The 70,286-nt window shown below is 50.2% G+C and overlaps 1 protein-coding gene and 1 pseudogene across 2 annotated transcripts; one reads left to right on the plus strand and one right to left on the minus strand.

The window, feature by feature from the left end:
* Window positions 1–4,350: 4,350 nt before the first annotated feature.
* On the minus strand, window positions 4,351–20,829 carry LOC309890254 (adenylate cyclase type 10-like). Its single transcript, XM_082783939.1, has 24 exons — window positions 20,641–20,829; window positions 18,453–18,491; window positions 17,943–18,086; window positions 17,627–17,832; window positions 17,071–17,164; window positions 16,667–16,755; window positions 15,907–16,098; window positions 15,570–15,691; window positions 14,963–15,039; window positions 13,850–14,039; window positions 12,848–12,900; window positions 11,998–12,151; window positions 11,575–11,767; window positions 11,181–11,267; window positions 10,441–10,724; window positions 9,637–9,773; window positions 8,851–8,982; window positions 8,028–8,282; window positions 7,545–7,883; window positions 7,276–7,327; window positions 6,806–7,028; window positions 6,328–6,435; window positions 6,009–6,190; window positions 4,351–5,347 (listed from the first exon to the last, which is right to left on the minus strand). The coding sequence occupies exons 1-24, from the start codon at window positions 20,657–20,659 to the stop codon at window positions 5,167–5,169; spliced, it is 3,552 nt and encodes a 1,183-aa protein (XP_082640065.1). The 5' UTR covers window positions 20,660–20,829; the 3' UTR covers window positions 4,351–5,166.
* On the plus strand, window positions 20,775–48,220 carry LOC309890255 (delta-1-pyrroline-5-carboxylate synthase-like; annotated as a pseudogene). Its single transcript has 13 exons — window positions 20,775–21,149; window positions 28,399–28,536; window positions 28,620–28,670; window positions 30,904–31,048; window positions 33,300–33,373; window positions 33,601–33,709; window positions 34,813–35,039; window positions 43,008–43,145; window positions 43,255–43,450; window positions 43,686–43,807; window positions 45,582–45,768; window positions 47,314–47,400; window positions 48,018–48,220. The product of its transcript is annotated as a delta-1-pyrroline-5-carboxylate synthase-like (transcript).
* Window positions 48,221–70,286: the final 22,066 nt, after the last annotated feature.

Raw genomic sequence — 70,286 nt, forward strand, 5'->3', positions numbered from 1 at the left:
AGAACTGCTCTGCAACAATTAAAACATCAGGGTGATACCAACGTTAGTCTCATACTAAATCCCAAACACAGCTCTGTAACCTGCCCTGATACTGACATCAGGCTGACGGGCCTGTAATTCCCTGCAAAGTCCTTCCAGCCCTTCCTGTTGCCTGGAGGCACATCTGCCAGCCTGCAGTCCACTGGGGCCTCCCTCATCACAGTGGGCAGCAGAAGAGACCTGCTGCGCTCCTCCCTTGCCACGGGAGCCCCACGGCTCCCACTGTCCCCCCAGGCCACAGTGAGCTCCACAGCCCTTCCAAGGAGGCAGGAGCAGCTGGTGCAGCAAGGCTGCCTCTGCCCTCCGCAAGCAACCTCAGGGCCCCATATACAACAGCCTGGCAGCATGGCTCTTACCCTCCAAACCGTCACACAGGTAGTCATTGTGGGCTTACATATGATGTTACAAGCACCCTGAAGTCCATAGCACTAATATCTACCTCTCTGTGAATATAACAGGCCATCAAATTATGGTCCCTTCATTTCGTATTTCATGTTAACAGTTAGTATGTCACTCAGTAGTCATGTAACTTATTTCTCTTGAGACCTAAGACAATATTAAATTACATCTCATGCTTCTTCTATATTTGTCAAGGTGGGTGATTTATGGACTAATGAACACATTTCATGTGAACTTTTACAATATTCACCTCAGTTTCATTTCCATACTCAATATGATGTTCATGAAGGTGCATGACTACAGGATTGCTTTTCTCCAGTTAATTAGAATTCAGAGCATTTCTCTAGTTTAAAAGCAAAGAGTATGCAGCCACTTATGTTAAAATTGTTGCCCTGATTTTCACTGCTAGTGATTTCAAATTCTTTTCAGGCTAATTGGTCTGCTTTTCACATTACTTAGCTTTCATCATCCCTTTGCACTTCATTTATAACATATTCATTTTTTATATATCAGAATCCTACTCACTGCACTTTAGAAAACAGTCTTCCTGGCAGGGGAGAAGGAACAGAGGTCTATGAAATAGGATATAGCTAATGATGTAATTAGCAGTATACCAAGCTAGTACCAGACCCAAAGGATTATAAAGTTTATAAATGTTTATAAATCTAGTTATCTGATTAATTTTATATTTTGGCTTTTGGTTTTGGTTGGATGGTTTATTGGTTGGTTTGGTTTGGTTTAGCTTGGTTTTGTTGTTGTTTTGTTTTGTTTTTGAGAAAGCCTGAGAAAGTCATAATTTTGATGAGGCTGAAACTCATGAGTGGTATATGGATAACTTTTCAGCCCAGGGAGGTTTGCATCTCTTTTTCCAGTGAGCTATTCATTCAAGAATAGCTCTAGAATAGTTGAGCTATTGATCAGCGTCCAGGTGATTTTTTATATTGTTTTTGCAGATGTGGAGGGATGAGGCATGTGCTACAGGGTAATGGATGCAGTGGAGTTCTCTGTAAAGGTGATCTAGTGTATAGTGTTGGAGAGAAGGCACTACAGTTGGTGACTATATGAAAATAGTTTTTGCTTGTTTGGAAGCTCTCTACAGGTACCTCAAAGGAGGCTGTAGCAAGGTGGGGGTTGGTCTGTTCTCCCACGTGCCTGGTGACAGGACGAGGGGGAATGGGCTAAAGTTGCGCCAGGGGAGTTTTAGGTTGGATCTTAGGAAGAACTTCTTTACTGAAAGGGTTGCTAGACATTGGAACAGGCTGCCCAGGGAAGTGGTGGAGTCACCATCCCTGGAAGTCTTGAAAAGACATTTAGATGTAGAGCTTAGGGATATGGTTTAGTGGGAACTGTTAGTGTTAGGTCAGAGGTTGGACTCGATGATCTTGAAGTCTCTTCCAACCTAGAAATTCTGTGATTCTGTGTGATTCTGTGAAGATGCAAAGCAGGGCATGAAGTGGAATGTCAGCACCAGAGCCTACCTGAGCAAGTTAAGTGATGACCACCATGTTGAAACAGAGGTTATTTATTTGAGGGACTGGTGTGGCAGTTTTAAGTATTTCCCGTTTGGGTATTACAGGTGATGCCCAGTCCTCAGTGTGGGAGAATTATCCTTGGGGCAGGTGAATGGTTTGGGTAAAGGAGTGGGAGAGAGGAATCGCGGGAGGTAGATGCAGAGAATAGTCAGACTTGCTAGTGTCTCTGATAAGCACTGGCCTTGGGCAAGGTGGGAGTTGAGCAGCCTGCTTCCACTTCTCTCTTATACAGATGTTGTGGATGGAGGTCTGTAGGCTTGGTATGAGAGGCTACTGAGGGACGGTGTCTTGCCATATGAGGATGGTCCTTATCTGGCAGCAGAAGAGAATCTTGAAGGCCATGGTGCCTGGAGTGAAACCTTTCATTTGATTATTTGTAAAATGAATCTTAATGAAATACATGCTAAACATACATATCTTTACTATTTGACTCTCCACACAAATCATGCTAGACATCACTCCAGGGAAGGGAACAGATAATGTAAGGATATAAAGGAAATGGTTTTAGTGTTAGGAAAAAGCGTTGGTGTTAGCATTAGTTGATAAAGTGAGAGGAATGTCATAAAAGAGCTGGGGGGAGAAAGAAGAGATTGGAAAGCTGGAAGAGGTAGGTGAAAGGCTGGGCTCCTTCGTCTCCGCCAAGACAGGGATGCCTTGTTGGTAAGCTCTGCACCTTCATCTTTTGGAGAGGAATACCTGAGATAGCATTTTGCTAGCACTGTTATCAGATATGAGCGCTATTGCAGAAAGGGTGTTTATCAAAAACAATTCCAAATCTCATATAGAAAATAGAATCATAGAATCATCCAGGTTGGAAAACACCTCTAAGATCATCTAGTCCAGTCCCATCTGTCACCTTATTAGAAGTTTTCAACTTTGTGAAACTGTCTCAGTGAAAGTTGTTGGCAGGGCTCTTAAACAGGCAAGTGTTTGACTTTGATAGGCACCTTTCAATGTGACACAGATCCTACTCCCACTCCACCTAGGTCTCCCACAAAAAGTTATTTACAACAGAAGCCATTTTATATCTCATGGTATATCTCTACTTCCTTTGGCAGTGTGAGAAAAATCTCAATTAATTTTCTTCAGACAGGATCTTCTGCAAAGCTATTTTATTTGTGATTGGAATGGCGGAAGTCCTGTCAATTAAGAGTGCATTTTAGTAAACAAATCATAACCTTTTATTCCCTATTACCCGACGCCTGATCACCTCCCCTGTTTCCTCATTGACTGAGTACTACAGGTTCACAAGCTACCCAACACTCCTCTATAGCATATATGTACAATTTTCCTTTCTTTCTTTTTTTTTTTTTTTTTTTTTCCAACCCCTTAATTTCTCCTTTCTTATGTTTTGAGAATTTGTGATCTTTGTTTTACTATTCTCACACTGCTCATCCTATTTTTCTCAAGCTTCTACCTTGTTCTGGAACAGTGAGGGGCCTTCTACTGTCCACTTACCTACTTTGCATTTCTCCTTGTTATGACTCCACAACTACCTTTGAATACAGAAAACTAGTTCTCTACTGCAAAAACACAACTTAGTTTCTCACAGCAGCCTTTTCACACACTCACTCACAACGGAAGTCTGTACTCTCTCTGTCTCCAAATCCTAACCCTAACTCTGAACTTTCTGTGAAACAAAACAATTTGTGGACTTTGACTGATTCCAAAGTGCTGCCCATACAGCAGGGCCCCACGTGCCCCAAGGCTCCAAGAGCCCTGCTGGCATATCATAGTGGGACTGGCTCTGGTCTGCACTCAGCTCACAACCACAAGATGTGTGCTGCTGTGTCCCCAACCCCAAAGACACATCCTTTGAAAGTCCCTTCACAGTCACACTAACAATGGGAGTCTGTGTTTTCTCTCTCTCCAAACCCTAAGCCTAACTCTAGACAGTGCCCAGGTCCAACACACACCACACACAGCACTTCCATGAAATGCTGCTTGCAGTGGAAGCAATTTATTTAGTAGCCCTTGATTTCCTTTGGCAGCCTTTTAATGAAATTGCTCACAATGGGAGTCTGGACTTTCTCTGTCTCTCTCTAAACCCTAACCCTAGCCCTAGACATTGCCTAGATCCAAGAAACATTTCACCTAGTGCTCCCAAGAAAAATTGCTCACAACAGAATCTTTTGGTAGCCCTCCACTTGCTTTGGCAGCACTCTCACAACTTCAGTCACAAGGGGAGTCTGTGCTTCCTTTCTTTCCAAACATAAGGACAGGGCTAAGACAGCTCCCAGGTCAAACATTCGTCCTAGCAAGAGCTCCCATGAAAAAGTGTTCACATCTGAAGCATTTGGTAGCCCTCAACTTCCTTTGGCAGCCCTTTCACAACCTTAGTCCTAGAGAGAGTTTGACCTTTCTCTCTCAAAACCTTAATCCTAACCCTAGGCAGTGCCCTAGTCAACACCCTCTTCCAATACCCACCCCACCTAGGCTCCCATAAAATAGTGCTCACAACAGAAACCTCTTGATAGTCCTTGACCTTCTTTGGCAGAATTTTCACAAACCCACTCAAAAAGGGAATCTAGCTTAGAGCTTGGGGATATGATTTAGCGGAGGACTGTTAGTGTTAGCTCAGAGGTTGGACTCGATGATCTTGAGGTCTCTTCCAACCTAGAAATTCTGCGATTCTGTAAATATTAATTCGGAGAAGTTTTAGCATCTTCCCCATCTCAGTAGCACATATGAAGCAAGGAGTGTTGCCTACATATTCATTCTTAATCCATCGCTCTCTAATTTCTAATCCCATGTTTCACAACGAGGAGCAGCCCAACGATCAAGCGCAGCAAGGACCTGGGCCAGCACCCCGGAGCCCATGTGGGCACGCCTCGGGACGGAGCAGCCCACCTGACCCTGCGGGGACTCTGGAACGCCCCCCCACCGTGGCCCTCCCCTCCTCTGCTCGCTCTGCACTATGGCAGCTTCCACCGTCCCAAACTGCCCATGCTGTCTCTCTCCAGGTGCCCACACAGGTTCCGAGGGAGCCTTCAGACCGCCTCCCTGGTAAGGCAGCTTGTGCTGACGGGCCTGCTTCAGTGCCCCGCGTCTCTTGCTGGGGGAGCAAGCTCTCCTTTTCTGAGAAGAACTTGCTTCTTATTTCCAACCTGAACCTTCCCTGGCAAGGCCTGACAACCACCACCATAAGAAAACAGATGTTTTACTAAGACACACTGAGAAAAGCAGGGATGGAAAGTCAGTTGTCGGGGTGGGAGTCTTCTTCCTGAGAGGAGTCCATTCTCCTGTCCACGTTGGCTTTCATGCGAGCTGCCAGGCGGGAGAACCTCCGTCCTGCTGATGTGCCCTCCAGGCTGTAGAGGTGCCCCAGTAAGGAGAGGCAGCGGGTCTGCTGAAGCATCCAGGCTAGCTTCTTCCTCCTGACACACAAGAGAAACTGCTGAGCCCAGAGGCGCGGCTGTAGAGCACCAAACCAGACTGGGCAGGGGAAAGTGGGGTGGCAGCTGAGACACGTACACCTCCTCAGAGGAAGGGAGCTGGTGCTGGAAGGGCTGCTGGCACGGAAGTGGGCAAATGAAGAAGTGCTGCCAGGGGCAGCCAACCGCTACAGAGGGTGTGCTGGCACTACAGCACGGGGGGGGGGGGAAGTGATGCCAGGCACCAGCAGGAGAAGGACTATCGCAACTCTGAGCCTTCTCCTCATCACGCCCTTCCCCCCCCCAACCTTAACCCAACCCCATCCCATCCCTTGAGGTCACTGCCTTCCTTCCCCTGTTAAGCCCGTCCTCCCTGTTCACATCTCTTCTCTGTTCCCAGCCACCCCAGCCTCATCCGAAACGTGCCAGCAGGTGCATCCCTCGGCACAAGCTGCTTTCTATGCAAAGGCCCAGGGACTGCACAGGGGGGCAGTGTGAGGCTGCACTGGCCCCTGTTTGACCCACATGTCGTGCCTTAATGCCTCGGTCCTGCTAATGAGCTATGGCACAGCTTAGGCGTGGCCTGAAGTCCAGGCAGGCCTGGGCCTGAATGCCTGGCACCAGAATACTCTTCCTTTCCCACGCTCTCCCTTCTGCTGCTTACCGAGCCTCTAGCAGAAGAGAGGGTGTTCTTCTGTTTGTGGCACAAAGAGCACCCTGAAACCTTTCCCACAGAGACTTGACAAAGGCTCCGGCGCATGTCTGAGGGAATCGCTTTTTCAGAAGGCTCAGCGCCTGCCTGGTCGTTTTCTTGGCCAGCCCCACGCATCCTAGATTACAGCAGACCTGCACAGGAAGAGGAAGCCATGCAGACATGGACCGCTTTCCCAAGCCTCTCCTCCTGCAGAGGCTGCAGAAATGTATAAGGGGCTGGCCATAGCAGGGACACCCCCTGCAAGAAGGGCGTCACCCTGCCGCTTTACCTCCGCTTTGAGGCTGAAGAAGGTCACCTCCTCAAAGCAGTCTAACACAGTTGCTGTCTTCCCCATGGAGTTCCTCAGGACCTCCGCTTCGTTGAGCTTCATAAGGGCCTTTGAGCAAGCACACAGGCAGCAGGTGAGCATCGGTGCAGAGCCCCCAGCTAGCTCCACCCTTCCCTCTTGCCTCCTGTGGCACCTGCCTTAGGAGGGCCCGCATCTCCCCATGTGATCCCTGCCCTAGCACAGTGCCCTGTGGGCTCAGAGCTCAGGCACCAAGGGAGCCTTCAGACTGCCTCCCAGGTACTGCAGCTTGTGCTGACGGGCCTGCTTCAGTGCCCCGCGTCTCTTGCTGTGGGAGAGGCAAAGCGCAGGAAACAGTCCGGCTCTGCCCCCACTGTTTCTTTTGGGAGGCCCCTCAGCGGGCGTGTCCTGTTGCAGTGGACTCCAGGTGCAATGCGTGCTGGCAAGCAGGGTCACTCACCATGTAGCTGTTGGAGACGTGCAGGTAGGCAGCCGCACACTCCAGCAGGTAGTAGAAGGCTCGGGAAGCATTGCCTGTTGCCACATAGTGGCGAGCCAAAGGCATAAGCACTGATTCAATGACGGCTTCGCATTTGCAGGAACACTCGCCACCGTCCTTCTCTTTGGTCCTGCTGGGCTGCACACTTGTCCATTTGCCCTCTGGTGGAAACCGCTCTGACGCTCTGGTCAGAGGCAGGTTGCCAGGAAAAGAAGAGAGCAAAGAGCAGATGAGCATCACCTGAGATGACCCTGCTCTCCCTACGGGTAGCAACAAACCCCTATTTCCTGCTGTCTCATCCCAGCTCCCACCCCACAGCCAGCCTCCTCCTCCCAAAGCTGGAGTCCCAGCCAGCAGCCAAATGGCAGAGCTCCATCTGTCTCCTCTGGAGCTCGCTCGTTTCCACAATCATCAGAACCTTGTCTCCTCACCTGAACTCCTCCTCCGAGAAAGCCTGCTGCGGCTGCAGGGCATTTGCACTACCTGGGAAGAAGAGAGCGTGTCAAGGGACTCCCCACATAGCCCGGGCTAAGAGCTGCAGGCTTGCAAGGGTCCTGTCGAGCAGACCCAGGGCACAAGAGCTGCGGTGATCGTCCTTGTCCCCTGGCTTATCCCTGGTGTTGGGGACCCGGTGGGCCCCAGCCTGCATGGGCCTGGACTTCCAGAGGGAGGGGGCTCCGCTGCACGGCACACAGCCTACCTTCAGGGGTGTGAGTCCTGTCCTTCTTCAGGTGTTCTCCAGCGAGCACCAAGGCCTCCCAGCTGTGCCAGTCATCCTCGTCAGCAGAGCCCCGGCAGTTTTCCCCATCCTGGGGACTGGGGACGGCGAAGCGGTGGAAGGCCACAAAGTCCCCTCCGTGGCAGCTCCGGCATTTGTGCGCGTGCTTCTCCAGGAAGGCAGCACACTTGCGCTGCGTGCTGGCCCTCTGTCTCTTGGGCCACAGCTCGTAGGCTGCCTCCTGCAGCAGCGGGGCACAGAAGGCCAGAACGCCAGCCTGCTGCTCCGTGGTCTCCTTGCTTGTAGACGGCCTCTCCACCCCTGCAAGGCAATGGATGGTGGCCTCAGCCAGAGTGGTAGAGACATTCCCAACAGCCGCTGGGAATTTCCCTCTGCACAAAGCTGGTGGGGGAAGGCCTCCTTCAGCTACAGCGCTCCTGGGTCTACGTTACTGCCACCACTTACCGCTCCCTGCCTGCTGAGAGGTGGCCGGCCCCTCTCGAGCATCTTGGATGTCTCTGGGCACCCCTGTGTCCTTCAGCCACTTAAGGATGTTGTCGCTCACCAGCATGTCCAACAAATAATTCATCTGCTGCCTGGTGCAACTGGGAAGGATGTGAGCCAGCAGCTGGGTGGTAAACACTGGCCCTATGATGGCTGCAAACTTCAAAACCATCTGCTTCTGCAGCGTGATCCGGTCCAGCTCAGCCAGTGCAATATCTGTCAAGAAGAAGCAAATCGTCTCTCTCTTTTGTGTCCCGGAGCCTGAGCTTGGAGAGGCTGGACGGTTCCACCACAGGAAACAGGGTAGACTTTGGCCTCTCTTCCTCAGGATGGCACCTGGTGGGCAATTGGAGCCCAGGGGAATGTCTTCAAGATGGCTCCACTCCTCTTGCAACCACAGGCCACAAGGCCCAGGGATAAGAGCTCCTCCACCACGGATGGGGAGGGCACGATCCTGCGGGTACATGCGACCCGTGATGCGACCTACCGGAGCTGAACTAGGCTGATGCCCAGCAGCGCACACAGAGAGCAGAGAGCGCTTTCACCACCTCAGAGCTGGACTTGGAGCTCCCCACAACTGCTGTGGGCCTCACAGCCGGCCCACAGCCCGGAGGGGGACATCTGTGTCCTTAAGCACAGAGCTCTGTCTGCTCAGACCAGAGTCGCCTTCCTGGCAGGGCCCCCCAGGCTGAGAGGGTGCTTCTGCAGCATGCTGATGCCCAGCCCCTCTCTCACATGCACCCCAGGAAAGGACCCCAGCACAGCCACGAACTCAGCCCCTCACCTTTCAAGGCAGCCGGCAGCACGGTGGTCTCCAGGCTGACATCTGCTCTGACGGTGCAGACCCTGCCACTGTTATTCCCAGCACTGGAGCTTGAGGTGGCTGAGACAATGGGTGAAGCCTCGACTGCAGAAGCTGGGAAGAGAGAGAGAGAGAGCATGAACAAGGTGGGGCAAGTCCAACCTGTCACGGTTGGGTGCGCTTCATGGCCCGCACCGAATGCGGTCAGTGAGCAGGGCAAACCGGTTTCCACCGCAATGGTTTTGTCTGCATTGCCCTTGCAACTCTTTTTCTGCCTTTGGACCAGCTGCCCAGCTGTACTGAACGAATATCCCGCAACAGAACGCAGCGGTTGCTACCTTTGACAGCGCTCCCTCCCACAGCCAGGGAAATTGCCAGTGATAATCCAAAAGGCAAAGCCCATGCAGGCTGTCCCCAGGGCAACAGCACTCTGCTTGGCATTGCTCTTGCAATTACTGCTCTTGCGTTACTGCCAAGCTCCTCAGTTCCCAGCGCCTTTGCGGGCATTTCTGGTTTTGGATTACACTTTCCCAGGTCTGACCCTCTCCTGCAGAAGGGCTTTCTTCTCGAGGGAGCTGGTGGCTTGCCAAGGTGACAGCAAGGTGTGCAGGAGCCCACACCTCAGCCAGATCAAGTTCTGTCCTGCTGCCAGATCGGACTCTGCCCAGACTCACTGGAAAGCCACAGGACACGGTCGTGTGTGTGTGTGTGTGTGTGGGGGGGGTGACGTGCAACAGCATCTAGCCAGTCCGCAACAAGAGTGCTTACCGATCAAGCCCTCCCAGTTGTCCTCTACTATTTTGTCCTGCCTCCCAGTGCTGAACAAGAGCATGTTGTTGCGACGCAGGCAGCGCAGCAGTTCCTCACAGTAATATGGGATGCCAGAGCTTCTTTGGATCAGGAACCTGGGCAGGAGCAGACCCAGCAGTGACCAACACCAGGGAAGTATGGTGCAACACAGTTCTGATGGGCGGGTGGCGAGTCACTCAGGCCTCACAGGGTAACCAGCCTCTTTGTCACAGCTACGGCTCACTTCAGAAGGGGGCGGTCCTCCCACTGGCTTGGGCGTTTGGGACCCCTGACCCTACACTGTTTGCTGGAGTCCATGGGGAAATGGTCGTGGGCAATGTCCAAAGCACAACACAGCAAGCCTGATCTTCCCTGTCCTCAGGAGCCCAGATCTGCTCCGGCAGCTGGCTGGACCCCTGCTCCTGGGAATCCCTACTGCAGCCTGGCTACATTGGTCAAAGCCTTTTTCACACCTCAGCCACGCTGAGGCTTGGGTACCCATCTCCCTCTGCTCTCCTCTCTCCTCTTCTCTCCCTTTTCCTCCCTGCCTTGCCCTCCCTCCTCTGCAACAGCAAAGGGCTGTCACTGCCCACGTGCTGCGTCCTGGGAGCTGCCTATTTTTAGCTCACACCTGCTGTGGCGAGTCTTAAGGAGAAACCCAGGTCCTTGCTGGAGTCAAGGATGCTGCCAGAAGGCCCCGTGCTTCCTTTCCTGCGGGGCGACTTCCTTCCGTGGCAGCATAGGTCCAACCCCTCCGGAAGAGCTCCGTGGCCTGCAACATACCTTGCTAGATCCCTGGGGATGCTGACCACTCCAAGGTCCTGGCAGACTTTCTGCACCACAGCTGCAGGTTTCAGCTCTTCCAGATGAAGACAGCTGATTCTCTGGGACGTTGTGCTGTCTGCTGCAGCTTTGAAAAAGCTCTCCGTTCTCTCGTGGCCAGGAGCTAAGCTCATCACCATAAAGAGCGTGACGCTTTGGAGCACGGGCCACATGACAGTCCAGGAGGCAGGGTCGATGAAGTGGGCGTTGTCGATGACAAATATGCCAAATTCTCCTCCAAGGGTCTGAAAAAAGCAGATGGATCTGTTTGGAGTCTGGCGGATTCTCAAGCATCCTCTAGGGGAGGAGATGCAGCCTCTCTCTCCGGAGACGGAGAATACTCAGAAGTCTCTCCCCAGCCGCTTCCCTCTTCAGAAGCTTACTGGCTTTTCATTTCTGCGAGACTTTAAGGCCTCCTGGAACATCACTTGCCCTTCTGAAGAAGGGAGCTTGGGCAAAGGAATGCAGAAGGCGTCAATCCTCCTCCAGGGCACATACCCTCCAACTTAACAGGAGGCGAGCTACGACGAGGCATATGGGGAGGGTGTGAGAGGGGCTTCTGGGAGGAGGGGCTCCTGGGCCCTGAAGGGCGGTGACCCTGGCACATCGTCCTGCTGCCCACTCAGGCTGTTCTGATGTGGAGCCTGCAGCGGGCAGGGTTGTTTTCTTTCTCTGACCCAGGTAGAAGGAGGAACGCTCACCTTCTGTAGCACTTTCCTACAAGTCTTCTGCAACTCCCTTTTCCTTTGAAGGTCATGCATCTTGCAAACCTCGTCTGAGATGGCAAACTGGACAGGAAAGCAGAGTCAGAAAGAAACATCATCCTGGGACCAGGCATGCCTATCCACCAAGCTAGACGGCAGAGCAAAGCGCCTCTGCTTTTGCATGAGGTCAGCGCAAGCCTCTCTTCACTGGCCTTTCCAGGGCGCTGACCAAGACACCTGGCACATGCACAGGACATGAAGTCACCACAGACAAGGAGCCTCCCTGGACCCACGAATCAGAACGGGGTGCTATGAGCACTGCAACTCCCAGCCCAGCAGAACACCCAAACAACCACCAGACTACCTCAGGAGGCCTCCCTCTCGCTCTCACCTCGACGAGGAAAATGTTGTTGAGGAGGCAGTAACTGCTCTCTTCTATCGCCCCTTGGAGCTTGGCCTGCAGGGTGCGCTGCCGGTCCTTGCACGTTTCACCCGCCTGCAGTCCCAGGGCCCTGGCCACCAGCATACAGACGGCAGAGAAGGGCTGCCTCATGTTGGCCTTGGTCAGTTCCATGGTGACAACCCTGCGGTGCAAAAGCAAAAGGCAGTTGAGCTGCAGAAAAGGCCCCCAGTAGCCCACGCCTGCCAAGACAGGAGAGTTAGAGACTCACGCTGCCTGGTTCTTACTGCAAAGGAACGCAGGGTGCACAGTCCTGGGGGTGTGGGCGGAGGGCCAGGCACAGGGCAGAGGCATCGCAGTCTTCCACGAACGTCAGGGGACGGGCGTGGGAAGGGGCTCAAAAAACCCACTTACCTGTGCCCAGTGGCCTGGCCCAGAAAGGCCAGCTCAGTAAGTAAGTGGCTCTTTCCAGAGCCCAGAATGCCTGCGTACGCCAGGATGCGCGGCTGTCCCAAAGTCTCATAGGCCTTCAAGCTGCGTTCAAAGAGGTCAATCTCCACCTCCCGACCTGTGAAGACCAACCAGGAAACAAGCTGTTGCAGCATGCTGAAAAGCAGGGCAGCATTCCCTTTTGCTGGCACGGCGGCTTCCCTCCACCACGTCAGCAAGCCTGCCTACACCCAGGCCTCCTTCCAAGCCCCTCATCTCAGAGCCGCCTGCCTGCTGGCCACACGGCGCAGCTCCTAGGAGCTCTTTCCCCTCCGCTTCTCCTCCCACAGGCAATGAGATTCAGCCAGCTGGACGCAGCTCCCCACACTGATCCAGCCCAAGACTGGAGGGCACACTTTGAGGCACTGCAGGCAGCTGCGCCCAAAAGGCATGCCAAACATCTCACTGCACCCTGAGCCCCAGAGCTCTTGCCAGCACCCTGTAGCTAAGGTGGCGTCTTCGGGCCTGTTGTGGTTTTGGCTGCGATACAGCTCCTTGTCTTCACAGGAGCTTGGAGTGTGCTGTGATGTGCTGGACTTGCCACCAAAGGAACGCCGAGAACACACTGAACTCTTGCCGAGCAGTGCTGGCACAGTGTCAAGGCCTCTGCAGTTTCTCATGCTGCCCCACCAGCCAGCAGGCTAGAGGAGGGAGGAAGGGAGCGAGCGGCTGTGTGGGGCTCAGCTGCCTACCGGGGTTAACCTCCAGCAAGGTGCACTGCTTTGGGCAAAGGGAAGCAGCTGGGGTTCTGAAGAGCGAGGACTTCTCTACCTACCCAGCAAGGGGCCATAGTCCGACCTCTTCTTGGTAAGACCCATGTCAAAGATGCTAGAAGCGGGAGAAGACAAAACATGAGTTTCACTTAGTTGTTCAGAAGCCAGGGAATATAGAGCCTGCTGTGTTAGGGGAGGAGACCCGCCGCAGGTAACTGCTTTTCTTTCCAGCAGCATGCTGTCCGGAGCATGCTCCCCGGCCAACGTTCGAGTGGACATGCCAGGACAGCTTCAAGCACGAAGAAGGCCAGCAGCCATGGCGGGACAGCAGAAGGTGTTGGGAGTCCCTCGCCAGAGGCCAAAACCAAAGAAAGCCCAGATGCGGCAAAGAAGCCAGGGTGTGCTGTTGGCTAGTAGACTGCTCTGCCACCCTGGACAAGCAAAAGAAGCCTCTTGGAAAGGAGGACCTGTGTCACTTAGTGGCTCAGGACACCAAGCACCTGGCACCTTTGGCTCAAGTCTTTTGATAGTTTTCAAGAGACAGCAACGTTAACATCCAAAAGGTCCTCCAACCCTGGCCCGGAGGGACAGCTGAGAACTGAGCAGGCAGACAGGAGGAAGAGTGGCCCAGTGGCCCACCTTTCCCCAAGGCGACATGACTGACCCAAAGCTTCCTGCGCAGAAGGAGCTGGGAAAAAATTCCTCCTTGCATCAGAATGACCTCTGCCTTAGCCTTGCACATAGTGGAGCAAACACAGGGCAGGGAGGGAGCCCAGCGGAAAGCCGCTTGGACAAAGCCTGCATGGCTAGCGTGCGTCTCCAAAGCCAGGACAACCTTCTGCACCCCACTGGCGTCACTCGCAGCTCTCTTAGCAGCAGGAGACACAAGGGCAGAAAGGCACAAAGCAGACCCATGCCAGGCCTTTGGATCTTCTTGGCCACAGGGAAGGGATGTCTGTGGGAGGCCAGGCTGGTCTCTTGCTGCACAGCTCCTCTTTACCGGTCAAGGTTGCACCCTTGGCTTCCCCTTGTGGCCCCATCCAGATGGCTCGGAAGACACTCACCACTTGTCGGTGATCCCCACATATTGATAGATAGCGCCGGGATCTGTAACACCTTTCAACTTTGTCTTCGGCAACTCCTTGAAGAGGTAACTGGGCAGGCGAGAGGCCTTGTAGGTGTCTTCATCACAGGACACCAGCCTGGGGTAGTGCACCATCAAGCGGGCACCCCAATTCACCTTATGGCCAATCACTGCCATGGAGAGAGAACACATTGACATGGTTAGGAAAGCAGCCTTGCCCCACCCTTTAAGGCCAAGGGCTACTTCCCCTTGTTGTCCATAGGTGCATGCCTAGTGCACTGCACCAATGAGCACACACAGCAAAGATCTTTTAATTAATTCATTATATAAATATATATATATTATATAATTAAATATTTTATTATATAACTCTGCAGAGTCAGGTGCTTGGCGATCTTCCGCAAAGCCAGCACACCTCTGACTTGAATCACCGTTACTTGTACACAGCAAACTTGTGAAAGCTATCTCTTTGGGTACTTCTGATTGGCTATTACAGCTCACCTAACTTATGTCTCCTGAGTTTGCACATTACAGAGAAAGAGTGGGGGCTGGGGAAGTGGGGACACATCAAATCCCACATTAGCATACGTTAGCATTTTGATGGGTACGATTTTTAATACGTTTATGACCCTTAATGAGCAAAAGGTTACTACAGATTAGTCTGGAGCTGTTGTTCTCCTCCTTGTTTTCACCTTTTGTCCCTTATCTCCCTTGCTGCTGCTAGCTCAAGGCTACCTGTCTCTCTGTTCCCTTATTCTCTCACCTAAAAGACTATACAAGCTATAGAAATACTACACAAGCTACAGGACTCTCTATATTCTTCAAGGTTTCCTTGTTTTTCCCAGCTTTGGGACTACACCCTCAGGCACAGGTCAACCCCGCAGCAGGGCAAGCTGACCCAGCGGGAACCGCAAGTCTCTGAGCCCATTCTCCCACCTCAGGTCGAGACCTGTGACATCTGGGCCGCTCTCGGCAGGCTGTAGCATATGTGCTTGCCCCAGCCTTCCCATCTCTTCATGATGGATGTGTGTGTGACAGGTGTGCTTAAGCACACCCACGCCAGCCTCCCACTCTTCAGACTAAGGTGCGGTACCTGTATGTTCAGCCCTCTCCGGATGGCCACAGAGGCCGTAGAACATCGTCCCGCTGGTGACCCCAATAGACATTGCCCTGGCACACAGGGAGAGAAGTGCAAATTCAGTGGTGCCCCAGGCGCAGTCCTGCTCGCCCCGCTCTGCCACTTCCCACGTCTCCCCTTGGCACCAACCAGGGACACCTGCTGTCCCACAGCCGGTGTGTGCCTCGGGGACTTGGAGAGCTCGGGGCACCACACACAAGGGACGTGGGGAGGGTGCACGCAAGACGGCTTGGACCCTTCCCCTGAGGCCCGATGGCTGTGACCTGCAGCAGGCCACAGCCCCTCTCACTAGTGGAGGAAAGCAGGTGCTACCCACAGAGCACCTACAATGCCAGCGACTTTGAGATTAGGCCAGAGCCCTGTTCCTGGCAGGCTGTGCTTGGAGGGACTGCGCCTGGCTGCCGTGAGCTAAGCCCAGGGGCCACCTGCTGCCTCTCAGGGTGCTGCCTCAATCCTGCCAGGGACAAAGGAGGCCAAGCCAGGAGGCCACGTCTCTTGCTGGTCATCCCCCTTGCGCTGTCCCAGGCAGCACGCATGCCCTGCAACACCGCCACACACTCACTCAAGTTTCCTCAATGATCTGGAGCACGTGCTGAAGATCTGAAGAGCGCTGTCCAAGGCACGGGTGCTCTCGTCATGCAGCTTTGCTCCAGACATTCCGAACACACAGAGGAATGTACAGCCCTGCAGAGGACAGATGCAACACATCTGGTTACAGTGCCTATGGCCAGCAGCTAATGCCGTTCCACTGCAGTCGCCAGGGAGACCAGTAGAGCTGCAGGTCAACACAAAGCCACAGAGGACTGATCCCACCAGCAAGGCAGAGCTGCTCCTCAGTCCCTCTCCACTAAACAGACACAGGCCACCCTCTGGGGGTGGGATTGCTCCCCCACGCTCACCTTATCAAACAGAAGGCTTTTGTTGATTTCACCCTTGTGAGGACTGATGATTGTTGAAATCATCCTGTTGGCATCACGGAGGCCCCTCTGAAGATCCAGTAACCTGGCCTCTGCAGAAAACTGCAGCTGGATAAAGAGGCTGGTGACTGGCCGTAGCTCAGACCACAGGTGCAGTGGCATATCCACGTCCAGCTGGAAGTGAAGAGCACGACAGCTTTGCCAGCCTGTTCTCCCGGCGGTTCCTCTGGGCCCGTGCCACGTACCGAGGGAGAGCAGGCATGTTGGCAATACCAGGTACTACTGGAGGAAGGGTAAGTCCCCTGCTCGGTGCCAATCGCAGGCCAGCCTGCGGCAGGCAGGTCACAGCAGAGTCATAGCACAAACGACAGAGGGGAATGTTCCAGCAACACTGCATCTTGTGGCAAGTACGGATGCGAGGGGCGACCCTCTGGCACATCCCAGGGACTTGAGCAGACTCACCCCCTTGTCCTCGCCTCGTGCCCACAGCACGTCCAGAGCAAGAGTCATGGAAAAGACAGAGGCAAGTCCACCTCCTGCCACCCGTGCCTCTTTGAGGAGCAGCACAAAATGGGCAGTTGCCTGGCACGTGCAGCACCAGTAAGCCTGGCATCAGGTCCCCTGGGTTCCCGCCCCAGGGTGCTTTTTCTTCCATTTGTCTGTTTTCACGAGAGCTCCACCCATGCAATGCACACCTTCTTCTGCCCTCCCAAAATGCAGCCTCCAGCAGCAGCGGCCTTACCTTCCTGAGAGGAGCTGCTGGTATGTACTTCTGCATCTCTGCTGCCACTTTAGGACCATTGGACACGAGAAAAGCTGGCCTTAGGTGCCCTAAGGGAAGCAAACGCAGGCCTTCACTGGCAGGACGGGACTACAAGGGGGTTGAAAGACGGGGCTGGCACTGGGCAAAGCAGAGCAAAGATTCTTTGGCGTTTCCTCCTGCTCCCCTCTGCAGCTGCTTGGCCAGAGCCATCCCCTGGAAGGAGGGGATGGCAGCGACAGCCTCAGCTGAAGCACAGGAGGGACAAAGGCACGAATGCTGACTGAAAGGTGGAAGAGGGCAGGGGGAGTTCCTCCCTGGAACTCTGAAGCAGGCAGGCCCCATTTTTCCAGCCAGTCTCAGAACACGGTGAAGCAGGGACTCACCTATCCTTTCCAAACGCTGCATCTTCACGTGTTGCTCAAACTGGCCTGCAGCATCTTGGCGTTCTGATCCAGACATGTGCTCCATCCTCTGAACCTGCAGACACGCAGAACAAAAGTACTGCCGCTGGCCTCCCCAAGGAGCCCCGGGAGACACAGCCCGCCCCTCCACTCTCACTTTCCAGAGAAGGGCAGAACCTCTTGGTGCAGCAAGCCCACCTCTCTGGATTTTCAGCTGGGACGGAAGTGCCTCTTCAGAAGGACCAGAGCCACGCAGGCATCACCCAAGCATGCCCCAGCTCTCCAGGACAGCTGCGCGACCCACGGGGGACATTGCTGGTGGGGCCCACACCCTTCCTGTGCTTCCCTTGGCCAGTCACACCAAGCAAGCACTACCCAGAGCTACCCCTGAGGTGGAAGGGCAACTGCTTCAGCTCTCTACCAACCCTTACAGCTACAACTCTCTCCACGTCCAGCGCCTCAGCCTTCTGGCATCTGCCTCCTTCCCTCTCAGGTGCAGGTCTTCAGAGAGGCTCTAGAGGCCAACCTGTCCACCTACCTTCAGAACCCGTTTGCCACCAAGAAGCCTGGTCTGGATCTTTTCCTGCTCACACAGCTTCCAGCAGGTGGGCGAGACAATCACTTCACTTTTAACCGCAAGGTTTTGGGCGTTCATAACTTCCTCCAGGGCCTGGCTGCAGATGAAGTACTGCTGATGGTACCTGTCTCCAGCAGCCAGTACGGTCATTTGCCCTGCGGAGATCCCTGGGGAGAGAGCAAGAAGCAGCATTGACACCGGGGAGCAGAAGCAGTCAGCAGCACTGGAGAGTGCCAGGGCTGTGCACGTGGCACAGCTGACCCTGCAGCGCCCATACCTATCTTCAGGTGGAGCTTCTGACCCACGTGTGTGTCACGACTGCCATGCTTCTTCTGGATTTGTTGGCAACACTGCAGCACCAGGCTGATGGTCTGAGGCAGCTGAGCTTCTGATGCTCTCCACAGCACCAGCACAGCATCCCCTGGGGAAAGTGAGGGGAAGGGGAAGGCTCTCCTGAGGGACAGCAGCAAGTGGCCAGCCGGCGTGCAGAGGAGGACGGGCTTGTGGGAGGGCATCCTCCTGAAGGACAGCACCCTGGCCACAGGGACCCCTCCCCTCTGCCAGACCAGCCACAGCACCAGCCAGGGCAGCAGGGCAAGAGGGTGGGTGGCGGGGGGACCCTCTGCCCAGCACTCCTCCGCAGCTGCAGCAGCCCAGGGACGCCACCGGAGGGATTGCTGCGTGGCCAGAGAGCTGCTCCATCAGGCCAGAGCACAGAGCAAGTGGCTCCCGCGGGAAACACTGCACAGCAGCAGGACATGGAAGCAGCCTCCTCCTAAGGACATACCTCCAAACTTCAGGATGTCTCCTCCGAAATCCAGCACAACTGTGGAGAAAGAAGGGAAGGCAGAGTTATGGGGCGCCTTCTTCCGGAATCCGTGGGGCAAGCCACCTGTAGCCACAGCCCTGGCCCCTGTACAGCGAGTTGGGAGGCCACACAAGCACAGTACGGTGCAAGCTGGAAGGCACCTCTGGAGAGTATCTGCTCCAGTCCCGCACCCCGTCTCCACTCAAGCCGAGCCACTCAGAGCCACCTGCCCGGGGCCACGTCCAGACGCCTGGTGAAGATCTCTGAGCGGGGACACTTGCAAATGCTGCCAAAGTGGTGGCCACCACATGCTCACGGTCAGAGACGTCCCCCAGGATAAGGGGCTCAGGAGGGCCACACACAGATGTCAGTGCGAGCCTCCCTAGGTCACTGGCACGCTGGCACTCACTGGATGCCCCCAGCCTGCCTGCGGTCCTAATGGCACCAAAGCGGTGTTCCATCGTGGAACTGCAACGGTCTCTCTGCAAGCACAGAGACAGATGCTGAGAAAGCAGGTGTCCCCTTGCTCATACGATCAGAGAATGATCTAGGCTGGAAAAGGCCTTCGAGATCATCAAGTCTGACCATCCACCTAGCCTACTGAGTCCCCATCACTAAACCATCTACCTTAGTGCCACGTCCACACATCTCTTAAATAGCTGCAGGGACTGGGACTCCATCGCTTAACTGGGCAGGCTGCTCCAGTGCTCAACCACAACCTCCTTGAAGAAATTCTTCCCAGTACCCAACCCAAGCACAGCCTGCCCCAAATCGAGAGCCTTTCCTCATGGCCTCTCTCTTGTCACCTGAGAAAAGAGACCGACTGCCTCTGCGCTGCAGCCTCCTTGCAGGGAGGTGGGAAGCGCAATGAGGTCTCCCCTCAGCCTCCTCTTCTCCAGACTAAACAACCACAATGCCCTCAGCTGCTCCTCGTAACTCTTGTTTTCTAAACCCTTCAGCAGCTTTGATGATCTTCTCTGTACACACGCAAGCAACTCAGACATCCTTCTCGTGGTCAGGGGCCCCGAACTGAATGCAATATTCGAGGTGTGGGCTCACCACTGCCGTGTCCAAGAGCTATCACTTCCCTAGCCCTGCTGGCCACACTAGTTCTCATGCAGGCCAGAATGCCATCGGCCTTTCTAGAGACCTGGGCACGCTGCTTGCACATGTTCAGCTGGCCGCCAAGCAGCAACCCCACATCCTTTTCTACTGGGCACATTTCCAGCCACTCTTCCCCCAGGCCTATGTGGCTGCATTAGGTTGCTGTGTGCCAAGCGCAGGACCCACCACTTAGCCTGGTTCAGTGGCATGTGACTGGACTTGGCCCAGCCTACCTCAGCAAAGCCTTCCCACCCTCAAGCCAGTCAACCGTCCCGCCTAACTTGGAATTGTCTGCAAACTTACTGATGGAGGGTGCATTCAATCCCCTCCTCCCTCCTGGTCACTGATGAAAATGTTAAACAAAAAAGGCCCTGGTAGAGTGCCCTGGAGAAGGCCACTGGTGTCCAGACACCAACTGGATTGAACCTGGATTGAACTCCGCTTGCTAGGACTCCTTAAGCCCAGCCGTCCAGCCACTTCTTTACCCAGCAAACAGTATGTCTGCCCAAGCCCTGAGCAGCCAGTCTCTCTGGGAGAATACTGTGGGCAGCAGTGTCAAACGCTTTATAAAAAGCCAGGCAGACAATGACCAGAGCCTCTCCCTCCTCTACCAAGTGGGTCACCTTGTCGTAGGAGATCAGGGTAGTCAGGAGGCACCTAGCCTTCAAAATCCCGCGCCAGCTGCTTCTGATCCCTCCATTGGAGGCATGTGCCATGTCACAGCACTCAGGATCACCTGCTCCGTAACCTGCCCTGATACTGACATCAGGCTGATGGGCCTGTAATTCCCTGCAAAGTCCTTCCAGCCCTTCCTGTTGCCTGGAGGCACGTCTGCCAGCCTGCAGTCCACTGGGGCCTCCCTCATCACAGTGGGCAGCAGAAGAGACCTGCTGCGCTCCTCCCTTGCCACGGGAGCCCCACGGCTCCCACTGTCCCCCCAGGCCACAGTGAGCTCCACAGCCCTTCCAAGGAGGCAGGAGCAGCTGGTGCAGCAAGGCTGCCTCTGCCCTCCGCAAGCAACCTCAGGGCCCCATATACAACAGCCTGGCAGCATGGCTCTTACCCTCCAAAACGTCGCTCATGTAGTCATTGAGTGTTTGTGCCAGCTCGTCAGCACCTCTGTCTGTGCCGCTCTGCTGGACACACTTCTCTGACAAAGAAGTGAAACCTGCAGGAAGAACAGGCAGAAATCAGGACATGTCTACGTGGGCCACAGGGCCTGGCAGCCAGTCCCATGCTGCCAAGCCTAAGCGCCTGTCAGTCGCTGCATCGCAAGAGAAGCCAATCCGTGCTCTCTTTAGCCATCACAGCAGGAGTCCTCAAGAGCGACAAGATAGCTGTGCCATCTACGGGCCAGGGCCCCCGAGGGCCTGGTGTGTCCCAATGGCTCGTTTCCGGGGAGGCTCTACCGTGCCCAACCCACCTGAAAAATCCGCTAAGAACAGCACTCCCACGATAAGCCTGGGGATCTGGCTGTCCCAGGTGAAGTCCTCAGAAAGAAGATCGGGGAGGAGCACGCTCCCGTTCTCCATCTCAGAGTACGGGTACTTCCCCTCCCAGGCAGATGCTATGGTCAGTGCCCTGTGGTACCGGGGTACCTCAGCAGAAGACAACCATGCCCAGCTGGGAGGGAGGAGATGAAGACCCCTCAGCACCGGACGGTGCAGTGAGCCTGGGGCCTTCTTGAAGGACAGTTCGGTCTCTGCCACCATGGGTCATCACAATCACCTGGTTGGTAGGTGATGACCTGGTTCATAGGTCATCGCTTAGTGGCTGCCCTCCAGCAACACGGTGGGCTAACAGTACCATCCTCCATAGATCAATGCCTGCTGAGCAGCAGCCGCTGTGACCCCGTACAAATGTATAGAGCTACTTCTTCCAATGAGGTTATTAAAAAAAAAAAAGGAAAAAAAGTACAAATAGGATTAAGACTGGAAGAGGGTAAAGAACATTCATATATTCATGACAACATTCACCACCAGAACCTTCCAGAATGGTTGCTCAGTTCTTCTGTTCTGGGGGGGTGGTTAGGGGCTGGTGGCAGGGAATGCAGGCTGCTGGTCAGTTAAGTCAGCGGACCACTGACACAACCAGAATGAAGAATGCTAACACATAAATAAAATTCAGAAATTATTCTATTCTGGCTAGAAAAGTTGTTTCATGTTGCTCCATCCATCCAAGAGGAAAGGTTGAAAACAACAGTGGCAACGTGAAGTTTAAGAGAAGAAGAGATAAGGAGTGAAGGATGGAGGATGAGGATGGTAACATAAGCAGCAAACGGTGGTTAGTAATTAACCTCTTAGAAGATCACTAGAAAAGAGATATTTAAGTAGGAGATTTGTTTTGTTTTGAAAACACTGGCTTGTGCTTTTAAGGGTCACCGATTACCTGAACTGTTTGCAAGGTCACTGCTTGAAAACTGGAAAACTTGTTCAATAAAATTAACAATTCTGTATTTTGAAAATGGTATGGTTTAAATATTAAACTTCATAAATGTTCTCATTTGTGTATTACATTTATGAATCCAGTAGTTCTTAACTGAAAACAACCAAATGTTTTCAGTAAGGTTTAATAGCAAATAAATGCATTTCAACTTTCCAAACTCGTTTTTCAGCAATTTTAGCCTACTGTAATTCCAATTACTTGATTCAAATCATGCTTCAGTCTGGTGTAACAACAAAATCAAGTTTAACTTTCATTATTCCATTATTGCCTAACATTTTCCCAGAGTAAACGTAATTTAGATGGATATAAAAGACACCGCATGTAACCAGCACAAAAACAGTCACTTCATTTTAAATGTGCATAAAAAAAAAAAAAAAAAAACAACAACAAACCACACAGAAACCCAAACACATGAATGGTTAACTTTTTGTTCCCTTTTTCTCAGACAAAACCTTTGCCTTACTTCGGAGAGCAATGTCTTGATATCTGAAGGAGCTCCCTCCTTGAAGTCATCCATTCCTAGAGTCAAAACGATCAGTAATTCATCTACTCACAAGCATCTTTTCTGCTCTGCTTCCACAAATTATGTCTCATCTCAGAGCAGAGCCATGCTACTCTACCATGTTATTATACCTTCAGCTGGGATTTACATGGCTGGGATTGGTGTGCTTTTAGACCAGCAAAGATCATTCAATACATTTGTTTGACCTCCTGCGTGCTACAAACCACAGAGTTTCACCTCAACATTCCCACATCAACCCTGCAGCTCCCAGTTCAGCTATTTTATGGTTTATGATTATATATATTGTAACTATATATAGTTACAATTCCAAGGACAGCTTGCAACATAATTATTCAATTCAAATTACAAATAGGTTCTCGGGCCCCCATACTACCTCATTCAGGTTCCAGGTAGCTGGTCCATAATGCTGTATGATTCTTTCAGGAGGCCATTCATTCTCTCCCCATTCTTGGGCACTACGCCCAGCTAAGGAAGCATCAATAGATCGTTTTACTCTATTCAGATAAAAACAAACAAACAAAAAACTCTTTTCAGCTGGAATTAGCTCAAACCTTTCTTTACATAGAAAGAAAAATCTAGGAGCGTAACAGAATGACACCAGGCAGAATGACAACTCCCAGAGGGAAGCCCTACAGTGACAGCGAGTCAGAACAGATGATCTGTGGCCACCCCAGGGACAGACTCAAATGCCATGACCTGCGACTGAAAGTGACCGCCAGAACTGGGATGATGGACGCATAGAATGCTTGCCTTTAAGACAAGAGACCGGAAGGATGGGCAGTGCAAACCCCTTAAGAATAACGCTTCAGAAATGAATTCCCCAGCCTGAGCTCCTGGTGAAGCCCAGATGACTTCCACAACAGTGACGATGGAAACAGACACAATCTGAAACCAAATATGCACAAGACCCAAAACGCATCTGCTCTTTAAGCTGTGACTGCAAGACAAGAAGTGCTTGGATCAGCCCTGTGATCACAGAATCACAGAATTGATGACGAAACAAGCATTTAGGACCTTTAGTGTGGCTACCAAGTTGCCCATCTAATCTGTCCAGTGGAAGAAGGCGATGAGGATATCAAAACCTGAGGAGCGCGTAACACATAATGATCATATCAGGAAACATTCGATACAAAATAAAAGTTACACGCACGGAAGAAGTGATCCCTTTAAGCTCCTACTGCAAGACAAGAGGTGCTCAGCTCCCAGTTGAACATCAGCGTTATTCCGATGAGGTCAAGTGTTCAATACCCTCAGGATGGCTTCCCCAGGGCCTGCCGAGCACCAAGAGCAACAGCACAGCACAGACAACAAGCTGGGACTGCCCTGCCTGGCACGTGTTCACGCTGTACGTGACAGAACTCCCCACACATCATCTCTGCCTGACCTGATCAATCCTGAAAGGCCCCATCCGCTGCAATGACTTACAAGCACAGACCCTTGCCCTATGGGTCCATTCACAACCCCAACTCAAACATAGCACTTGCCCCCCCAGCTTAGCTTGGGAATGCTGGGAGGCAGGTTCCATCCTCATCAAGGAACACAAAGGCTAGCCAGGACACTGCTTCAAGCCTAAGGCTCCTCTTCACCTGCAGAAATAAAGTGCCATCAGGCACCAGCACGCCAGCCAAACTTCTTCCAGGGAAGCACCCTCCTCAGAAACAAAACAGTAGTCAACTGACCTGCTCTGCTACTGAAATCAGATAGACACCCCCTAGACAACTCCCTGCCTCCCCCTGCCAACACACAAGATTTGCCCCTGAACTTAATTCTCAGGGCTCAGAATCCATCCTCAGTGTGGACCACAGAGACCAGCTAGGATGTTCCCAGTACCTTCTTCATCCCTGGAAAAGAGGAGTCACCCAGAGGTGGACCAATAGACTACCAAACCAAAAACAATGCCCGTTTTCCAACTTTTCTCCACTCACCTTCCCAACCCACACCCAGCGCTTCCATTCACTGTGCCAAGCCAAGCCCACGGGGCTTAGATCAAGGAGAAAGAACAGACAAACGTGACAATCCATAAAACGGTCTATACCCACTCCTCTTCTTTCATCCCCTACCGCAAGAGCCAAGAAGCCCCAGACCCGTGTTCCCCAGCCCAGTATCACCGCTTCGCCCACCTAACACCCCAAAGAGATGCATCTCCAGCATTTCAGGAACTAGAACTGCTGACGTCTGGCGCGCCTCAGAAACGTGGCAGGAGACGTACTCTGCTGTCGCAAGGTAGTTTGCCCAACAGGCAAAGCAGACTAACACAGTCCACTGACCAACTCAGGGCCCACACTGCTGTCCACTCACCCTCGTGCTTCGTTCAAGTTTCCGTGCCCATGCCCTGGGCTACAAGAAACAAAGAGAGAAGGTCATGCCCACGATGGACACGCAAACAGTACAGCTTCTTGCAGAGGACTCAAACACAGAGACCAGAGCCAGAAAAAAAAAAACACACCCTTGAGTCCACAAATGCCAAAAAGCCATGAATGCACAGCAGTCCCAGCAGGGGTAATTACAGACTTATCCTTTACAGATGAAAAAGGTGACCCTGCTCAGTCTCTTCGTACTACTGCGCTTATGCAGTCGAGCCCCTTGCAATGCGTGCTGAAGCTCTTTGTGAATCCTCTGGACAGTGACACAAATGGCTTGATATACCTAAAGATTGAAATGTAACGCCAAAAAAAGGAACCGTACCCCATGATTTCCCAAAAACAAGTTAGCCAGCAACCCCTCCTAAGCATCCCTCTTCTAAGTGAATTCCAAGCTCTTAAAATCTAGAAGGATGCAAGGTCTAAAGACTCAACAGCCAGCAAAACCACAGGCAAAAGCTGCAGAAATATAACAAACTGTCCCTAACCCTGAACAAGATTACACCTTACATGCCTACTGCTGCTGGTTTCAGATACATGCTTACACAGGGAGCTTCGACAATACCTTTCTCCTAAACCCTGCTCCCTCACTTTGCCACCAAGGTTGTAACTTTGATAGTATTTGACATACAGGCAAAGACTCACAGTAAGCCCCGTAATCCTGCAAAAATCCTGAGGGACCCAGAACCACTAAGCAAACACACAAACTAACATTATTGTCCTATCCATGAACATGCCATAACAATGACTCACCTGAGAAAGAACTGCATGCAATAAAGGCACCTACTACAGTGCAAGTCACGAGTATCACTCTATACTTGTTCTATTCTGCTAAGATCACAGATCTTTGGTCTGACTTTCTGCGGCCCTTGTTACATTGTCACAGCAACACACAGGCAGGAAAACATTGCTACATACAGTAACAAAAGACTGAGTCATAAGAAGAACCTAGGATAAAAAATGAAACCGCACACTATCTTAGTTCAGCACTACATTCTATATGCATGCTTTCAGCCTGAAATCATCAATAAGAGACGATAACCTCTAAGACTGAAAACAAGACAAATTCTACTTAGTTCTCTGAATGCAAGGCTGATGCAGCAAGTCATCAGCTGGAAGGAACCCAAGCAGAGGATTCAAGATGTTCCATTCCAACATTGAAACTTACCTTTCCAAAGCCGCTTGTCAAGCAGAGCATAGTTTCCCATTTGTTGAACAGGCAGGCCTAGCCAAATTTCAACCCTAAACTTCCAGGGAATCTCTACTGCTCCCAGCGTACATATTACTTCCGTACTCACCTGCAGGTCTTACCTGTGAAAAAAAAGTTCCAACTTTCTTCCCTTCTACAATATCTGTGATGACATGACCCGAGATTTTCGGGTGGACTCCATTTGCAATCACTACAGAGGTGCCTCCTCGCAGGGCCCACAAAGCTGCTGTCACCTACAGTGAAGGAGAGAGCCAGTTCCCAAAAATGCACTTGTTAGTTGAATCCCCATCCTCAACAAGAATTCTTATGTTGGAAGAAGCCCTTAAGACCATCAAGTCCAAGCATCAACCTAATGCTACCACTAAATCATATCCCTAAGTGCTATGTCCACACGTCTCTTGAATACTTCTAAGGATGGGGACTCTACCACTTCCCCGGGCAGCCTGTTCTAATGCCTAACCACCCCTTCCATGAAGAAATGCTTATTTAGTACCCAGATATCTAGTGCTGCTCAATAGAGTTGTTCCTCCCTAGGGGTAGGGCTTGGCATTTCCCTCTCCTGAACTTCAAAAGGTTCCTGCCTGCCCCTATCTGCAGCCTGTCAAGGTTCCTCTGAATGCACCGCCCCCACCCCGCACAAGGGCCATTTCCACAGAAGCCACCAACCACCCGCCGCCTCGCCCCCTCCCTATCCAGCCCACCGTGGCGCGCCACCGACCACCAACCTCGTTGCGCCACCCCTCCTCGGCGTCCCGGCCTGCCCCGACAGCTTCTGCCCATGGCGCCGGCAAGCCCTGCATGCTGCTTCTGCCCTGGCTTCCTCCAAGCCAATCACACAGTGCTTCCGCCCTGATTGAAGACAGGCCCTGACATCACTTCCGCCCCAGGTTCCCAGCCAAGCACGGCGTGTCCCCACAGACACAGCAGAGCAAACACACAAACTAACATTGACATCCTACCCGTAAACATGCCGTAACAGTGACTCACCTGAGAAAGAACTGCATGCAATAAAGGCACCTAGTACTACATTAGTTTATTCTAACAGATCCTACTAGCTGTCACCTCAAAAAGACGTGCGTACCGCTCTCTACTTGGAAACGCATCAGTCCGTCCGTAGACTCTGACCCACCTAAAGAGCCCTGCAACTGACTGAAGGAAAAACAAAGCACTTACCCCAAAGAGCAGCCCAGGCAGAAGGAGCTCTCTGATGGCATACCTGGGGCTCATATACCGTTTGGCCGCGCCCAGCACCCAAGCCCAATCACCTGGGAAAGGGAAGGGGCAAAGCACAAGAAAGTAGAAGGAGAGCAGAAGGAGCAGCAGCTGTTGTCCTGTGGGCCTTTTTTTTTTTTTTTTTAAGTCTGATGGCACAATTTTGTGCAGCGCTGCCTGGGCACACATTTCAGATAGAGCTAATGAGCAGCTGAGGTAAAGGAGCTGGGAAGAGAGAGGTGTTGCAGCAGGTATGCTGTGGCTGTGAGGTGCCTCAGGGTGTGCTTTTTCTCTTGTTTCTACAGGTGCTTCTTTAGGCAGCTTGGAGTCTATGGATTTCTAGATTTTAAGTGCTTGGAATTCACTTAATAGAGGGATATTTAGCAGAGGTTGCTGGATCACTGGTTTTAGGGATGGTGGGATACACTTCTGGTTTTGAGTTATATTTTAATCACTTGTGTAACTCTCCAGAGAACTAAAAACAGCTTGATTACATGCTCCAAGAGGCTTGTCCATGTAGGCACAGTATTACTAAGAGACTGAGCAGGGTCGTATCAGAGTTACCTTTTTTCATCTGTAAAGGGTCTGTGATTACCCCTGCCGGGCTGCTGTGTGTGCGTGGCTTTTTGGCATCTGTGGAGCTCAGTCGCTTTTGTGTGTGTATGTTCTTACTTTTTGTGGGTTTTTGTTTGTTTGTTTGTTTGTTGTTGTTGTTTTTGAGAGGCAAATAGTGCGTGTGCTGAGCGTGGTTGGCAGGAGGAGGTGGGGAGCTGTCTGGCAGGGAAGCTGTTCAGGACTGGTAGGTTTGGTTTCTAGGAGCATGCGGCATCCTTCCTGTGTGATGCGACTGATTCTTGGGCAGGAACGTTCCAGCTCGTGTGTCTTAAATAACGTAGCTTGTGTAGTGTGTGTTGTGTGGCCTGGGCAGAGTTTGCTTTGGCGCTGTGAGCCAAGAATCTCAGTTAAAGCTGGTGAGCAGCTGGAGTAACGGAGCTGGGAAGAGAGAGTATTGCAGCAGGTACACTCTGGCTGTGAGGTGCCTCAGGGTGTGCTTCTCTCTTGTCTCTGCAGGTGCTTCGTGCAGTCTTGGACAGGGAAGGGAAATCCCCATGTCACAGAGCAGTGAGGGAAGGTGAGAGTGTTTTCAGCCTGGTCATCCCTTATCCAAAGCGAACGGAAGACACTCAGGTGTTTCCCTCAGGGTCTGAGGTGAGGCTGTTTGGGATAGAGGAGCAGTGTGGCAGGTGGTTGTTTGCAAGCACAGTGGTCATTTTGTCCTTTTGTGTTCCCAGGTGGCATGGGTGATGCTGTCTACTCCTTCTGAGCTTGGACTTAATTTCCAGGTACAGAGGCAAGTGGACCGCTGTTTTGAAAGGATACAATTAAAGATGGAGTCGCTTGTGTTGATGAGGGATGGGTGCTAACGCTGGCAGCTGAAAGTTTATCTTCTGGCTGTGTTTTCCTTTGTTCAGGCTGAAACTCAGTGTGCAGTCCAGGACGTCATGACCTGAGCTGCCTCTGGAGTGACTCTGGTGAGTGATGAACAGAGGTAGCAGTTGTTTTTGGGGTGCGGTTGTCACTGCAGTTATTTTCCTACATCCAATAGAGTAAAATTCCAGTTTGCCTTTTAGAGGTGCTTTAAGTGGCTTAAGAGAACAGGTGGAAGCATCTGCCACGTGGGGCAGGTAAGAGGCTGAGGTTAAGGAGGGGATGAGAGTAACTGTCCAAAGGCTGCTGTGGGTTTTGCTGCTGTGGTTGATTTCTCCTCTGTTTATCAGGTGCCACAGGCAAGGTGATAGCCCTTAGAACAGGAGCAAAGCAGGTCTCTGGAATGCTGCGTTGTTCCTGAGAAAGGTGTTGTAGAGGAAAAAGGTTGTCTTGCGTGGCGGTTCCTGATGGCGGTCTTCTTCCGTAGGGGAAGAGGTGCCTGAAGCCCCATGCTGTGTAGCCTGAGCACACCTCATTGAGGATGAAGCCTGCTTTCCAGCAGTTCCCAAAACTGTGTTGAGGCTGAAATGCTGTGTCTGTGTTTGGGTTGGGTTTCAAGTTTTCATGCTGTGTTAGGGATGGGTTTCAAGTCAGTGCAGCGGAGGGCCAGGACCCAGTGTCCTGTAGCGTGTTTTGACCCGTCAGCATGGCCTTTTGGTTCTCAGATAGCCTACTCAAGTATGTGATTTTTCCTGCAAGTGATAAAGTGATATTATTACATTGAATTGTTTTTCTTTGGCATGTTGTGCTTTTTTTTTTTTCTTTTTTCTTTTAATGCTCCTGGATTTTTCTTTCTATGTAAAGAAAGGTTTGAGCTAATTTCAGTTGAAAAAAATCCAGTTACTTGCTTGGTCATATTGTCCTTTCAAGATTAAAAGCTGCAGCCTAAGCATGCGGAACGTTGCTTCTAGAAACAGCCCGATTCTCTTGTCTGCACTCTGCTTGCTGTTGAGCTAAATCAGATTAAAAACAAACAAACGAACAAAAACACACAGCTGCTGCTTCTCCTTCTGCTCTCTTTCTACTTTCTTGTGCTTTGCCCCTTCCCTTTCCCAGGTGATTGGGCTTGGGTGCTGGGCGCGGCCAAACGGTATATGAGCCCCAGGTATGCCATCAGAGAGCTCCTTCTGCCTGGGCTGCTCTTTGGGGTAAGTGCTTTGTTTTTCCTTCAGTCAGTTGCAGGGCTCTTTAGGTGGGTCAGAGTCTACGGACGGACTGATGCGTTTCCAAGTAGAGAGCGGTACGCACGTCTTTTTGAGGTGACAGCTAGTAGGATCTGTTAGAATAAACTAATGTAGTACTAGGTGCCTTTATTGCATGCAGTTCTTTCTCAGGTGAGTCACTGTTACGGCATGTTTACGGGTAGGATGTCAATGTTAGTTTGTGTGTTTGCTCTGCTGTGTCTGTGGGGACACGCCGTGCTTGGCTGGGAACCTGGGGCGGAAGTGATGTCAGGGCCTGTCTTCAATCAGGGCGGAAGCACTGTGTGATTGGCTTGGAGGAAGCCAGGGCAGAAGCAGCATGCAGGGCTTGCCGGCGCCATGGGCAGAAGCTGTCGGGGCAGGCCGGGACGCCGAGGAGGGGTGGCGCAACGAGGTTGGTGGTCGGTGGCGCGCCACGGTGGGCTGGATAGGGAGGGGGCGAGGCGGCGGGTGGTTGGTGGCTTCTGTGGAAATGGCCCTTGTGCGGGGTGGGGGCGGTGCATTCAGAGGAACCTTGACAGGCTGCAGATAGGGGCAGGCAGGAACCTTTTGAAGTTCAGGAGAGGGAAATGCCAAGCCCTACCCCTAGGGAGGAACAACTCTATTGAGCAGCACTAGATATCTGGGTACTAAATAAGCATTTCTTCATGGAAGGGGTGGTTAGGCATTAGAACAGGCTGCCCGGGGAAGTGGTAGAGTCCCCATCCTTAGAAGTATTCAAGAGACGTGTGGACATAGCACTTAGGGATATGATTTAGTGGTAGCATTAGGTTGATGCTTGGACTTGATGGTCTTAAGGGCTTCTTCCAACATAAGAATTCTTGTTGAGGATGGGGATTCAACTAACAAGTGCATTTTTGGGAACTGGCTCTCTCCTTCACTGTAGGTGACAGCAGCTTTGTGGGCCCTGCGAGGAGGCACCTCTGTAGTGATTGCAAATGGAGTCCACCCGAAAATCTCGGGTCATGTCATCACAGATATTGTAGAAGGGAAGAAAGTTGGAACTTTTTTTTCACAGGTAAGACCTGCAGGTGAGTACGGAAGTAATATGTACGCTGGGAGCAGTAGAGATTCCCTGGAAGTTTAGGGTTGAAATTTGGCTAGGCCTGCCTGTTCAACAAATGGGAAACTATGCTCTGCTTGACAAGCGGCTTTGGAAAGGTAAGTTTCAATGTTGGAATGGAACATCTTGAATCCTCTGCTTGGGTTCCTTCCAGCTGATGACTTGCTGCATCAGCCTTGCATTCAGAGAACTAAGTAGAATTTGTCTTGTTTTCAGTCTTAGAGGTTATCGTCTCTTATTGATGATTTCAGGCTGAAAGCATGCATATAGAATGTAGTGCTGAACTAAGATAGTGTGCGGTTTCATTTTTTATCCTAGGTTCTTCTTATGACTCAGTCTTTTGTTACTGTATGTAGCAATGTTTTCCTGCCTGTGTGTTGCTGTGACAATGTAACAAGGGCCGCAGAAAGTCAGACCAAAGATCTGTGATCTTAGCAGAATAGAACAAGTATAGAGTGATACTCGTGACTTGCACTGTAAGACAAGCAAATGCCTTGGAGTATAAAAATGCTAAATGGATTTCTTGTAAAAATTGGCCATATCCTTTGGACCGAGGTAAACACTTAGCATCCATGGGTCACAGGAGTCACGAGCCTTAACCAGGTATTGTGTGTAAACTCTGGAGCTAGCACTATGTGAAGAACTGCTTGCTTTACTTTGTGTGTGCTTGTGGGCAGGAGGAGTGAAAGTTGCTTCCTGCTAGCTTTTGATGCCCCCACCTTCTGTATGGAAAGAGAACGTGGGTGATCGATCTCTGTTCAACTTCTATGATGAGACATTGTCTTTTCCCTCATTGCTTTTTCACATGAAAAAGGTGTTTTCTTAGTCCTTTTCTACAGAAACTGTTCCAAAGATCTGTCGATCCCTGTTTCTCTTGGCTGAAACGGTTTTTATTCTACTGTGACCTTTTCAAGGTGAGCGAAAATAAAAGTTTGTGTAGCGTCCGAGATGCAAGTGAACCTTCAGTTTATGAGATAGCAAGGCTAACTTTGAGTTTTGATTAGATTGTGGATGGTTTTTGTTGCCTTTCCTAGGCCTTCTCCAAAAGCTTAAACAGGGAAGTTGCTGTTCAACGCTGATGAGCATTGAAGTGATGTTTTCGTAGGATTATGTGCACTACCAAGGCCTGATTTCCCCTTTTGTCTCTGCGTTGCTTCATGTTTATCTGCTGTGAATTGTACTTGCTATTTTGTTGCATAGTGGCTGCAAAGGAATCACAGGCTGGTTGAGGTTGAAAGGACCTCCAGAGGTCACGTGGTCCAACACCCCTTTTGTGTTCAAAGAACACAAAAATACACGCCACATTATAAAGTATGACCTTGCTTTAAAAAGCTGTTTTAACAGTCCTTCATTAAGTCTTATTAATCAAGTGTCCCCTAGTTCTTTTCTTACGCTTCCCACTATACCTCCTGTTATTTTCCTTACCGTGGGAATTCCTGCTCTGGCAATTTCTGTAGGACACTTCTTGAATAGAAGTCCGGGCATATTAGTCACATGCCAAGTCATCTGTTCTACAGACAATTTCAAGAGTTAAAAGTGAAAACGTAGCTTATCCAGGAGCTCCTTGAGAACTCCTTAGTGAAATGCTGCCTGAGCCTTTTGACTTGTTACTTCAGTTTCTGTTTCAAAACTTGTTCTGTATCATTTCAGTTTGAGATGGATTCTTTGACATCCGTGCCAAGAAAAAAACCTCTCCTCTGTAGGAGCCCTTCAACGTACACAGAGCAGAGAGAGAGCAGCTATTGTGCAAGCTGTTGCTGAGGCTGGTTTTGGCTTCCTGTATTGTTCGCACATTCCCAGGTTGTTTTGCAATCTTTTCTCTTTTCAGTAGTTACGTAATTAAACTTTTTCAAAGGATGCCTTCCTTTTTTTGCAGTAGCCTCCCACTCCCTAAGATGTAGCTGTCCTTGTATTCTTTTGCTCTTTGTCAAGTCTTCTTGATACAGGTTGTATACTTGTTTGTCCCCTACGACATGGATGATCTTACTGAATCTCTGTGATGCCTTGAAAAGGGCTATGCTCGGGGACCGTGGCAGCATTTTGGTATCTGATACAAATTTTCCTGTTGTGGCATACAGTAAACTTCTTTGATATGTCTCTTAAGACCGTACCTGTTTTTCTGCTTTGAGTAAGGAGTTGAAAGTTGAAAGGTTAGTGTTCATTTCCTTCCACCTTTGTCTGCATGTCTTGTGGTTGCGTGTGTGTGTTTGTTTTGGCAGGCCCTACAGTAGAGCAGCAGGGTGGAATGTCTCGAGCCGGTAGCAGGACGCTGGCAGCTCTGCAGCCTGAGCAGGTGAGAGAACAGTATGTTCTCTCTCTTTAAGGCTGTGAACATGTGGCAAGTTTTAAAATACAGGTTTATAACACAAATGGGTCCTGGAAAAAATCAGCTGGCTCCAAGTATTCAGGGCATCAAGCCAGTGAGAAGATGTGTCAGTAGGAATGAGTTGAAGTGAGCCAGATGTCAAACACCATGGAGTTCGTGTAAGAATGCAGTTCAGACACTTTTCTCTTTCAGAGAGCAGAGATTTATTTATTTTTTTTTATCATCTCGGTGACTTACTAACTGATCAGTGAGAAGAAATTCTCTTGGCAAACAAAAAGGACTTAGAAGAAGCTGAAAATAAAGGTAATATTACGGAACATATTTCATGGAACACCTGTTGTCATGAGCTTTTCTGGGCCTCAAAGGAAAGGAGCAGAACAAGAGTAGTCTGTCACCTGCAATTGGATATTATGGCCGTCACAGATTAGGGAACCCAGGACTTTGAGAGCTTGTCAGTGTAAGCAGCTGCAGCTTCCGTAAGAGCTGTCTCTATCAGAGAAGATGGAGAGAGAGGCCTTTGAAAGCAGCAACCCACAGCATTGTTTAAAAAACTAAAAATAGAACAGTGTTTTCTTTTGCCAAAGGAGGCTCACTTTAGAAATTAAATCTAGCAAGGATCTTCCCTGTTATCATCATGCATGAAATAGCATGAATATTCTCCTGGGCTGGTTAACGTAATGTTTGGCCCCTGTGGGGAAGGTTGTTACTTAAAAATGATGCTTTCCAGAAAGAACCACCTTACCTTCTGACTGAGGAAAGTACAGTTCAGGCAGCACAGACTAAATCCATTCTTTTGTGTAAGAGTGGTGCGTGAGGAAGCTGGTCTTGGGTTAGAAAATGTGTGGAACTGGTGCATCACAAGTTGTGAAGTTCAGTAAAAGGCATACGGCAACCATTTTGTACTGAGGAGAATGCCTGGAGGGACATTTCTGAGTAAACTTCCTACCTGAACGTGTTCAGACTAGAAAACTCCGGCAGCTCTTGCCCAATCTGAAATGCTATGCGTTCCTTTGCTCTTTGGGATTTCTATCTGTGAAATAGAAAGAGGCAATTACTGCGCAAACCTTCCAGGAATATTGCAAGGGTAGAAATTGGTAAGAAATTCAGGTACACGGTTGTGTAACGGTACTAGAAATAGGACAAACTTTGTCTTTGCGGATGTTACTTCATATACAAATCATTCATATCGTATTAGGTGTATATGTGATGGTAGGTGAAAGCGTTGTCAAATTGGAGCAGTTTGATTGTAGCTACTAAACTTAATGTTTTACATTGTTCATCTTAGGTAGGTTTCTTGCTGCGGCGTGGGAAACAGCGGCTTTTTTTCCTGGTTTGACCATTAGGTCACTTTTTCTTGAAACTAGCCAGATAAATCTATCTTGAGCGCAATTTTTTCTTTCTTCTAGGAAGATTGGCACTTCCTTTGTTGAAACATCTCAGTCTGTCTACATCAAAGCTGAACAGCTTGGCTGTTGGGCTCTGTCAGATTGCAGCATCTTCACAGGACAGCGTCGGCAGCATAGTTCGGAGAGCACACATAGCAAAAGATCTAGAGTTGGAGCAGGTGACAGTGCCTGTTGGGGTCTTTCTTGCGATTTTTTTGAGTCCCGTCCAGACTGACTGTCTTCCACAGGTATGTGAGGAGGGCAGAGAGATCTTTGATAACAAAAGTGTATTTCTACTGGTGAGTTATTGGAAGGCTGCAAGAAGTCTTGCCTCAAAAGACTTCTGCTTGTATTCTTCTGAAATGAATTCTGCTGTCATCCCATTTTTTTTTTTCTACAGAAAACTACAGTCTTCCTGGGACTTGCTTCTGCAATGCTGAGAGTTATTCAGCGTTGGTTTTTGATACCCAACGTAGAGAAGGAGTTAGCTTACATTCAGGTGGTGCAATTTCTGCCTGTGTCTTATCACATAGCTTCCCTGCTTAACTTGCAACTTACAAGGCTCCTACCAATGAGCACTTTTCTGTCCATGCTGACTACAGCTGAATTGCAGGCTACGATTAAACATCAAATGTTTAATATAGGTCGTTAATAACAAACTGCAACTGTTAAGAATATATGCTGACAAGATCAGCACGAAGTAGAAGTTCTAGGCTCTGAGTGGTCTGTCCCATACTGATACTGCATGTTTGCACTGAGGCAGAATGATATCTTTCCACAAGCGTGTAAAAGCTAAGTCTAGGCTCTTACTGCCGGTATCTTTAGCAAGACTGATTGAGCATTTCTCTAACATATGAGCAAGTATTTGAGGAGCAAGGGATGGGTATGGGCACTTAAAAAGAGACTCCTCGTTTCATACTGAAGGGGAGTCTGCTCTAGGCAAAGTTCATGTGAAAGGAAAAGGCAGTAGTCTCCCTTTCTGCCATTATTGCTTCCTTGCTGCTCGCTCTGTTCTTCACAGAAAACCAGTATGTTTCCTTGCCAAATTCTAGTCTGCCTTCCTAGACTCCAGCCTTTGCCTCCTGGGTGTCTTGCCTTGCCTAGCCAAACTCTCCCATTCTCCTCTTCTTTATCTCATTTGTTTTATCAGGCTGATTCTTACTGGCTTCCCACCCTCAACCCCCCCCCCCCCCCCCAACCTTTCTTTTTTTTTTTTTCTTTTTTTACAGACTTAGGATGACTTGTCTTGTTACTTTTCTTCCTGCCAGCCCCCATCCTCAAGTTCTCCGATGTAACTTCAGAGGATCATCTTTGATACCTCTGCATCTGAATAATATGGTTTCTCTCCCATGCTGTAGCTGATAGTAGGATGGACTCTGAGTGCAGAGGAGAGGTTGCTTCCTCCATAGTTGACTATTGCATCTCATACTGGTTTGGGTAAGCAATTACCGAGGAAATTTGACTTCTCCATGGAGTAGTGTGTGCCTGATAGCTAGCTGGAGATAGCATACACGGAATTGAGTCAGTGCTCAGAGTTCAGTCTTGAGTTGCAGTAAAGGTGAAACAATTGCAGACTAACAGTTTACCTTCTAGTGAGCTGCGAAGCGAGTGCGGAGTTCCGATCCGCGGTTCCGTATTCTCCGTGAGGGGAGCGGCCGGAGACGAACGAAGTGCGTGACAGACCAAAAAGAAGTGCTGTTTTCACCAAGTTTTGATTGGTGGTGCCCAATATGTGGGCCTGGCAGTGTATCTTGTGATCCTATTTTTGCTCTTAAATGCTTTGAGTGTGACAAGAAAAAAGGCGGGAGCGTTATCTAAGTAACTAACAGTTTAGTAGTGTTGGTGTATTTGCTGTGGCGTTTGGTCAGTTTGCCAAGTACTGGAGAGGTGGAGGGGGCTGACTGATTATCAAAGCGGTAGAACGGAGAGAGTCCTTTCTGTGGTGGTTTGGGCTTGAGCCCTGGCAATTTGGTAAGAAGGGGGAGAGTGAATTTATTTAGGTGTCAATGCCTTTTTAAATGGTATTTATTGACGGATACACAGGAGTGATTCCTTGTTTTGTATGGGCTTATTAACAAAGTGCATGAGAAAACTTGGCATTTGGCTCGAAATTCGGTCCTGTTGAAATGTAAATTTTGTGGAAAAGGTGGTAATGTTTGTCTAGAAGATGAAAGGCTGAGTGCTTCAGCTCTTTTCCTGAAGTTCCATGGATTTATGATTGGAACATGGAACGGGGCTCCTTAATAACCTGAAATAGTAAAGTTTGTATGCGGGAAGAGGCATTTAATCCCAGAGAACTGGGACATTTGGGAAGAAGATTAGGAAAAGATAGTAAAAACCCACAGTAAAAAGGTTTGCGTGGAAATTGAAACAAAGGACAGTAACTAATAAGGAATAGTAATAAATAAATAAAAGGGAATGGAAAATCAAAGGAATGAGTAATATCCAAAACAAAGATGTTTTAAAGAAAGCCTCCTTGGGTGCACACTGGCACATTCAAAGGATATTGTTAGAACTGGGAGCGCAGAAAGGAAGAGGACTTTCACTAAGTATTGCAATCAGTGGTGGCCACTATATAAGCTAAATGGCCACTTTATGGATCAGTCGACTATAACACTATCTGGCAATTCATGTTTTGGAGGAGAGAAGGAAAATAGGATGAAGTGTAGTATACTGATACGTTGTTTCAGCATCTTGGAGAGAAAAGGAGTGGAATTAATTGGCTCTTGACTGAGCCTTTGGTGTTGGCGTGAGAAAAGTACAGGCTGGAGAAAAATAAAGGAAGCGTTAAAAGAGTTGTCCCCGGTGTTAAAGGTGTGGCATGTAGTATTTAACAGAGCCCTTTGAAGTTGAATGAGCAGGGAAGGAGGATGTAGGAATGTTAATAGTTCTGCCTCAGCAGGAAGCTGTGTGTTTTTTTTTTTTTTTTTTAATAGCAAAACAAATTACACAACGTTGCTTAACTTGTCAGAAGATAAATAAGAAAGTGTTTTGACAAGCAGCCACGGGAGGGAGAAAAACAGCTTACAGGCCTTTTGAGAAAGTACAAGTTGATTTCACTGAATTGCCCAAGGTAGGGAGGATAAAATATCTATGGGTAATAGCAGATCATTTAACACAATGGGTAGAAGCTTATCCTGTAGCTCGAGCTATGGCACAAATGGTGGTAAAAGCTCTATTAGAACACCTGATACCTAAATATGGGATAATCCAGTACATTGATTTTGATCAGGGCACACACTTTGCTTCTAAAATAATAAAATTATTATGTCAATCATTAGGTATTCAGTGGGAATACCATACTCCGTGGCACCCACAAAGCTCAGGGAAAGTAGAAAGATTGAATCAAACACTAAAACAACACTTGGCTAAATTAATGATCGAGACACAAATGCCCTGGATGAAATGCTTACCATTGGCACTTTTAAACATAAGAACTAAACCACACAGTGAGAGCGGATTATCGCCATATGAAATGTTATATGGTATGCCTTATTCTCAAGGGATGCCTCTAGGAAAAATGTAGTTGAGGAGCGTAGCATCCAGAAATACGTAATTACCGTTGGAAGGAGGTTACAAGAGCTAAGAGAAATTGGAATGATGGCTCAAACACCACCTTTAGGATTTGCTATTCATAAGATACAACCAGGAGACAAGGTCTTAATAAAAACCTGGAGGGAAGAATCATTGAGCCCCCGATGGGAGGGACTGTAAGTAGTAAGTTTTACTTACTACTGAAACAGCTGTGAGAACAGCGGAAAGGGGTTGGATCCACAGATCCAGAATAAAAGGACCAGTAACTACCGAAACCTGGAGGGTTGAGTCCACTCCTGGGGAACTGAAACTAAAGCTAAAGAAGAACTCATATTCTGGCAATGAGGCTCTGCATGAATTAAGGACGCCAAATAAAGGGGACAAGCCTAAAGGGAGGAAAGGGAGAAGGCAAGACCGGGGCAGGACCCTCCACTGCAGTGTGTATGGTCTACCGAGGGAGGCGATGGGTATTGACTGCCGAGTGAGAGGGCCTCGACCGGACTTCTCCCACACTAAGGTGAGGTTGTCCCGAGAAAATAACGTAAGAACTTTTCTTTTTAAACCCATATAAAATTGTGATTCGTTTTCCAGGAGCTGGATCACCCCGGCAGGCTGAACGGTATCACAAGCCCAAATTGACCCTGAAAGTGGGCCCAACCCCTTGATTGAAGGCGTCTTGCCTATTATGATCCAGCTACATGGGCAGAAGACGGATCCTGGGGCTATAGGACCCCAATATATATGCTTAATAGAATAACTAGGTTACAAGCTGTAATGGAAATAGTTGTAAATAAAACCGGAGGTGCACTTGGCTTAATTGCAAAGCAAAATACCAAGATGAGGACTACTTATCTACTTATGTATCAAAATCGCTTAGCTTTGGATTATTTACTAGCACAAGAAGAAGTCTGTGGAAAATCTAACCTTAGTAATTGCTGTTTAGAGATTAATGATGAAGGTGTTTCTTCCTAGTAGCTGGTAGAATGCTACGTTTTGGTTTAGGATGAGAAGAGCGCTGATAACATGCTGATGTTTTAATTGTTGCAGAGCCGTGCTTACACCAAGCCAAGGACGTTTCAGCTTCTCACTGTCCTGCCAGCGAGCAGGCTGGGGGTGCAGCAAGAGCTGGGAGGAGGGCTGGACTGCTCGGGGTTAGGCTGGGCATCAGACAGCTGGGCATCAGCGGTGGTGAGCAATTGCATTGTGCATCACTTGTTTCATACACATGAGTAGTAGTAGAACTATCATCATTATTGTCATTGTCATTATTATTATTTATGATTATTTATTATTATTTTCTTGTCTTTATCTCACCTCACAGGCTTCACTTTCCCATTTCTCTCTCCCATCCCAGAGAGGGAGGGGGTGAGGTGAGTGAATGGCCGTGTGGTGTTTAGCTGCCAGCTGGGTTAAACCACAACAGAAAGAAAAGCTGTAAATGAACTTGTAAAAGAAATGAAGAAGATTGCACACGTCCCAGTTCAAACTTGGAATGGAATCGATCTAAGAAGATTATGGGAGGGGGCTTTACGGGCAGTGATTGTTTTGCTAAAATGAGGATGGTTGTATTGGGGATATGTGGAGAATTGTTAATAATTCCATGTTTAATACCTTCTATTACCAGGCTGATACACTCCAGTTATACAAGGAATGCAAATATCTGCAGTACCTGTTGTGGGAATAGGAATGTTGTTTTTGCAGAGTTACGTTGTTTAGAGGGCAGGAATGTGGTACTGAGATATGCTTACAGTGATAAGAAAGCTTAGCAGGCGACCTTGTAAAATGCAGACAACCAGACTTCTTAGGACAATTAGGTGAAAATCACGGTGTCAAGTCAGACAAGCGAAGAAACATTACCTCTCCAAGCAGTAAAAATGTCAAAAGAAATTTGAAATTTAACAGGCCGGCAAGTGAAGGCCATGCATTGTTTGTGAAGCATCGGATAGATGGTGAACCTGGATTACCCAGTCAGTGGGGAAACAGGGGAGGGTCCTGTCATCAAAAAGTATATAAACTGTGTTTTGGAACTAGTAGGTGTGCTCTCCTGCTTGTGGGGCGCCCGCCATTGCAATCGCGAACAAATTACTTCTTCACTGAGATCCTCGCCTGAGCCTAAGTTACTGGCTACGGAGTTTCTCACACTGTTGACCCAGAACCAGGGAGAAGAGAAAACCCATTGCCTGACGATAATAAAAAGAAAAGAATATCCAAAATTGATACCAATTTGGCAAGTATTGACTCGATTGGAAAGGAAAACACGAATCAATACCATGAAAAAGGAGATGGGGGACTGTGAAATATGTTCATCTGATTCGTGTCAATATGGAACAATGCTAGGGCCTCATAATGAAATGTGACCTTCTGTCTTACATCCCCTTGTATAAATAACCACAAGTCCAAGAGAAACAGAGTGGTTAGTGTATATAGTTCTTGTATCTTGCAAAAGAATGGTCTAGCAGTTCGTGTTGATAGAGGGTTTGAAGGGTAAACCTTGAGACTTGGGTCTGGGAGATAAGAGAATAGGGGGGAGTTTTTTGAGATAACTGCTGACTATTGCATGAGACACGACTTTCTGGCATCTGGCCCAGAGACTACTAAATAAGGGGAGGGTGGGGGGGAAGCTGAAGAACGACCGAAGGACAAAACTTGTGAGGAAGACTACGAGCCTTCAGTATGAGCGACCCTCAGAGGGACCACTGGAGACTGATACGCATGCATCCGTGGGATGGTTCGGGTTCTGGGAAACTAATTATAATACCCCTGCCTTTTCCAAAAGTGGTGATGAATATGTATTAGCCTAGGAGCATAAAAACCAGCCGCCTGATGTAACCGGTGTGCGTCTTCGTGGAGCAGAGACTCCCAGCGCACCCAGTGCTGTTTGCTTACCTCTGTTCCTTTAATAAATTGTAAACTTTGATTGTAACCCTATTCGGGACTCAGTCATTTATAACAATATACAATAGCATGTTTGTCTCTAGTACTTACAAGGCGAAGTTCTGAGATCATATTTCACAGACTGCTTCTTACAGATTTCAAGAAATCCAATTGTTCTGAAGTACAGCCGTGCTCTATTACTATCTAAAGGGAACAAACTGTTTTCAAACCCATTACAGATTGGATGTTTTTTATTTATTTAAATAAGCTTGTCTCTGCAGCTTTCCTTCGTGATGCTGATCTTCGGAGAGGCAGATTGTTAACAAGATACAATCAAATTGCATTTTAATGTCTAGTTTTGTATGTTAAAGACACACAGTATCTGGGTACAGCAAGGTTCCACTAAATGACAAGGATCTTTCTGAAGTCTTCCTTATTTTTTCAGTATTCTTTTCAAATTGTGGACAGCAGGATGAGGTAGAATATCAAACACGGTGACTGTTTTTTACCCAGAGGACACTAGTAGGGAAAAGGAGTTGGTCTGAGTTGACCTTGACATGCTTAAGGGGTTGGTACATGAGAACCTCGTGAAGTTCAAGAAGGCTAAGTGCAAGGTTCACCACCGTCATCAAGGCACTCCCAAGAATGAATGCAGGCTGGTTGATGAGTGGATTGGGAGCAGCCCTGCAGAGAAGGACTTGGGAGTGTTGATGGATGAAAAGCTCTACATGAGCCAGCGATGTGCAGTTGCAAACCAGAAAGCCAGCCGTATCGTGAGCCACATCAAAAGTATGACCAGAAGGTCCAGGGAGGTGATTCTCGCTCTCTACTCCACTCCTGTGAGGCCCCACCTGCAGTGCTGCATTCAGCTCTGGGGACTCCAACATAAGAAATAAATGTGTTCGGGCAGGTCCAGAGCAGGGCCACGAAGTTGATGAGGGCTGGAGGACCTCTCCTATGAAGACAGGCTGAGAGAACTGGGGTTGCTTAGCCTAGAGAAGAGAGGGCTCTGAGGAGACCTTATAGTGGCCCTCTAGTACCTGAAGCAGGCTTTGGGTAAGCTGGGGAGGGACTTTTTGTCAGGGAGTGTAATGACAGGACAAGGAGTAATGGCTTTAAACTAAAAGGGTAGATGTAGATTAGAATAAAGGAAGAAATTCTTTACTATGGGTGGTGAGGCACTGGAACAGGCTGCTTGGGGAAGTTGTGAATGCCCCATCCCTGGAAGTATTTAAGGCCAAGTTGGATGGGGCTTTGAGCAATCTGGTCTAGTGGGAGGTGTCATAGAATCATAGAATGATTTGTGCTGGAAGGGAACTTGAAGGTCATCTACTCCCCCCTGCCATAGGCAAGGACACCTTCTGGTTATAAACGTAAAATCAGCGTGATAAAACAAAAGGCTTCTGTATAAGAGAGCACAAGTAAAATGTTCGTCGTAGGAAGAGCTCATTAGCTACTTCCAGCCAGAATGATTAGGGATAAGAGTTCTTGCATCTGAAATAGTTTTATACAGCTAGCGAATTTGTGCCAGAGCCTATGTTCAGGGTTTCCTTTGACTTACTGCAGTCTCCCTTTGCCAGTAGTACCCTGAAGCTCAAGTTTGTTTCTGAAACGTTAAGATACTTCATTTCTGGAGTTACACGTTCTGACTCGGAAAAAATTCTTGGTGCTGTATATTAATATTGAGTAAGTCAGCAGAATGCAAAATCCTGTTCTTACTCTATTTTGCAGATGTTATTCTCCCAGAGGAGTCAGATCACTTTGTTGTTGTTGTTGTTGTTGTTGTTGTTTTAATTCCCTTCTGACAGGTGTCTTCTTTGGCCATAGCTAGCGGAAATGGCTTGCTAATAAAAGGAGGGAAAGAGGCAGCATACAGCAATCAAATCCTTCATCATCTGACTCAAGAAGCACTCTCCATTCATGGAGTCAAAGATGCAGTGCAAGTAGTAAGTGTCTAGAATTAAAGCAACAACTTTTGTGCTGTAGCATGTAGAAAAAGCACAGGCAGAGCTTGAGAATTCAGGCCATTGACTGTTTGTGTCACAACTTTCACGTGTGAATACAAGCAAGGAAGTGGAAGATGTCTGCCATTTGGAGAAGCTGGTAGATCTAATCATTCCACATGGTTCATCCCAGCTAGTCAGGACTATCCAGAAAGCTGCTAAGGGAATTCCAGTGATGGGACACGGTGAATGGATCTGTCATGTGTATGTGGACACAGATGCCAGCGTGGAGAAGGCCACATGAATAAGTAAGCTGTGAGAGGGTGACTTGGATACCATGAGTGTAACTGAACTACACATTTGGAATATGTGGTATGGTTATATTATTATTATTATTATTATATTATATTAATATATTATTATTATATTATATTAATATATATATTAATATATTATTATAACCATACGTAATACTAATTCACATGCTCTTCAAATTCTTTGTCATAAATGTTACGTAACCAATTGTTTACTCTTAAGCCTCAGTCAGAGACTCAAAGTGTGAATATACTGCTGCCTGTGATGCTCGGGAAACACTCCTAATTCACTGAGACCTGCTGAGAACTCCGTTGTTTGATCAGATCATAGACACGTTGAGAGTAGAACAGGTTAGTCATTTATACTTGTGTTGGCTTTTGTTTTGTTTTATTTACTTGTTGTTCATTTTAGGAGCCCTTGGTCTTGCTGACATAGCCCTATGTAGTTTTATGATAACATAACACTTACGTTACCCACATGTCTCTTTGTACACCTTTGTACTCTTTTCGGAGAGCTTTCTTGGCTTCTCCATGCAACCCCAAGCTTTTCCATAGAAACGATCTGCAAGCAGCTTCTTTGGGGTGGCTGCATGCCATTGCTGGGATACAACTACTTCCTTTTACATAGAAAAAAATCATTCTCTGCCTTGGAAGAGCATTTCCCCAACCCTTTCTCTACTACTCTTAATTCTGACTTCCTGGCTGGCAACCTCCCGGACCCAAATACTATTCTGATTAAATCTATTAACTTACCTTCTTACGTCAGTCGTTTCCCATTTTATGTTTCTCCTCCTCTAATCTGCTTCATCCACATATTTTGAACATTTTGTCTCACTTGCCTTTATTCCCACCCATTTTCCCGCCCATTATTTCCCCCTCCCACTGTTCCACAGGAACAAAGGCCACTGTCCTACATAGTTGCTTTGACATGCGTAATGTTTTGTAGCAGAGATGCATCACGAGAGAAATATTTGTGAAGTACTTAAATTACACTTAAAACATGGATTTTTCACATAGCATTTCCATTTGGCAAATAGTGTATACAAGCAGTGATTGATGCAGGAAAACATGGAAAATAGGTCATGTTCCGATAATGTTAAAGTCATATTAAGAGAAGCTTGCCAGATAGCTAGTCAGGAGCAAGTCCTCACTCGCTTGTGTTTTCTTTTTGTCTTTGTTTTTTTTTAATGTCTGGTTTGGTTGTGTTTTGTTTTGTGTTTTTTTTTTTTCATAGAATACCCTGAGTTGCAAAGGACCCATGAGGACTACCAAGTTCAACCCCTAGCTCCACACAGGACCACCCAGAAATCAGACCATGCATCTTGGAGCGTTGCCCAAACACTTCTTGAATTCCAGCAGGCTCAGTGCTGTGACCACTGTCCTGGGAGCCTGTTCCAGTGCCCTGCCACCTCTTGGTGCAGAACCTTTCCCTAACATCCAGCCTGACCCTCCCCTGTCACAGCTCTATGCCATTCCCTTGGGTCCTGTCGCTGTCACCTGAGAGAAGAGATCAGCACCTGCTCCTCCACTCCTCCCTCTCATTGTTAAGGTGTCTTAGCTGCTACGATTAAATTCAGAGATTGACGATGCATTAGATCTTCTTCATCAGGATCGTAAAATAACTGAAAGTCCTTGCCTTGTTTTGGGCCCAGTAACTCTTTTGTGTCTGAAACATACACTTTGGAGAGGGCTGGTGTCAGTTTACAAAAGAAAGGGATAAAAACAGGTAAAGTCTTTTGTAGGGGAGACTTGCAAACCTGGAAATATCTGCCTTCCTTGAAACTCCCCTCCCCTCATTTTATATTGCTGACTTTGACATTATATGGCATAGGCTATCCCTTTGGTTAAGTTTGAATCGGTTGTGGGTATGTGCTCTCCTAACTTTTAGCAGACCCTCGACCTTCTCACTGTGGGGGGAGAAGAGAAAGCCTTGGAACGGTGTGAGCACTGTTTAGCAACAGCCAAAACAGTGGTTTGTTTAAGGCAAAAATCCAAAATGTAGCAGTATAGGGACTGCTATGAAAAAAATTAACTCTATCCTAGCTATACCCAGAACAACAAGCTGCACTTTTTGCCTGTTACGCATTGGTACAATCTACAGCACAAAATACTTCTGGTATTGCAGGTGAAGATTCATGCTGGCCCAAAGTTTGCCTCTTACTTGACGTTCAACCCCTCAGAAGTGAAATCTCTCCACGACGAATATGGGGATCTGGGGAGCTGCATTGAGGTTGTGGACAGTGTACAAGAGGGTGTCGAACATATCCACAAGTATGGAAGTTCTCACCTGGATGTTACCGTCACGGAGAATGGTTTGTGACCAATCTGTTCCCTTAAGCTTCTGCTTTGGTTTCACTGTGGGATCTTGTTATTAGCATAACTACTTACATTGCAGTAGTTTCTCTTATCTTGGTTCTGTAGTGAGCATAATCAGCTGGAACCCTATGAGCTAAATCTATCTGTAGTTGTGTTTAATTCAAGGAAAACATGTTGTGTGCCCTTATTCCAGGAGGTGAAGGCATGTGTTTGAGCAACTGGCCAACGACAAGTCAACGCATGCTCTTGTCAGGCAGATTGCTTTGTGTTCCTGTATTGTACAGACTTACCACATCAGACAGTTTTGCAGAAACATCTCCTGAATCCTGGAGACGTCTTTAGGCCTCCGAAGGAGGAAGAGGTGAGCTTCTATAGAGGGAATATGGGCTGTAGGAAAGATCAGACTATATACGTTTTGTCTTCCCAGGTTGCTTTTAAGCCTTGCAAACAAGGACCACAAGTGTTTTTCTCCATCTCTCCCAGTCCTTTATTTCCCAGTTCCGCATCTGTAGCGTAAAAGCTGCATGTATCTCAGTTCCCAGTTTCTTGCTCCTTTGATGCCGCGAACTTCTGTTCCTATGCGCCACTCTGTGCTTCTTCCACTCCTCTGCATGAGGTTTGAACACTCTGCCACTTCAAAACGTAGCTAGAACTGCTCCCAGCCAAAGGATGACTCTCCATACAAGGCTAAAACTTCTGAGAGTCAGCTACAGTAAGGTCATTTTGATTTGTGGCTCATCAGTGTGAGATTCAAGCAGGCATCTGTTTCTGTACCTTCTGCAGAAATTAAACGAGTAGCACCGAAAGGCATGCATTTGATACTGTAAGCCACTACCTGGTGCACTAGTGATTTACTTGGGTGTGTACTGGAGATAGAGTTCATCTTTAGCATTCGTCCCATTGCTCTGGGCAACTGACTTGCAGCTTACAGCCTTACAGAGAAAGGCATCCTCCAGAGTACTAAGGCTCGTACAACTCTGCTTGAGGTTGCTCCAGTCTCACATGTTCTGTGTTGAACTGGGTTAGTTAGCTGACTTCATGTGGTGTTTCGGCATTCTCTTTCCCAAATACTGTTTTCAGTATAAACTTAATATAGGACTTTCTATTAATTTCCATTAATTCCATTATGATAGGACTTTCCATGTTCTTTATAGAACAGTTCCATGTATCCATTTAGATAATGTAGAGCTGAACATGTAGTTTAACTGTCTGACTGCAAAATGTAGCTCGGGGCTGCTGTCACTTCTTCCCAGTCATACAACTATCCCTGTTTGCGAGGTCTAGGCTGTAGTAAGAATTAGACGTCTTTTCACTTCTTGTCTTTGCAAGCTTCTTGTAATATTTACAGTTGTGTCTATGTGATAAACATATTACGAAGAAGGTGTGTATGAACATGCTTTAATCCAGGCTGTTAAATACTGTCTGATAATGTTGCAGGTGAAAGTTCTGTTCTTGTATCTCTTCACGGTATGAGGCTGTGCCTATTGGACTGCATGATCACTCTGTACTGTATCCTATTTTCTTCTCTGCCTCTTTTTCAGAGAAAACAGTGGAGTTCTTCCTCCAGCATGTGGACAGTGCTTGGAATGCCAGTAACCGATTCTCTGATGGATAGAGATTTGTACTCTGTATGTGCCTGTGGTGTGCAGGCAGCTAAGCACCACAAAGCCGTTTGCTCCCTCAGCAGTGTGGGAGGAAGGAAAGACTGGAACAAAACTGAGTATCAGTTACCTAAGTAAACAGGTGCACATACTAGGAAGTGCAGAAGACAAGGGAAACATTAATTCCTGAGGTAGAAACTACTAGAAATCGCTGTAGCAGGCTTGAACATGCAGTGCTCTGTGTGTTAAAAAATTGTGTTTAGGGTTTTATAAGATCACGCAATAGTCTGTTTAAGAAGAGGAAAAAGAAAAACAAAAAAGGATATAAGAATGGAATCCTGACTAATTTAGTTCTTATTGTTCAAAGGGTAAACCCTCAAACAAATGTACGATGTATGTAAGACACACGTAGCTTTCTGGCTTCTTTCTCTCTAAAAGTGAAGCTGAAACTGACAGAAGTATAAACATTCCAATTTAGAATAAAGCTCCTCTGATCAGAACAGGTAAAAATAACTTCTGACACTTGGGGAGGAGTGAAGGAAGGGAGGTGAATGACTGCTTCTACATAAAGATGCAGGGCTATATAGTACAAAGTTGAATATCTTCTGAGGATCAACTACCTTTACCTTGTGTGTTTTCTACAGGTGATGAAGTTGGAATTAGTACTTCTCGTATCCATGCACGCGAACCAGTGGGAATTGAAGGACTCTGAACTACAAAGTGGTTACTGACAGGGGACAATCATGTTGTTTCTGACTTCTCAGAGCACGGGAGCATGAAGTAGCCCCACGAGAGCCTACCTCTCCCTCAGAGAAATACCGAGTACATTGAGAAAACTCATCAATAAAATGTTTATTGAAGACGTTCAGGCTTCAGGGTACTCTTTGGGGAAAGAGATTTGCTTTTCAGCTCTGAGATCATTGTTCTTGGTCATTGTGCAGTACAATGAATATGAAGTGATCCCATCCGTGACACGCATTATTTGTTGCTGTCTCTTACTGTTTCCTTAGATAGTATCTGCAAACTGACCTTGCTTTTGCCAGAGAGGTTTCTTCAAAACATAGAGATACCGTAAGGAAAAGTTGAAATATCTGCTGCGTTCTGTTCATGCCCTTGCTCCCCTCCAGCAAAGATGCCTGGTGGTAGAGTGTAATTTTTTTTCCCTGTCTTTAATCTGAACACCTGTCTTGGTGAACAAACTCGGTAGCTTTCCTTTAGTCACGTGACCACAGCAGCTCTTGAAAGCTCTAAAGCTTTAAGACACTTACTGTCTTTGTCTGATCACTCTGTGATTCCTATGCGTTTGGAACGTATATTTCATTAATGTTTTGACCAAGCAACCTTTTTTATCTAATTTCTTTGTATTTTTGACAACTGTAGATAAATAGCGCAACTGTATACGGTGTGAATTTTGTTACCTCTGTCCACCAGACATTTATTTCTCATGGGTTTTCTGTGAAATGTAATCCCTCCAAGCCCGTCATCCAGATGCAATACTACCTTGAAGTTTAAAAGAAGCTCTGAATAAATGCTGCCTTTTGCGTACTGGAACAAAGGAACTCACGTGTGCATGCTGCAGCCAGGGCTCAGGGAAGCCCTCCATAGGTCAGGGTGGTTGGAGTGTCAAGGTGCATGGGGAGGGAGTGGAATGGTGCCACACTGCAAATGCTGGCAGGGCAGGGAGTGGGATGGGTGCAGCCTGCACAGGGACATTCTCTCCTGTGCATCCGTTTCTTGCTGCTAACTTGCCTCTGCATGCTTTGTTGACTGCTGGCGTGTGCGTGGTACTCAGGAGCCAACATAGTGGCACACAGGACCTATCCGGGCATCTGGGTGTCTGCTGGGTAGCCATGTTACCGCACTCACCCATTTAGGACCATTGCACTCTACTCTGCAACCCTGAGAAAGCCATTATGCCCCACGCTCCTCTTGTGCTTCTATGCTCTCCTGAGACTTTGTGACAACTGCTTGCACTGCAACCACAACTGGTACTGCCCATCAATGATAAAAGCACTGATACTGCAGCACCCAGTACTGCACGCCTGCAGTAGCGTTCCCTGCAATTCCTCTGTCCAGCTACCGCTGTTACTCCTTCCTCTGTCCCACTCGTCTCTTGATCTTTTTTGATTCCTCTGCCCTTCTCAGTGTCTGTCTTCCTCTATCCTTTCCCCTGGTCTCATAACATCTAATCTAACTCCCCTCTTTCTCTTTTAGTTTGGAAACTTCCTTGCCCTGTCATTATCTGTCTGAGCAAAAAGTTGCTCTCCAACTTTTTTTATAAGCCACCTTTAGGCACTGAAAGGCGGCAATTAGCTCTCCCTGGAGCTTTTTCTTCTCCGTGATGAACAACTCCAGCTCTCCTGGCCTGTGTTCAGAGGGGAGAATCCCCATCATTTGTTCTAACTTTCGTTGGGTTAACCATTTCCATTAATGAGGGAACGGTTAAGGCAATTACTCCACAACTACCCAAAGCAGCGATAGTGAGAAGCCCACTTCCAGCATCCATTTCCCATGCAGGGACAGATGGACACCGCTTGATGTCTTGCCCCCCAGGAGAAGGGGAGTCGCCACCTGTCCGTGTTGTTTTTTGTTTTTTGTTTTTTTTTTCTTTTTTCTGCGAGTGATATTATTACATTGTTTATTTACATGTTTTTGTTTTTGGTGTGTAATCTGTTATGCTCCTAGATTTTTCTTCCTGTGTAAAAGAAAGGTTGAGCTACTTCCAGCTGAAAAAGCTGGAAGTTCGGTTACTTGCTTGATCATATTGTTCTTTCAATATTCAAAGCTGAAGCAAAAGCATGGGGATTGCTGCTTGTAGAGAAACACCAGTTCTCTCACTAGAGTACAACGCTTTCTCAAAAACATGACAGGCCATTAGCTCAGGGTAGCGATCATGCAGCTTATCGGTCACAGTGCGCACAAGAGCATCAGGTCCCCCTCTCGTCACAGAGCCTGTCCGTGGTGTCTCCACTCCACTCTGTGCCCCATCCCGTTCCTTAGAGTCAGCACACGGATATCTCCTACTGCGACAGCATGTAATGTTGGAGGCGTTGGAAGTCCTGATCCATCCATTCGGAGCAGGAGACTGTGTTTTGATGCAAATGTGGAAAGAATCGAAGCTGCAACGTGAGTGGGAAGGACTGTTCCAAGTGCTCCCGACTCCTGAGATGGCAAGAAGAACGGCTGAGAAAAGTGCCTGTTCTCGTCCTGGTCTCCATTCTGCCAACCTGCTCCTTTTCATTCCTTCTTTCTGCTTCTTTATTGATGACATAACTTCGTCACATCGTGTTGCCTTCCTTTTTGTTTTTTTTTTTTTTTTTTATCTTGAGGGCAGGCTCCCCTCCTATACCCTTCTCTCCACAGCAGTTCTTTTCAAAACAACTTTTCATTGGTCAAACAACTTTGCAAATAACAGTAACAGTAAACACCCAGAAACTTCCATGCCTCAATGGCTGGAGAACAAGAAACCCGAGACTGCATGCAGCCTCTTGAATCACCCTTCTCTGTTCCCTCTAAACTCTTTTACATTCCTGATGGCCTCATCGAGAAGAGTCTAGTGTTAGGGTGGTGTTAGTGTCTAGTGTGGGGCTTTCCAACCCCCATGGCCACCCTCCCAAATCTTCCCCTTCTTTATTAATATCAACCATTTTCTTGACATGAATTACCACTCCATATATAATACTTCCAATTAGGTGGTAAATTCTTCCTTGCCCTCCCATCACCACATAGCCACCAATACCCTATACCTAATTTTCACCCACTTTCCAAAGTTCCATCCACTCCAGACTCCTTATCAGGGTCGTATGCTACTTGGATAGTAATATTACAAAATGACCTTAAATTGGCTAGATTATATCCCCCTGCATTTACAGTTTTTGAACAGTCGGGTTCCCGACCAAAACTAAGCCCCAGATCACGCAAGATCTTTTGTTCGCTGCCATCATTGACCCCCATACACCGACTTTTAACAGTAACGTTTCCCGTGCTTGTAAAGCAAATTTCGGTCCCTCAGGGAGGGTATAATTTACCCTTTCCACTCCCCAACATTGAGCGGACCACTTCTGATTAGTCTATATAATGCATTGTTCCAATTTCTGGAGGGTATCCCATATAGCGGGATTTCCATATTGCCCCTCGGAAGTGCAGTACATATCCAACAGTCAGATAAATTTAAAGATAGGGCGACTCTTTCAGGTATGTTTACATTCGAGTTTTCCTTCCATGCTTTAGCTGATACAATAGTTACAAGCAATGTCCAAAGTCCATACGTGTTGCCTTTTCAATTTCAACTTATTGGGTCCCATCGTTTCAAGTGTCCATGGACCTTGCATTGACTTCTTGATTCTCATGTGGTGAATCCAAGCAGGTTGTTCATTAATTTTTACTGCGGTGTATGATGTAAGCAGCACCTGAAAGGGTCCTTCCCATTGGGGTTCCAAAGTTTTTTTCTGCAAGAGACTTTACATATATAGATGTATAATCTCCAGGTTGTACATTGTGTATAGGTCTATCCAAAATGCTACTCCGGGTTCCAGCTACATATTTTCCAATTTTGTCTAATTGTTTCCCTAATGCCACCATATAGGATGTCATAATTTTGTCTCCTGCTTGTGCGGACATCCCCTTCTGTATTCCATAGGGTTGTCCATACAGGATTTCAACAGGGCTCAGTCCCTCCTTTGCTCTTGGCCTTGTTCGTATGCATAAGAGAGCCAAAGGAAGAGACTGAGGCCAGGCCAGATTCGCTTCCTGTCCCAACTTTACAATCTGTTGTTTGATCAAGTGGTTCATCTTTTCTACCTGGCCACTTGACTGAGGGCGATATGGGGTATGAAGTTATCAATCTATACCTAGATGGCGGCTGATTTGTTGCACTATTCTTGAAATGAAAGGCGGTCCCCTGTCAGAGGATATAGTAGCTGGTACCCCAAAACATGGTATTATTTCCTGTATTAGTATTCTTACCACCTCCCTAGCCTTGGCTGTTCTGGTAGGAAACGCCTCCGGCCAACCTGAAAAGGTGTCAGTTAATACCAACATGTATCGGTACCCCCCTTTTCTTGGGAGTTCCAAAAACTCAATCTGCCATTGTTGTCCAGGCCCATTACCTTTTCCAATTTGGCCTATCCCTAATTTTGGAGTATTTTTGGGATTAGTCTGGAGGCAAAGGTCACACTGCTGAGTCAGTTGTCTCGCAGTGGTTCCTTGCTACAATTTCTCTGATCCAATGTTTATATAAGGCTTCAGTCCCCCAGTGCCTCTTTCTATGTTCCTCTCTTATCAAGGGCCATATCATATAAGAGGGAATAATCATTTTCCCTTGGGGTAAGAGCCCACCCTTCCTCATTATAGGAACCTGCTAGATCAGTAATTAATTTCTGATCTTCCTTGGTATATTTGGGCTTACCTTCTAGGGAGATTTGCCCACTGGGGATCAGGGCCCCTTCTGTTTTTACCTCCCTTTTGGCTGCATGTTTTGCCTCTCTGTCTGCCAGCTCATTTCCTTTTTCCAATTCTGAGTTTGCTTTTTGGTGTGCTCTGATGTGCACGATTGCCACTTTCTCAGGGAGTTGAAGTGCTTCCAACAACTTCAAGATTACTTTTGCATGCTTGATATTTTTGCCATGCAAATTCAGTAATCCCCTCTCCTTCCAGATCACTCAATACGCATGTACAACCCCAAAGGCATATTTTGAGTCTGTACAGATGTTTTTGATTTTGTCTTGGGCCAATTCCAAGGCTCGGGTCAGATCAATTATTTCCACCTTTTGTGCAGAGGTGTTCGCAGGTAAAGGCCCGGATTCTACTGCCTCTTTACAAGTGGTAGCTGCATAACCATTGTGTCGTTTGCCACTTACGACTTAGCTGCTCCCATAAGTGAACCAGTTTTCTGTGTCTTCCATAGGATTGTCTTTCAGATCTGGACGGCACGAATATACTGCTTTGATGGTTTCCAGACAGTTGTGATGCACTGGGTCCCTTGTGTTCCCACTGAGAAAAGAAGCTGGATTGACAATGTTGGTGACTACAATTTCCACATCATCCTGTTCCACCACTGTAGCCTGATATTTCAAAACTCTTTGTGGGGAGAGCTAATGTCCACCTTTTGCTTCCAGTACTGCAGATACCGTATGGGATGCTAACACGGTTATTTTCTGGCCCAAGGTAAATTTTTGGGCCTCCTGGATGTTTAGTACTATGGCCGCAACCGCTCACAAACATCCAGACCATCCCTTTGCAGTTGTGTCCAATCGTTTGGAGAAATAAGCAACTGCCCTACGGTATGGGCCCAGGTCTTGTGCTAATATTCCCAGGGCAATCCCCTGCTTCTCGTGGGAAAAAAGGTAAAATGGCGTACTCACATCTGGGAGTCCCAAAGTTGGAGCTGACGTCAGGGCCTTCTTCAGTAGCTTGAAAGCTTGTATTGCTTCCTTGTTCCATTGAAGGCATTTCTGTTCAGTAGTCGTGAGTGCATACAGGGGTTTAACAAGCAGTCCGTAATTCTAAATCCATAGATGGCACCACCCGCTCATACCCAAAAAGGTCCATAGTTCCTTCACTGTTTGTGGTCTTGGAGTTTGGAATATTGCCTCTTTTCGAGCCTGTCTCAAGGTCCTTTCCCCAGCACTGATTTCATATCCCAAATAGGTTACCTGTTGTTGTACTACTCGGGCCTTTCTCTTAGATACCCTGTACCCTTGGAGTCCGAGAAAGTCTGGCAGATTCACCGCCCAAGTCAGGCAGGTGTCCCTTGTTCTAGCAGCAGTCAGAATATCATCAACATATTGCAGCAATTTCCCTTCTCCTGGTGGGGCCTCCCAGGATTCAAGATCTTTCGCTAACCGATTTCCAACTATTGTGGGGCTATTCTTGAAGCCTTGGAGTAACACCGTCCAGGTGAGTTGGGTCCTACGCCCACTCTTGGGGTTTTCCCATTCAAATGCAAATCTTTTCTGGCTGGCTTCATGGAGAGGGAGGCAAAAGAAGGCATCCTTTAAGTCAAAAACTGTAAACCAGGCTAGTTCTGGTGTTAATACAGTTATTTATTGCCCGTAGATCCTGGACCACCCTATATGACTCATCCGGCTTGTGGACAGGTAATATAGGGGTATTAAAATTGGATTCACATTCCCTCAACAATCCTACTTACACTTTTATTACTGGTCGAATTCCTTCCCTATCTTCCTGCTTTAGAGCGTACTGCTCGATCCTCACTGGCTGCTTTCCCTCCTTGAGTCGAATCTCAACACGTGGGGCATTTTTAGCTCTCCCAGGTTCATCAGTAGCCCATACGCCTGGGTATACCTGGTTTACGACTTCTTCATTAACTTGTCCTTCCATTGGCAGGTTGACTAGGGCTAAACTCATTACCTGTATATATTGTTGATCCTTTACCTCCAGAGTAATCTCCCCTTTTTCAAATTTTATTACTGCTCCTAATTGCTCTAATAAATCTCTACCTAAGAGTGCCCTTGGGGAGTTAGGCATATATAAAAATCTGTGTATGCCCCGTTGTTTCCCTAACTTGTACTTCAAAGGTTGACAAAAATAAGCCTTTTCAGGTCGATCGGTTGCACCTTTTACCCTAACATAATCATTCCCTAAAGCCATTAATGCTTGATTTAGAACTGAATATGTTGCCCCCATACCAATAAGAAATTTCACTTCCGTTTCTCCCCTATCTTCATTATAACCAGTGGAGGATCCGTTAGGGTAGATTCCCCAGGTCCCCGTTATTTCTGCCAAAATCAGGGGCTGATTACCCTAGGAAAAGGCTAGTCAGTTTGTTCTCTGAATCCGAGAGATCTGGGTCCGAATTTTTTTTATTTATTTTTTTTTCCATTACATTTCAAAGTTGGTCCAAAAATTCCATGGGGGTTTCTTTTGGACCTTGTTGGAAGCATATTCTCAATTCCCAATTCAAACAGATTCGAGTATTAACTTAACTTCATAATTTTCAGGATGATTAGGGTCTCAGTGGGGTCGGTCAGGGGAATGCAATTGTCAACAGTTCCCTGAGCGGTCCCATTGGCAATCTGAGCTTGCACATGAACTCAGGTTGTTTTAAGAGTTAACTGCTTTTCTGTTTCCATAACAACTCTCTGGGACACATCATGATCCCTTTGCCCCAGAGGGCTAACACCTGTGATTTTGAGATCTCAGCCTGGGGCTGAGACAGAGCTTTTAAAACTCCTACATCCTCTTTCCCTGCTCATTCAACTTTAAACACCTTTAACACCTTCAACAACCCTTTTATCACTTCCTTTATCTTTCTCCAGCCTGTACTTTTCTAATGCCAACACCAAAGGCTCAGTCAAGGGCCAATTAACTCCGCTCCTTTTCTCTCTAAGATGCTGAAACAACATATCTGTATACTACATTTCATCCTATTTTCCTTCTCTCCTCAAAGGACTTTATTGACTGTAATGAAGGACATATTGACCGTAATACGGTGTTATGATTAATAGTTCCATTGTGGGGCCACTCCTCTCCATCCTCTAGTTTATAAAGTGGCCACCACTGATTACAATATTTGATAACAGTTCTTTTACTCTCTGTCCCCCCTCTTCCCATTATATCCCTCCAATGTGTTAGTATACATTCTAGGGGGCTTTTCCGCGGGATTTCTTTGCTTTGACCTTTTCCCATTCTAATCTATAGCAGTTAATATTCCACCATTTTCCTAGGAGCTCGTTACTAGTCAATCCCAATCCCTCCAAAATCCACAATATATAGAGATACACAAGTAAAATCAGACCACTGTAAATTAACTGCCTGTAGACAATTACACTGAGGACATTTAAACCCGACGAGCAGATAATATGCCTGGGCAAATTTTGTTCCCTTAGGCATACACCTCAATAGCAGTTCTTATATTATATTTACATATTCACATATTAACATATGTTTAAAAGAACACTTTAACAAAAATGCCCGGGCCTTTACATATACAACAACATACAGTTATTATTCCAATTAGAATTATTCCCCAGAAGCTGCAAACATTATGCCAGTTACCATTAAAGCTCGCCTACCCTCCTCCCGTCTCTTCTATGATCTTCAGGATGTTCCTTGTGGTTCCTAGAACCAGGGTATGGCAGCTTCTACTCAAAACCCCTTTTGGCCGCTCTATCGGCCACCTCCGTTTGGCCACTCTACCGGCCACCTCCCAAGATGCCTTCAGGGTTCATGTTGCACGCTAGACATCTCTATGCGGCTTATCGACCTCCCCAGCCAATTGGCTTACCTTAATTAAGGTGTACCGTTTGCCCGCAACCACAGGAACTTCCTGTATCCCTGCAGTGAGCGGCTGGGAGAGGAGCTCCTCTGAGAGAGAAAAAGGGGCTCGGGGCGCGCCTAGAAGGTCTGCTCCACAGTCGATCCTGCAGCCGAACAGAGTCCTCCTGCCTGGCTCGCCAAACTCATGCGCAGAAAAGACTCCACAACCATAGGGTTGCGATCCTGGGGTGTCATGGCATACCGCTACTTGTGTTTGGGGAGCTGGTCAGAGCACCCACCTCCATTTCTGTTTATGGTGGCTGAGTTTGTTCAAGTAATCCCTGACTTGATACCTGTCCCCTGCTGGTGGTTCTGCGGAGTCTTGCCTTTAGGCACAAAGACCCAGGACCAGCCCTTCAGAAACCCACACTGGCTACTTCTGATCCCTCCGTTGTCCCGCATGTCAGCTGCAGCGCCTTCCCTGGCCCAGGCTCAGTGCTCATCACAGCAATGGCTGACATCCCAGCAGAAGCCAGCCCGCTCTCTTTGGGCGCTACCTCAATGCATGACTTTGCTCACTTTGGCCCCTCCAGCTCTCTCCCCACTCCCGGTGCAAGGATGGAGTGAGAGAGCAGCTGTGTGGTGCTCAGCTGCCCACTGGGCAGCCAGCATGGGGCACGAAGGATTTGAGATAACAGCATCACTGGCGATCACCTGATTTTCACCTACGTAGAAGCAAGCAGCTCCAACGCAGCCGTGTACCTACTGCTCCATGGGATGCTACTATGCAGTCTAACCCCTCATGGTTCTGAACTACCCCTGCTGATAAGGATGTGACCTCCTGTAGCGCTGAGGTGATAGAATCTGCCGGAACATTAGTAATTTGCTCCACTGTAGCGGACGTTTAGTAAAGCATGTTGTGTTAAAGGATAAGGAAGTTTGGCAGGACCTAAACCCCCTTGCGTTCCAACTTGTCCTCAGATATCAGAGGGGCTGGGGGTGGCTGGGTTTGGATTCTGAGCGATGCCCTGTTTGGAACTATAAATCCGGTTGTATTCAATAGACTAAATTATCGTGATCATGGATGCACATATCGTGTAATACACTTTCAGTCTAGTAAATGACTGGTGTAGTTTATTGGAGCAACACGAGCACAGGTTCTTTTGGATTGCCGCTGATGAAGACTCTGTCTGCAAAGCACGTGCAAATACCAAGAATATGACTAACACAACCAGCTACATATACGTTAACTTGTGGAACAACTCTATAGAGAATGTTAGGTTTCCCAGGGAAGCACTCGCTGTAACTGAGGGTTCAGACCTCACCCTGTAGGCATCCCTGTAGGGGGGAAGAGAGGTTCAGCACGGCAGCCTTCGGCTGATGCCAGGAGTCAGCGACGTCCTCCCTACTTGTCTGTGGTGGTGTCTTCCCCAACATTTTCCTCTCTTGAGCCCTTTTTTTACTATGTTCCTGCTTTTAGGTAGTGAGCGACTCAAGTCATATGCGCCTTTGTTGTGACTGGTATACATTTTCCTGGCTTTTGTTTTTGCTCAGGGAAATTCAGAGCGTGTGCTCAGTGAGAGGTAGTTGCACCTTGGAGGCGGGTAGCCTTGGGGATGGAGGTGTATTTTGGCACTGTAGTGAGATTATAATGAGCAAAGTTCATCCAGAGGACATGAGTAGGTTGTCAGTTAGACTCAGGGCTGGCCATGTAATCTATCAGTTCCGTACCATCAGGCTCACTCTAAAATCGTGCTGTTCCTAGCAAAATGGCCCGACGCCCAGGAAGGACGAGGCAGTGGGTTGCTCTAACACGCTGTGGCCAGGGAAGCAAAAGCTTTCCTTCCTCTTGGTTTCACAGCCTAGCAGAGCAGCTTGGTGCCGTGGAGTTTTCTAACCATTCAGTTTTCACACAAAAAAATGACACGTTCAAGCAGTGAAGAAAGAGGGCTGTTTCTTTGGGGAAAGTCCAGCAGAGAGGTTACTCGGCGGGGCCCGAGGGCTGGAGCTGGGCTCAGCACTGAGCACAGCTGCAGCAGCATAGCCAGCCAGCTCTCGGGACACGGGGCCTCCTCTCCCACACCCTCCGGAGCCGGTAACGTAGTGCTTGCAGGCTGAATGTGGAGGAAGTTCTCAGGACCAGGATGGTTTCAGTCACCAGGGAGGAGACCGAAGGGCTGCTGTAGCCCTCCATGCTTCTCAGGGCTGACATGGAAAGGAACAGAGGGCAGCTCAGAGCCTGTATCACTGGGAAGCACGCCCAGGAACCCCTCCTGCCAAGCCCACCCCACCTCCTCAGCTGGGGCAGGGGTCGCAGCTCACTGCCCAGGGTCTTTTCTCCTCCCAGCCAGTTCGTGCTGATACCCCACTGCCCTCACTCACCCTCGATGATGTTCTCTAGCTTCTCCTTGTGCCCATCCACCAAGTGCTGCCCGGCAAGCCCTAGGTACACACAGCCCATCACAGATCCCGCTGGCCAGCTCGCCCCAGACACAGTCCCCCCCTCAACATCCCTGCCGGCTTGGCCATGTGTGCCCAAGTGTGACACCACCCAAGGAGGCTGCGAGGCACTCGCTAAGCTTCCCACCAGCAACCACTGCATGGGCAGGGGGTGGCCGAGGGCAGCAGGGAGCCCTCTCAGGCACTCCAGGCCCACTCTGAGCCGGCAGTGCTCTGCAGCCACGTGGCTGATTCAGCAGCAGCTGGGGCTGCGGCCAAGCTGCTGTGGGGCACAGAGGGCCCATGGGGTTGTGACTCACCAATGAACCTGATGGCCGCCTCTTGCAGGGGCTCCTGGGGGCTCCACAGGTATGGCAGGCTCTGGCACAGGTAGTCATCCACTCTGCTGCTGTGCCCCACCAGCTGGAAGAGAATAGTACATGTGGATGGGGCTGGTGCAGCCTCGCCCCTTGGCCAGGCCAGCCCTGTACGTGGGACTGGCTTCCCCTGCTGGGATAGCCTGATGCAGTGGCTAGAGGCAAGGGTAGCCACCCTGCACCCTGGGCCAGGGCTGGCAGGCCTTGTCTGGGCCAGGTTTTGGGAGCCCTCGGGCAGTTGTCCTTACCAGGCACTTGCCAATCCTCTGTGGCTGCGCTGTCTCCAGCAGGTTCCTGAGCTGCTTCCACTTCAGGAGCTTGGCAGCACCAAGGAGGGCTTCCCGAGAGGCCTGCAGAGCAGCAGAGAGTGGGAGATGAAACCACTGCGCATTGGACAGGCCCTGGTTGTCCTGCACCTTGGCGAGGCTTGGGGGCTTTTCTGGCCCTTGCTGGGGAGGTGCAGCAGCTGGGGAAGGCATCTGCCAGAGGGTTCAGTGCTCGGGCAGAGGTGTGGGGCAACCACCAGCTCTGGCACTTCATGCTGCTGGGGCTGCAGGACAGAAGTCCCCCAGAGCTGCTCATCTGCAGCCAAGGCCAGCAGGCAGGTGAAGCGCTGCAGTCACTGAGGCACCAGGGCAGGAGGCAGCCAGGGACGCCACGCACGGGGACCCCAGCAGGCTGTTCCCTAAGGCCTGGGCTCCAGAGCCCGCCACCGCGGACACAGGGCCAGACCCCTGCCCTGGCTGCGGCTCCCTTCCCAGGCTGGCAGCCATGCTGGCTCCTGCAACCCCTGGCAGGGGCTGCATCCTTCTGCGTGGCCCAGGGCAGCCTGCAGGCCAGGGTTTCTGCAGTGAGCACGCTGGCGGCTCCAGGGTGCTCATGCCCAAGAGAGCAAAGGAGCATTCAGCCTAGGCATCTGGCGGGTCCCTGTGCATAACATGGGGTCGACAACTGTTGGGCACCTCACCACTGGCCTCAGACACCTGCAGGCACAGCTGGGATGCCCGTGAAAACTCTAGTGCCTAGGTATCTGTGGCTACGCAGCACTGCTGAGCACAGCTGGGAGCAGGCAGGGCAGGTCTGGAAAATGTCCGTGCCCACCTTCTTGGCCCCTGACAGCTCTGGGGCTGCAGGAAGCCTCCCAGTGGGCTTTTCTGTGGAGGGCTGCATGCGGGGCTGGATGTGGGGCAGGGAGAGGCCCCTCCGCTCTGGCCCTCTGTGCAGGCGGAGGTGTAGTAGGGGCAAAATGGCTGTGGTGGGCCTGGTGCAGGCACAGAGGGGCTCTGCACCTTTCTTTTGGATTCGGGAGCTTTGGCCCTGAGGTGAGGCACATTCAGAGGGAGCCTTGCTAACAGCCCATGCCCCTAATGCTTAGGCCCTCCTGAGGGGTGTTGCCCCCTCAAGTGAATGCTCAGCTTAGTGTCCCCACCTCAGCCACACGCTGGTCCTGGTCATGCAGGTGGAAGAAGAGGGGGAGGATGGTGCTCTGCACTTGCTTCTTCATCTCCATCTTATGGGTGCCCTCTGCAACCTCCATGGCATCCTTGCAGAGAAGGATGGAGAGCTCTCTCATGCAGCTGGACTCCTGGTGAGACAGAACAAGGGAGGACCTCAGTCCAGGCTCTTCCGAGCTCACAGTGAGCAAGGGGTCGGTGTGGCAGACAGGGAGACACACGCTCCTGGCTCTCACTCTGCAGTGAGCTGTGGCAGGTAGGCCAAGTGTGTGGGCAGTGCAAAATGGCTCAAGACACAGGAAGGGCAAGGCAGTGGGTTGCAGATGGTCCACCCTGGGGCTGGCAAGGGGACACATGGCAAGGGGAGAAGCGGCCATGGGCAGCAAGGGGCCGAGGAGAAGTTGCCATTGTGGAGCACACATCTGCAGGGCTCTGCACAGGGAGGGGCTGCCCCAGCAGGAGAGCCCAAGAAGCACCAAGCAAAACGTTTCCAGCACGTGCCCAGGGATCATGGTGGGCGAAGAATTCGCAGGCCAGTGAGACACGCGGAGAGGGACGCACCACCCCCAGGCCACATTCACGTGCCCCGTGGCCACGCTAGCCAAACCTCCTGCTTGCCCACCAGACTTACGTTTTCAAAGAGGGGCAGGAGCCTGTCAGGCAGCTGCAGAGCGATGGGGCCAGCCACTTGCCCATCTGCTAGGCGCAGAGTGTTGCGGAGGACAGTCACGGCCTTCATACTGATGTCGCTGTTGGCATCCTGCAGTTGCTGCACGACCTCTGGCAGCAGGTCTTGCAGAGTTACTGCCTACATGAAACACAGCAGTTCTGTTTCAGAAACACCGAAGACCATCCTGGCAGAAGCCCTTTGCTTACAGCAGGCACAGCCCAGAGCAGAGGTCTGTCTCCAGGAGCGTGCTGAGGCCCCTTCAGACAGAAGGCTGCTGCCTTGGGTTGCAGAAGTAGCCACTTGTGTCAGCCTGGCGCCGTGCGGGGCCTCATCTTCCCAACCTCAGCAGGATGACTGCTCTGGGTAGAGTGCTCCTGCAGCTGAGGCAGCCCTGCGCTGGCTGGCCTGGGGCCTGGCATTGACCTCTTTCTGGCACAGCAGGAGGTGCCTTTGAGCGGACACTGGTGCCGCTCTCCTCGTGCTGCACAGTCCAGGCAGGGGCTGCCCAGAAGCGCTCAGGGGCTGATGAAGAAGGCAGTGAGAGCAGTGGAGCCACTACCGCCCCTCCCGATTCTTGGCAAAGTCCAAGCAAGCCTCTGCGGGCAACAGCACCTGCAGCCCAGCCCCAGGTGGATGCTGCCACTTGGCCCAGATGCCCCCACTCACCATCTTGGGTCTCGTAGACAGTGTGACGAGGCTTGTAACCGCCATCCTACGCAGCACCGAGGACTGACTGCGCAGGTGTGAATGAAGAATGTCTGGGATGCAGGCATTGACAAGCTGCTCAAAGTCTACGCAGTCCAGCAACTGAAAGACACCCAGCAGCCCAGTGAGAGCCTGGCCCAGCCGGCAGGACTCCTGGCAGCACGCTGAATCTGCCAGAGAGCCCAGAGTTTCAAGGCACCTTGGAGAGGCACCGCTTGCTGCTAGGCCCTACCTCCATGAAGACAGCCATGGCGGTGATCTCCTTGTGCTTCTGTCTCTGGCGGAGACATATGACTGCCTCTTCAAACGCCGAGGCACCGAAGAGCGGTGCTTTGCTTCGCAGAGCCCTGGCCAGGGGAAGAACGCATTGGTAGTACCAAGCTGGGCAAACAAACCTCCTTGGGACTGTGCTTTCAGCGCTAGCTGTTATCCCATGGGCCAGACCAGGGCAAGGCTTGCATTTCTGCACTCTGCTTCAGCAGCTGGTGCCATCCACTTGAGGAGAGGCCGCCCGCCCTTCACCACATACCTTACCTTTGCAAACATGGAGGGTGACGAGCACAGATGTGCTCGATTCACTGAGGGATGCCCTGCCTACACACAAGTTGTGGCCTTCCAACAGATGCCATTTCCTGACCACTTTGGATCCCCAGGCCACTGAGCCTTCCCGCGCTCTCTGGCCACCCTTCCGGCTGCTCTGCCACACAGCTCCAGTGCAGGCTGTGGCATTGCCTGCAGAGCCAGCCCCAGCACTCTCCTGCACCACTGGTCCCCGAGGAAGGAGTGCATTGGAAGGTGACAGGTCCTGTGAGTCCTCCTCTTGCACTGGGCAAGAGCAGCCCTTCACCAAGGAGCTCTCAGAGGCAGCAGCATGGAAATCATAGAATGAATCGTAGAATGGCTCGGGTTGGAAGGGACCTTAAAGATCAAAGAGGCCACTTCCCCTGCCGGTCTCTCCTGAGATCCCTCAGTCACCAGCACTGAGGGTCAACGCTGTCCCTCGGACCCCTGGGGATACCTCACCAGCCACGAGGAAGGGGATCACGTGGGGCCCTCCACCTCTGGGGGAAGAGTGCCAGGGGAGACAAGGACAACTGATGAGGCGCTCACCTAGTCAGCACAGCAACACCTGTGTGGAAGGTCTCATGTCTTAAAAGCGTGTCCCAGCCACCCTGCGTCTGGATGTCTTCAACCAAAGTGGCACCCCCCACGTGTTGGAAAAGAGCTCTCATGGTCATCACCGCAGTCCTGCATGCAGAGCACAATGCGCGTCACATGTGGCGCCCCAGCGCTGGCTCCGGCCTGGGGCACAGACCTGGCAGAGGGGATGGAGCACCTGAGAAAGATGCCTGGAGGCCACATGCACTCCCCCATCTGACTGCTGCTCCTGCTGAAGTCCTGCAGTGTGCACTCATGGATGAAGGAGATCTGGAAGAGCACGGCAATGTAGAGCTTGTGGAAAAGTGAGTGCGCAATGTTTTTGCTGGAGGGCAGCTGGAAGATCTTGTTCATGGCACTGGTTACCTGCAGAAAACAGTCAGGTGCAGCTCTCAGTGCACAGGTGTCCCTGCAGCACTGCCAGAGCTTGCGGGTTGGGGGGTGAGGGAGGTGGGGGTGAGGCGTCGCTCTGAGCTGATGGAGGCACCGGGCCAGAGCCCGCTGCCTGGCTGCCTGGCCTGGGGCCCAGCCCCAGCGGCTCCCTGGGTTCGTCTCTGCTTTGTGGCATGGGCAAGCCAGCTTTTCGTGTCCAGAGCAAAGGGCCCAGCAGGCCCCGGGGGTCTTGCCAGCTGTCCTCAGCTCCCTGGGCCAAACCTTGCAGCCTGCTTGGGCCAGGCAGCCGCCCTGCCCGGGGCTGCCCAGCAAGGCAGGAGCAGGCGGGGAGGGAGGAGGACAGAGAGCGGCAGGGCAGGGGTGGGCTGCGTGCCTGTGCGCAGTGGGGCCCCAGCAGTGCATGTGGCCCTGCTGGGCTCTGGCTCCCAGCCCCCCTGACTGGGGAGCCCCAGGGAAGGCTGTCGTTTGGGGACAGAGGAAGAGGGGAGGAGGGGATGGGGAGGGGAGTGCAGCCCCACTGGGGGTGAGCGAGGCCTGGTCCAGGAACTCACAGCCCAGGAACGGACACAGTTGTGGTGTGGGCCAAAGCCATCGTGCCCAGGCCCTATGCGTTGCATCAGCAGCTTTCTCAGCACGTCCTCTGCAACGCAGGGCTCGGAGACCATCGTCTGCCACATGGCCGTGGCAACCCTGCAGAGACAAAGCATGCTGTCGATGGGGCCACCCCAGCCACTGCCCCTTGGCCTGTGCCGGCCCTGAGGGTCCTGAGCTGTGCCAGAGGTGGGTGGGGGGGCCCTGTACCTATCGCACCACGGGAAGACCTCCAGCAGGCCCTGGACCGCGTGCTCAGGGTGCAAGGAGGTGATCTGGAAAAGGGTCCTCTTCAGGATGTCCAGGAGTGATTCCTTGCTGACCGACGCCAGGCGGTCATGGATGATCTGCATGACCCGTGGCACCTGGAGGAGAGACGAGGGAGAATGGAGCGGAGCACAGCCATGGCCCCAGCTGCCACCAGCAAATGCTTCCCTCCTGTGGCTCTTTGCCAGCCCGAATGGCTGTCGGGGACTCCCAAGCCCTGGACCCGGGCCAGGGAGAACGGCCCCCGAGAGGGCAACAGCACAGGGCAATCTGTCTGCAAACTGCTAACCTCCTCCATCTGTGAGTCTGTGATCATATCCAACACGCGGGCAACCACCTTTGTGTCAGAGACCCTGGGGTGTGTCATGCCCTCCAAGATGGTGAGGATGAAGTCCGTCCTCTCGACAGGGAAGAGGAAGCTGCCAAATACCTGCAGGAGGGAAGACATGTCACACAGCCTGCCTTGGTGGCGGGCTGCAGCTGAGCAGCGAGGGCAGCTCTGGAGAGAGAGCCAGGGCAGTGCTGGCACTGTGCCCCCAGCACAGACAGGAGCAAGAGCTGGCGTGGGCTTGCAAGGGCCGGCCTGGGCTGGGATGACTGTAGCCTCAGTGGCTGCGGAGAGGGAACTGCCCCGCAGGGTGAAGGCAGGTGGTGGAGGTCAGGGTCAGGGCACACTTGGTGGTGTGTAGGCAGCCAGGCCTTGTGGGTGGCCAGGACAGCTGGACCTGCAGTGCTGACGCTGGCCACTGACATTAGCCTTTGGCTGCTCCCTGCTGAGATATGGTGGGACCCTGCAGCCGGCTTGCTGGGAGGCCGTGACGGACCCTGCCTCCTGCCCGCAGTTCTTGGGGCACTGGTTCATCCAGGTCTCCTGTCAACCTCACAGCCAAGAATCCCAGGAAGGGAGGGGCTCATTACCGTTGGTTCGTTAGCAGCGTCCTTGGGCAGGAAGGTGCTTGGGCATTCCCGCTCCAGCAAGAGATACGGATAGGTAGGTGTCATCAGGTGGCCTGGGCAGCAAGGCAAACAGAGAGTGGGTGAGTGGTAGGAATGATGCAGAAGCTGCTGCTTGGAGAAGACAGCTGAGAACACCAAGCAGAGCTCTGATTGTGGCAGGGCGCTGTGTCTGTCAAAGAGGGGCACTCTGTGTTGGGTGGAGGGTAGGGGGTGGGGACAGGAGACATGCCAGGGAGGAAATGGGTCTTCTGTTGCAAGGGGGAGGAGGGCAAACCGCCTCGCAGTCTGCAGAAAGGCCAGAGAGTTTGGTCCGGCTTTCTGCTCTGAAGCAGGAGAGAAGCCCCACGATGCTGCTACTGCTACAGGCTCTCCAGTCCACTGGTTCTCAGGAGTGCTACTAAGCCACTGCCCCAGGGGATATCCTGCTGCTCCAATAGGGGCTGGGGGAGCCCCCTAGGGTTGGTGCAGCACGGCTGCTCCCCTGCTCCACCCTTGGAGGAATGTGCTGCTCTTTCCTCTAGCTGGGGAGGGCGGACAAAGCGGCGTATCACCATGCCTGGTCTTGACTGGGCCCTCGTGTCTGGAAGGTGCTAGCCCACCCCAGCCTCTCTTACTCTGTCGCACCATCACGATCCTGTGGATGGCGTGAAGAGCCTCTGCAGACCCACAGCTGATGTTCTCGTCCTCCTCGGCACAGCACAGGGTGAGGCACCCCATCAGCTGCCCCAGGAGTGGCACAGGCTTCGTCTGGAAGGTGCGAACGCTGACCGTGCCCACTCTGTTTGTGAACGAGTCCTGGGGTTGAGAGGATGGACAGTGGCAGCTTGGCTGAGCTAGTGCACTTGAGACAGCAGGAAGGGGTGAGGGAGTGCTTAGAGGTTGCCTGAACCACCAGCTCCTTACCTGCATCAGAGAAGTGGGGATCAGGGCCTCGCTCAGACTGGCAATCCTCCCCACGGCATACCGACGCTTTGCCACTTTCTCGGATCTTGTGAGGGGCAGCAGGGCCTGAGAAGAGAAAAGCTGCTGGTTTGCCTTGGGATGCAGTGGCAGCTCCCGTAGCGGCAGCTCTGCCAAGCGCCGGGCAGGGTTTACGCAGCGTGCCCAGGCTTCTCCTGAACAAGAGAAGAGCCTGGAAAGGGGGTATAGCCCGTCGCGGCCTTGGGGACAGACCCGCAAGATGATCTCCAGCGTAGCGGCAGTGTAGTCCGATGAAGTACACACCAGCACTTCCAGCACGCTGTCCAGAGATTTCAGAATCTGTAAGGAAGACAGAGCGGGTGGTGCTTTTTTGTTGGTCCTTCCTCATGGGAAGCTGGCTTGAATGCCTGCTGCCTGAGGCAGGCCTCAGCTGCCCAGTGGTGCCAGCAACCTGCCCAGTGGTGTCTCAGGATCTCCGTTGTCTTTCTGTTTCTCCCGTGGTCTTTCAGCAGCCAAAGCTAACTAGGAAAAAGTGCGCAGGAACTGACTGGCAGCAGGCTCTCTGTAGCTCACTCGCTGCTTACCTCAGCATAAAGTGAAGCATCCAACTTGCCCCTCTCCGTCTCTGAAGCAAGAGAGCCAATGGCGTTGATGCAGGGGCCGAGGTGCTGTGACAGCAGTGCTAGGTTCTCTTTGCTGCAAGGAGAGGAGAGAAGGTGCCCGTTGGAGGCTGGCACTAGGAGCAGTGCCCAGATGCCCTGGGAAGGTGACCGTAGATGTCAGGGCCTGGGGTCACCAGGTGGGACCCGTACTGGGTGGGCAAGGCTTGTGTGGAGGCATCTTCTCCCTCTCCCGTGCTGCTGAGCCAGGGATAGAGGGCAGTCATGGCATGCAGTGCACAAAGCCCTTTCCAGCTCCTGCCTCTCTCCCTTCAGGGAAAAAAGCTGGGAAGGGAGACAATGGAGAGCCCCTGCCGGCACTGCCGGCTGGCTCTGCTGGCATGGCACCCTCTGCCCTCCTATCTGGTGCAGGGGAGAGCTGAGGCCCTAAGACAGAGCACCAAAGTCCTGCCCGGGTGGGGGAAGCCCGCTGCTGTCAGGCCCATGCTGTGGAGAGGCCCTGGCCAAGCCAGGGTATGGGGCAGGTACCTCCTTTCACTGATGGCATACGCAGCTTGCCAGCCCAGGAGCATCACAGTGCGCAGGTGGTCGAAGGGAGACTTAGGCAGTTGCATCTGGAGAGAGACAACATGGTCAGGATGGGACACGGGAAGCTGCCAGGGGCTGGCACTGATCTGCAGGGCAGGCAGAGCGTTGCTGGCACTATACCAGCATTGGCGTCAAGACCCGGGGGGTTAAGGGGGGCACGGGCCAGGCTGCTCTGTGCCCACAGAGGCCCGTCCCACCCTCCCCTGTGTGCAGGAACCCCTGTGCTGTTCTGACTGCTGGGCTGGTGCCCGGACAGCTCACCCTTCCCCCCTCCCCGCCCCACTGGGTATCCCCTCACCTTCTTCTCCACTCCCAGGTCGTCACTGGGCAGGTACATGTGTGTCCTCTCCATCCTGGTGCTGCAGATGGTGCGGATCGAGGCCAGAAACTTCAGCTTCCAGTCCTCTTCCTGACAGTCAGGGAGCAGAGAGACAAATAGGGAGGGTGAGAGGGCGGCGACATGGCCAGCAGGGCCACTGCACCACAGGGGTGCAGTGATGGCACAAGGGGCCAGGAGGGCAGCAGCTCAGCACAGCCAGCAGCCCTCCAAAAGCCTGTGTGTGGGCAGCAAACATGGCAGCCCCCAGCTGGGAGAAGCAGGCTGAGCCTCACGCACTGACAAAGTCTGCAGTTACCATTTTGGTGCCAGTGAGAACAGCCCAGAAGTAGTCACAGGCTTCCACGTCCTTGGGCTCCGGAGACATGACGGAGGCAGCAGAAGCATCATCTGATTAAAAAAGAATGGACAGAGCTGTAGGCGGGGCAGGAGGCAGAGGGAAGAGCCATGCCCTTTCTTGAGCCCTGTGCCCACCGCCCTGCCGACTGCAAGCCCTGGGTCGGAGCACTGATGCCCCCTTTCCTCAAGGTTGCCGCTGGCAGCAGAGCAGGAAAGGTCCCTGTCCTGCAGCACTCCTGCCAGGTGAGCAGCCTTCTGCTGCCTGTCCCCACAGCAAGAGCTGGGTCCCCTCCACTCTCTCCCGCTGGGAGCCTCCCCTGCTGCCAGGGGAGGCTGTGCTGGGGCTGGCTCCTGGCTCACAGCTGCCCTGCCCTTCAGGAACCGGCATGCCCCCCGCCGGCTGTACCCCTCTGCTGATGTTCCAGGGAAACGGGCTCCTGCTGCAGAACAGCGTGCACTCGCTGACTTTGGTCCCGTCCAGCCCGCTGGGGACCCTCGCTCGCTTGGCTTCCTCAGTTGTGGCAGTGGCATGGCAGTGCCATGCTGTGGCACCCGTCCCTGGTGGAGCCCCGGCTCCAGCCTGCTGGTGAGCCTGGAGCCTGGGGCCAGGCTGGACGGGCCCAGCAGTGCCTGCGTACTTACCCCTCTGAAGCACATGGGTCTCCCACGTAGAATATGCAGCAGATCTGCTATCCTTCTCAGCGTTCAGGATCTCGGGGACAAGTAATAGCAGCCCCGCCAGGGCAAAATCGTCAGTGCCCCTTTGGCAAGGAGCCGCACAACTCGTGCACTGTCCCATTGTAATCCTCGTGGACACTGTGGGGCTGCCCTGCTGGTGCTGGGTAGTTGTAGCTGTCCCAGGGGTGAGTCACAAAGGGCTCTGCTGTGATGTCACCCAGGACAGAAGGGGGACGCTGTCTCCAGGGCGGAGGGCGTGAGGCCCAGGCACCTGACTCCTCTCAGATGCCACAAGGCCGCTGTGAGATGGGGAAGATGCTAAAACTTATCCAAATTAGTATTTAGCTACATATATTGTAAAATATCCTAATTATAGGGATGTAGATGAGAACCTTATGAGCAGCAGATGTAAAAAGGAAGATATCGCTCAAGGCCAACGGGTGAGGGAAGGACGAACAACTTGTTGGCAGGAAAGAAAGCAAAGATAAACAAAAAACTTCTACATGCTGTCCAGCAGCAGGTCCAAGTCCAGAAAGGTAAAGAGAGTTTAACCTGCTCTTCCTCACTGCGTTCAACCTGAAAGACCTCTGCCCACGACCACCAGGCTACGCTGCGCAGGTGCAACCGGGAGGAGCTAAGGGCGGGGAGTATGGAAATGAGTACTTGGAAGAGGTCTGCCTTTTGGGGAAATCAATGAATATGTATGAGAGCTCATGTAATATGTAACAGTATTCGTGTATAAAATTGTGAGAGACGAGCGGGCAGGTGTGCACTTTTTCAGGGAAGCCATTCCCAGTGCGCCTGGTGCACCGCAATAAAGTGTACCTACTTTACAACCCTATGGTTGTGGAGTCTTTTCCGCGCGTCACCTGTGTGCCCTCACACCCTCTTGGGACCACCCTGTGGCTCTGTGGCGTGTCCCAGAGCGCCAGTGTGCCTGAAGGACCTCCCTTTGTCTTCATGGGCACACCAGAGCCTTGCCTCTCCCACTCAGTGGCCAGAGCAGCCATGGATGTGACCTGGCAATCCTGGGAGACATTCTGACAGCAAAGGTCTGCTAAAACACTGGCAGACACAACTGCCAGTCAGCCTGCAAACTGCTAATCCTTGAGAAGGCCCAAGTGGCCCCTTGGAACTTTGGCTGTGCACCTAAGAAGCAGAAACCTCCTGAGCGACCACTGATAAGGGCAAAAAGGAGGA

Source organism: Aythya marila, assembly GCF_965140915.1.
Source record: "Aythya marila genome assembly, chromosome: Z".
Classification (NCBI taxonomy): Eukaryota; Metazoa; Chordata; class Aves; order Anseriformes; family Anatidae; genus Aythya; species Aythya marila.

Excerpts from the sequence above, each read along its gene's own strand:
- LOC309890254 (XM_082783939.1), bottom strand. Across the intron at positions 12,152-12,847 it reads GGACTATGGCCCCTTGCTGG|GTCGGGAGGTGGAGATTGAC; the intron begins GTAGGTAGAGAA and ends TGGTCTTCACAG. Across the intron at positions 8,283-8,850 it reads GCTGCCGGCTGCCTTGAAAG|ATATTGCACTGGCTGAGCTG; the intron begins GTGAGGGGCTGA and ends TCTTCTTGACAG.